The following is a 72,089-nucleotide window of genomic DNA, read 5'->3' as shown; positions in this document are numbered from 1 at the left end:
AAACCAGATCCTGTTATTCAAAGTGGCATTTGGTCAACCCTTGCCTCTTTTCCACTTAACTCTCACGTGGTTAGCTTGCTTACCAGCTTGGAACAGGCCTTCACAGACTCCTTTCACAGGAGCTATCTTATCACCAATGTTTTCCAAACTAAGCCCATTTGCTGAATTTCCAGACCACTTATTAATTTTAAGCAGGTCATTAATTTTATCTTCAGGATCTTTAATTCTGTTAGTTTCTAGTTCCACATCTGCAGGTGATCCCTCTTGATCAAAACAACACTTTAAATTCTGCCTCTCCAAATCACGTCCTTGAACAACATCACCAAGTTGTTTATGCTGAAATTCCAAAACAAATTGTAATTGACTCACAGGCACCTTGTTAACAAGCCATTGTTTAGTTAACGGTCCCTTCACTTTTGTCAACAGTTCTGAAACCAAACCCGACTTGACATTTTCTTTATTCAAAAGTTTAGTAACACTTTTCCCCTCAATATCTTCAATAACATACATCTTATCAGCTTTCATCTCCTCACTAAGTTTTAACACAAGTGGCTGAGAATTCTCACTTTCTCCCGGTGCCAAGGTTAACCCTTTCTTCACTGAACCAAGTCTATCTGACCCAAAAGGATTGCATTCCTTTTAAACTAAATCAGATACCTCAGACTTTTCCTGAGCTTCAACACTAGGTTCAGTATCCTGTGACTCCACATCTCTCACATCCTGAACACAAGCAAATGGCACATCTGCCTCTCCTAGGCTTTCAATACCAGTCCCCTTTTCAAATTCCATTTCCCCTGACCCTCTCAGTTACACTCTGGGCAACTCCCCTTCGGAGTAAACTCAACCTTGCGGGTTAAAACAACCTCGTCTGCTAACCCAGGAGACTCTCTCAAGGCAGTGGCATCCTTTTCATCTAGGACTGCTTTTCATCGGGAACACACTTAACTTCTTCAACTGAAAACAGCTCTGTCATGCCAGACAGATCGTCCGTGTCCAACCCTGGGCCTTCTAACTACCTCATCTATTTCTCATCTTTACTCTGTGCCTCCTTAACCTCCTTCCTAACTCCCAAGTGTCCACCTAGGGATATCTTATGAACCAGGTTCAAAATTCCGTTCCTTGGCAACACTAAATCTGCTTCGTCTCCCTTACTTTCCTTAGCTCCATGATTCTTTTCCTCCTCATCCGGCAACCCCTCTTTATACAAGGTCGGTAAAAATGTCTCCGCTAAATCAACACTGGACTCATTTGAACTGTCTCCTTTCTGAGCCGCCTTTCTAGACATGCTGCGAGTTATTGCGCATGCGGGAAACAAATGTTGGGACTTTGCAGGTGCATGTTCAAAAGTTCTGTTATTCACAACCATATTCCCTCAATAAGGAGGGGAACTACAAATATATAATATTTTCGCTCCCTGGTTACTACCAATTCTGAAGAATGGCTGAACTTAATTTTTGTTATGTACCTTAACTCCAGATACGCACTAACACTACATAGTCTAGTTTATTCTGCACAGCCTTACCGTAAGAAAAAACACGCAGTCTCCCAGATTAACTTAGATTCAACTTTTTGTTGTTGTGCCAAGTACAGATACAAAGCCAATGAAATGCAGTTAGCATCTAAACAGAAATGCAGATAATAGGGTTATTTGCAAAATACCTGTGAATAAAAAGTAAGTGCTGCAGCACACAAATATAAAAGTACTGTGACAGTACAATATGGGTGTAATACTGCTTAGCACGGTGATGTGAGACTCAGCAGGGTCACAGCCTCTGGAAGAAGAATTATGCAGTTCCAACAGGAGGGTCAGGTTCGCGTTCAAGATTTAACTTCGCGCCTGTTTTCCCTGAGTTAGGCATGTCATGGCAAGGTGTGTCAAAAAGAGCTATCTTTTAATCAGGAGGGCAATCGAGATGTCAAAGGCAGTGTTTCGCGGTAGTTTCTCTGAGTTGAGGAGTGACCAGTCAGCAAGAGACAGTGCATAAGAAAAAAACTATCTTTCAGTCATGTCCGCGTTCAAGATTTGAAAGCAGGGTTTCGCTCCAGTTTTCTCTGAGTTGGACAATCCAAGCCATGGCTGTGTAGAAATAGCTACATTTTAATGGGGAGGGCAATCGAGATTTTAAAGGCAGAGATTCGTAACAGTTTCACTTAGTCGACGAGCAATCAGCAAGAGTGATTCATTAGAAAGGGTGTATAATAAAAAAAAGCAGGTGCAAACGGAGCGGCCATTCTTATGAGTGTACCAGTGTTTAGAGTGATTTTGGCACATCAGACTTAGGCAACATTAGGCTACGGTAAGGTAAATTTTCTTTGTTGGTTATGTTTATTACTTGTCTGCTAGGTCATGGTAGATTAGATTAGTGAAAATTCCTCCGGGGCAATGTTTTGTACTCTGTGTGGAATGTGCGAAGTCTGGCAAAGCGCCCAGTCTCCCAGATAAAAACATCTGTACCAGATGCACCAAATTACAGCTCTTGAGAAAAGGTATTAAGGAACAGGAGCTGCATCTCGATTACCTTCGACTCATAGTGGAGAATGAGGTAGTGATAGATAGGAACTACGAGGTAGTCACCCCTAGCTTGCAAGAGACACATAACTGTGGGCTGACAGGTGAAAGAGGGGAAACGCACTATTGGTTTACAGTATTCCTGCGTTCATTCCCCTCAATAAGAAGTATATAACTTCTGTTCTATAGAGGTGGACGAACTTTAAGGGGTTTGGGAGGCGGAGTGGAGCCACAGTGTCCGGCTTTCCGCAACTGAGTCCCCGGATGGTATGTTACCTCCCTGGTGCTGGGATCAGTTTTGGTACATATTAGCAATAATGACATAGGTTGGCAACGTGAGGGTGTCCGGAAGAGAGATTTCAGGGAGCTAGGTAAGCTGAGAAACAAGGCCTGCAGGGTAGCAATCTCTGGATTGCTTCCTGCACCAAGTGCCAGTAAGGGTAAGAGTAGGATGATTTGGCAGGTGAATACGTGTCTGAGAAACTGGTGCAAGGGGCAGGGTTTCAGATTATAGATCATATGACCATGACATATAGCAGCAGAAGTAGGCCATCCGGCTCATCTAGTCTGCTCCGCCATTCAATCATGGGCTAATCTAATTCTTCCAGTCATCCCCATTCCTTAGCTTTCACCCATACCCTTTGATGCCCTGGCTATCAAGAACCTATCTATCTCTGCCTTAAATACACCCAATGACTTTGCCTTCACTGCCGCTTGTGGCAACAAACGACACAGATTTATCACCCTTTCACTAAAGTAATTTCTCGGGATCTCAGGTCTAAAATGACTTCCTTCAATCATGAACTCGTGTCCCCTTGTCCTAGAATCCGCTACCATGGGAAATACCTTGACCATATCTCATCTGTTCAGGCCTTTTAGCATTCTGAATGTTCCTATGAGATCCCCCCTCATTCTCCTGAACTCCAGGGAAAACAGCTCAAAACCCACCAGACATTCCTCATACAGTAACATTTTCATTCCTGGAATCATTCACATGAATCATTGGGATCACTTCTGGGGAATGTATGACCTACACAAAAGGGTCGGCTTACAGCTGAACGTGAAGGTTTCCGATATCCTTGTGGACAGGTTGGCTAGAGTTGTCCGGGTGATTTTAAACGTATTTGGCAGGGGGATGGCAGCCGGAGTGATAGTGCTAAAGGTAGGGTCTTTGGTTTGCAAACAGAGGCAATGTGTAGTGAGACTCCTACTTACTTTTCTTTATTGTCACAAAACAATTGATACTAGAGCGTACAATCATCACAGCGATATTTGATTCTGCGCTTCGCGCCTCCTGGAGTACAAATCGAAGTAAATGTAATAAAAAATTAAATTATAAATCACAATTAGAAAATAGAAAAGGTAAGGTAGTGCAAGTCAGGTCTGGATATTTGGAAGGTACCGCCCAGATCCGGGTCACGATTTGTTCAGCAGTCTTTTCACAGCCTGAAAGAAGCTGTTCCCAAATCTGGCCGTACGAATCTTCATGCTCCTGAACTTTCTCCCAGAGGGAAGAGGGACAAAAAGTGTTTTGTCTGGGTGGGTCATGTCCTTGATTATCCTGGCAGCACTGCTCCGACAGTGTGCGGTGTAAAGTGAGTCCAAGGATGGAAGATTGGTTTGTGTGATGTTCTCGGCTATGTTCACGATCTTCTGCAGCTTCTTCTTGTCTTGGATAGGACAACTTTCATACCAGGTTGTGATGCACCTTAGAAGAATACTTTCTACAGTGCATCTATAAAAATTAGTGAGGGTTTTAGGGGTCAGGCCAAATTTCTTCAGCTTTCTCAGGAAGTAAAGGCGCTGGTGGGCCTTGTTGGCAGTGGACTCTGCTTGGTTAGACCAAGTCAGGTCATTTGTGATATTCACCCCGAGGAACTTAAAGATTTGACCTGTTCCACCTGCGCACCACCGATGTAGACGGGGTTGTGCGGTCCGCTACTCCTTCTGAAGTCAACAACCAATTCCTTCGTCTTGCTGACGTTGAGGGATAGGTGATTATCTTCGCACCATACCACCAGGTTCGTAATTTCCTCTCTGTACTCAGACTCATCATTACCCAAGATACGGCCTACAATTATGGTGTCATCAGCAAACTTATACATTGAGTTCGATGGAAACTTGGCTACACAATAATTGGTGTGCAGTAAGTACAGCAGGGGCCTGAGTACACAGCCTTGTGGGGCACCGGTGCTCAGAGTGATTGTAGAGAAGAGCTTGTCCCCTATCTTTACAGCCTGGTCCTGTCTGTGAGGAAGTTGAAGATGCAGCTGCAGATCTGAGTGCTAAGACCCAGGTTCCGGAGCTTAGGAATCAGTTTACTTGGAATGAAGTTATTAAGGGCAGAGCTGTAGTCAATGATAAGGAGCCTTACATATGCGTCCTTATTCTCCAGGTGTTCTAAGGAGGAATGTAGTGCCAGAGAGATGACATCTGCCGTTGGCCTGTTGCTCCGGTAGGCGAATTGCAAAGCGTCGAGGTTGACCGGTAGGTTATGGTTGATGTGTGCCATAACCAACCTAGCAAGGAAAGGCTGATGATAGGCCCAAAATGTAGTCAGCAGGATGAGTTGCAAATTAAAGGTGGACAAGCAGAATGCGGTGAATGCAGACTGAAGGGGTTATATTTGAATACGCACAGTATAAGTGTTATGTACCCCTAGGGTTCATATTTTCCGTGGACAATCACTTCAAAATGTCGAGAGATAGAGACTGGCTTTTGGACACTGCTTGAGCTGTTACAAAGAGAGAGAGGGAGGTGTCAAACACAGAGACCTTGTTCTTAACAGAGAGAGAGAAGCGAAGAATGCTCGAAAGATTGATGTTATGGTTTCTCTGAAAGTTGTTTACCTTTCCTCAAGAACACTTGCCTGCTTGCAAAGTTCTTGCAGAGAGAAGTGGGCGGAGCAGGTTGATGGACAGCTGGTGTCCAACATGTGGAGATAAAAACCAGGTCTGCGGTTACACAGACAGACACACAGTTTCGGACACTGAATGAACTTTGTTACACCCACAGGAAGGTGGGATATTTGGAGGATCGATTTGGGGAATTCGATCAGTGGCTCTCGCAGTGCAAAATGATGTGACCAGTGAGGAATTATTTGTGTGTCCACCCTTGCCTGGGTGATAATTCCATCACTGGAGAACGGTCGCACGTGTCATAGTTGGAGACTACAACAGGATTTCGGAAGACAACGAGAAAATCGAAGGCATCAGCTCACCTCTCACTTCTCTCTCGCTCTAACATTACTCAACTAACTACCTCGAACTGAACTGAACTCCCTTAATCATCGTAAGACTATATCCCTTTACCCCTAGGTTTGGAAGAGCCTAGTTTTGTTCCTATTTCCACACCTATGTATACAGATATCATTGCTAACTTGTTTGATATATCTGCATTTATATCACTGTATCGCGTAGTTACTAATAAACACTATTAGTTATTATCAATACCTGACTCCAATGCGTTTTCCATTTCTGCTGGTTCTTTAACCCGGTTACGGGGTACGTGACAATAAGAAATATATTCGATGAACTTGATGCACAGTTAGGGATTGGCATGTATGAATTTTATGCATCACTGATTCATGGCTAGAAGATGATTGTTGCTGGGAGCTTTATGTTCATGTATTCCCATTGTATCAAATGTACAGGCAGGAAGGAAGAGGACGTGGTGTTGCTCTGTTGGTAAAAAAAATGAAATTAACTCATTACAAATAGGTGACAGAATTTGCTGATTTATTGTTGATAGAGCTAAGAAACTGCAAAAGTGAAAAGATCATGACAAGGCTTGCATACAGACCCAGAAACAGCAGTAAGGATGTTGTCCACAAACTACAACGGGACATAGAAAATGCATGACAAAAGGGCGATGTTACAATACTCATAGCACATGTGGAGGGTGGTTTTCAATATGCAGGTAGATTGAGAATATCAGGTAGCTGCTGGATTCCAAAAGCGGCATTTTTAGAATGCCTACAAGCCTACAATTTGGCTTTTAGAGATGCTTGTGAATGAGCCCACTGAGGGACCAGCTATTCTCGATTGCCCATTGTGCAATAAAACCCAGAATTAATTAGAGAGATAAAGCTAAAAGAACTCTGAGGGGCAACTGGTCATAATATCATAGAATTCACGCTGAAATTTGAGATGGAGAAGCTAAAGTCAGATGTATCAGCATTGCAGTGGAGTAAAGGGAATTACGGAGGCAGGAAACAAGGGTGGGCCAGAATCGATATGTAAAGAATACTGGCAGGGCTGTCGGCAGAGCATCACTGCTTGACATTTTCTGGAACCAATTCGGAATTTCCAAGGACGTATAAATTCCAAAGAAGAAGAACTATTTTAAAGGCAAAATGACAACTTTGGCTACCGAGAGAAGTCAAAACCACCATAAATCAAAAGAGAGCAAAAGACAGAGGATATATTAAAGCAGAAATTAGTTGGAGGTTTTGGGAAGGTATCAAATAGCAACAAAAGGCAGCCAAAAATGTCATTCGGAATTTAAAGAAACAATACGGAAAAAAGCTAGCTAATAATATTAAAGAGGGTACCAAACATTTTCTCGGATACATAAAGTGTAAAAGAGAAGCATCAGATGATATCAGACCGCTGGAATACGATGCTGGGGATGTAGTGAAAGGAACAAGGAAATGGTGGACGAACTGAATATCTATTTTGCATTAGGTTTCCCTGTGGAAGTCACTAACTGTATGGTGAAAGCTTGAGGTGTCAGGGTCTTGAACTGTGTGAAGTTACCATTAGTTGGGAAACTGAGTGTTCTGAAGGTAGATACGTCTCTTGGACCAGATGGTGTACACACTGGAGTTCTGAAAGAGGTAGGTGAACTGATTGTGGAGACATTCGTAATGACCGTTCAAATTTAATGGATTCTGGGATGATTCTGGAAGACTGGAAACCTTCAAATGTCACTATGCTCTTGAAGAAGAGAGAGATACAGAAGGAAGGAAATTATAGGCTAATGAATCTGCCCTCAGTGGTTGGGATGATGCTCGATTCCATTACAAAGGGTGTGATTTTGAGGTCTCTGGAAGCTCATAATATAATAAGCTATAGTTTGCATTGTTCCTTAAGGGAAATTCTTGCCTGACTAATCTGTTGATATTCTTCGATGAAATAACAAGCAGAATAGACAAAGGAGAATCGGTTGATGTGTATTTGGATTTTCAGTAGGCATTGGACAAAGTGCCACACATGAGGTTGCTTAACAAATTACGGTCCCATAGTATTTCAGGAAAGATTCTTTAATGTATAAAGCAGTGGCCCATTGGCGGGAGGCAAACAGTGGGAATAAATGGAGCCTTTTCTGGCTGGCTGCTGGTGCTTCACATCGTTCCGTGCTGGGATCGATTCTTCTTGTATTATGTCAATGATTTGGATGATGGAATTGATGGCTTTGTTATAAAATTGTGCACGATACGAAGATAGGTGGATAGTTAATTATGAGGAAGTAGAGAAGCTACACAAGGAGTTGTCAAATTATAATAATACAGAAGATGTGGCAAATGGAAAACCGGGTAGGGAAATATATGGTCATGAAGTTTGGTAAAATAAATGAAAGGGGTGACTCTTCTGAATGAAGAGAAAATACAAAAAACTGAAGGCAAATCTACCTTGGTGTCCTTGCACGGAATTCCCTAAAGGTTAATTTTCATGTTGAATCTGTGCTGAGGAAGGTAAATACGATGTTAGCATTCAATTCAAGAAGAATAGAATATAAAATCAAGAATGTAATGTTGAGATTTTGTAAAGTACTGGGGAGGCCTCACTTGGAGGTTTCTGAGTAAGACTGTGCCCCTAATCTTAAAAAGAATCGGTAGATACCGGAGAAAACTCAAAGGAGGCTTACGAGAAAGATACCACTTTTGAGCGGCTTGTCATATAAAGGTGTTTGACGGATTTGGGTCTGAAATAAGAAGAATGAAGAGTGTTCCTATTGGAACCTATCGAACGGTGAAAGGTCTTGAAGAAGTGGATGTGGAGAACATGTTTCCTATGGTAGGAGAGTCTAAGACCAGGGGACACAGCTTCAGAATAGAGGTGCGTCCTTTCAGAACGGAGAAGCGGAGGAATTATTTCAGCTAAAGAATGGTGGATCTGTGGAATTCTTTACCACTTGTGCTCATCAATATTCCTCCCTCACCAGCACTAGGACTGTGGTTATTTTTCCGAAAACGAATATTATCCACAGCAATTGACTGATATCTTACTCAGGTTATATTCTAGCAGAAACTCTTCTCCAAACACTGCAATCCACATGAAAAATGATATGGTCCCATGTTCTATACAGCCTAAACTCAGCGTCGCTGTCACTTGGTGACTGGGCAGTAAGAACAGGAGGAATTTCTGCTCTATTAGCTGACTGTTACCCTGACCATATTGAGATTGGAGCAGAGGGGATAGGCTGAACGGACCATTCCTCCTCTTTCTCTTGTGCCAATGGAGAAGGACAGGTTTCGACACATATTTGAAAGGGTAAAGAGCAGAAAGGAGGCACAAGAAAGTCTCGAATTTCTTCGCACAGAAGTCAACAATCAAACTCTCTTTCGGAAACTACAAATGAAAATGCTGTGTAATGGAGGGCGACGATCGGTGTAAAAGTGTGGGAAGTATCGGGAGAGTTTCCCTGAGCTATAAATCACTGGTAATTTTGAAATACTCATTGGAGTTCTGGAGAAGAACAATGTCACGCTGTATTGTGTCTTTCAGTCTGGTAATTGTGGTGGCCGTGTTTTATGAAATCTTCGTGATAAATGTACTTTAACATCACTGTATGAGCTCATCTGCCCACATGTCTGTAGAACTATGGATGATGAAAAAGAAGTCGAAGTTAGTAGGATAGTCTCACTGATGGTGATTTCCACCTTCTTGACAAAGGTACTTCATTCAATTAATAACTTTTACTTCGTTTAAAGTCCCATGACTAATATTAAACGTTGGGCAACCTCATCATCTCACTGGAGATTTCCTTCAGGTATAAATATGAGAGTGAATTGAACTGTCTTTGTCTATTCATGAATTTGAGCTTAAGTCTGCAGCAGAACTGAGAAACTCGAAGAGATGGATGCAACAATCCTGGGTCATATTAAAGCTGTTTACTACCCGATTCTCGCTGTATTTGGGATTCCTGGTGAGTCAGATTAATCACTTTGTTAATGATAGTCCCAATGATAGGATTCTCCGGTATTGTTCATTTACGCTCTTTTAATTTTGATGCTTAATTATTGGCATCAATTTTCCATTCTTTTAAACTTTAATGAGCGAATTCCCAAGATAATTACTATTACATCTCTTCTTACACCACTAAGAATACTAGAGTCTTTAGCTGAAATTTTGCTGCATTGGACTGAAATCTGCGGCAAACCTTCAGGTGTCCTGGCTCACCGAGAGTCGGCCTCCACTCGCAACATTTTCAATATTGTTTACGGCTACATTGAAGCGACAGAACTATCACTAATAACAGGTTCAAATGTATTGCATTCTGTTTATATTTCCACCCTAGCATCACTGGTGTGAAGAAAAAAAAACGGTAACTGAAATGTGTGGATCCAATTGAGAACGATTCAGTTAATGAGAGACGGGTTTGAATTCATTGTCTGGTGAAATAATGGATTGAGTGATGGACCAACTGACGGACTGGGAATAACGAATTTTGTTAACAGATTAAGATGGGTTGCTGTTGAATTATGCATTCATTTATCTCACCACATAATGAGGCAGTTATTGGCAAGCCAACGGCTGGCTACCAAGGTCTAAAGGCATTTGGACTATAATAGTTACGTGCAGAGGAGACAAGGTAAGAATGAGGCATTTCATCTCCTGAAAAACAGAAGTATGTCTGAGTAGGTCTCGCTACCATCAGGAACTCCGTGTCTATCGTTGCTGATACCATTCTTTTTAAATTAATCGGTTGCCTTGAAGTCCCTCACGGTCCTAGTGTGATTTAAACATATCTGCCTGGATCGAATATGTTGCCTTCCTGTTCTTTCCATGATAGAACATCACATTACCATACGTTTTATTCGTCACTCGCCTCGCTAAGGTAGACAAACTTCTAATCTTGCATTTCTTCTTTGCAGCTAATTTACTGACCATCGTGACTCTGACCCGGGGTAAGTGCGGTCTCTCCAAGTGTATCTCCCGCTACCTACTTGCCATGGCTGTCGCCGATCTCATGGTCCTGATCGTGAACATCATTTTCACTCAGATCAAGGATATCCATTTCCCGGCTTCATTCCTGGACTACACTCCAATCTGCAGCTTTATATTCGTCCTGAGCGTTGACGCCATTGACTGTTCTGTGTGGTTAACTGTTGTCTTCACTGTTGATCGGTTTATCGCAATTTGTTGGCAGAAAGTGGGTGCTAAGTATTGCACCAAGAAAACAGCGGCGACGGTTATAATGCTGGTGTATATGTTTTCCTTTTCGCTGAATAGTGGGTTTTATTTTATATTTGAAGCCGCAGAAACAATAGATAACATACAATTGTTCTGTATTATATAATCCGCCTTTTATACATCGCCGGTTTGGGTGACTTATTATTGGCTTCGAACAATATTAACGCCATTTATTCCATTTGTGCTGATTTCGCTGCTCAACACGTTGACCATCAGGCACATCACCCGGACCACGAGAGTCAGGAGAGAGCTCCTGGGGAGCGGAAAGGGCACGTGCCAGAGTGACCCAGAGACAGAGAACCGACGGAAATCCATCGTTTTATTGCTCACCATCTCGGGCAGTTTTATCATTTTGTGGGCTGTAAATTTACTCTATAAGATTTCTGTCATTTTAACAGATGCGACGTTGTTCCACGGAGACTACACCGACCCTTTAACCATCCTGGGTGAAACCGGATTCATGCTTCAGTCTTTGAGCTCGTGCACGAACACGGTGATTTACGCAGTGGCGCAGAATAAGTTCAGAGCTGAGATGACGATACTAATTAAATCCCCCTTTATTCGGACGAAGACGCTAATCAATGTCTGTTTAAAGAACATTTGAAATTGAAGTGTGTCTCTCTATTCTTATTTCCTGGATGGGGCTGATTCACAAATCTGTCCCTGTTTAAGTCCAGGCAGCAAAGTTCCTGTCTCAGTGGAGTTGCTGAGGTGTTTGTGAAACAGCGGGCCCATACTGCTGGTAGAGGATCACTTCACGCCCCGCCCTCAGACAGAGCTCACCTTGCAGCATTCCAAGTACAAAGGTTATGTCTGTACTCCTCAGCTTATTACCGGCACCTTGCCCCACACCACCCCATTCATGACTACAATGATCTTATTCTTAGGTTTGGTGCAATTTGACACTTAATCTCTTACTTTCGCAAAGTCCGGGGTTCAATAAATCACTTTCCAGCGTAACAGTGATTTCCTCATCTGTTTTTAACGACGCATTGCATTAATATCAACATCTCAGTTCATTCCAGATCAGGGACGTAGAGCACTCTGACAAAAGCCATTTCCGGGGCTCTCATTTGTCATTTGTTTCTGCACTGTTACAAGTAGAACATGAAATCTCAGTGAACGGGCCATCATGCACCTTGAACCCTGAACTTTCAGGACTCATGACAATGCCAAGACCCACTCACCATCTTTTGCTTTTCCTCTTTGAGTTATAGACTGATAGAAAAGTTTAGAACAGAAAAAAGGTCCTTCCGCAAAAATAATCCATGACGAACCATTTCAACTCAAATAACTGCACAGGGATTATACCAACACCCACCCCCCCCCCCGATACCCATACCATCCATGTACTATCCAAACTTGGTTGAAACTTAGAAATCGATCTCACATGCACCACCTTTGCTCTCACGACTCACCGAGTGAAGACATTTACTCTCATGTTCCTCTTAAATTTTCACCTTTTACTCTAAACCGTGATCTCTTCTCGTATGATTTGTTAACTTACTGCAATATTACTACCTTTCGCTGCCGTCTCCGCTCTTTCACACCCTTGCAAGCTGAAGTTCCTACCTTCCCACTTCTATAACTCTGTCTCATCATCATTTTCTGTTTCTGTCAAAGGGTCCCTTCATCTCAAATACTGACACCCATTCTTTCCATCTACAGAGAAACTGGCCAGACTCTGTGGAAATAACTTGCAAAATTTTCCATTATATTTGCTATGAGAAGTTTATGGCAGCTCCACTATTTTGCTATTCTACATATTAGAAGTTCATCGCTGCCATTGTGTATATTTTCAAACTTGCCTTCTTAATAAAGCGACAACTATAAATATGTAATAGCCTCCCCCCAACATTTTCCCTAAATCCTTTAGCTCCTTGGTGTCAGACTTAAAACAGTGGTCGAATGCTGTTGAATAAAGGTAGAAGTTTTCTCTTTGTGCAGGTGACACGTTAAATGCACCGTGGTTTCTTGAAACAACACATGGCAACAATGTGGTCAAAATTCTGTGCGAAAAATGGTAGGGGTCAATGACATAGCCTTGGAAACCCAGAAAAGATAGCGTAGGACCAGCAATGGACATGTGTTCTGATTCTCCTCGTAACTGCAGTTGCTCCCGTACAATTCCTCCGTGCACACTCCTGAGCCATGCTCTTTCCGCTGACTTGGCAGATAGTCTTCCAGAAAATATTGCTAGATCCCTGCGGAAGGTCAGGGCTGAGGAGAACGTGTAAAAATGCAGATTACAGACAAAGTTAAGTCGAATTATCTGGCCGGCAAAGGCCACTCCACTAGCGTCAGCTTGGAATGGGGAGAAATTACAATAGCCTCGTTAATTTAATATTTCCTTGTAACGAGAAAAATCAATGAAATAATTCTTTAATTTAATAATTATCAAGATTGAGTTTTGTAAGAGAGTTCTATTATCAACTTATATTAGCGCAATGTTAACTTGTGTAAGCTTTCACTCTTGGTGGAATAAATATAAAAGTACAATGGGTGAACTTGAGTTCAAATTGAAATTTGATAGGGAGGAAGTAAAGTCTGACCTAGCGTGGCTGACAAGGGAAGTCAAAGCTGATGTAAAAGCAAAAGGGAGGGCATATAACAAAGCAAAAGAAAAGGTAGGAAGACAGACGATTTGGAAGCTTTTAAAATGAATCATTTGAAGGGGAAAACATGAAATAGAAAGCAAGCTAACAAACAATATCAAATTGGACAGTAAAGGAGTTTTCAAGTATGTAAAACAATCAAAGAGAATGTATACAGGACCGCTAGAAAATGAGGTCGGAGAAATAATAGCGGAGGTCAAGGAGATGGGAGATGAATTAAATAAGTATTTTGCATCGGTCTTCACGATAAAAAACACTAGCAAAGTGCCAGATGTTGAAGGGTGTGAGGGAAGAGGAAGTCAGTGCAGCTACCATTACAAGGGAGAAGGTGCTCAAAACTCTGAAAGACTTAAGAGTACATAAGGCACCTGGACAAGATAGAGTTCTGAAAGAGGTAGCGTAGAGATTCTGGAGGCATTAGTCATGATCTTCAAAGCATCATTGGACTCTGACTTGGTAACAGAGGACTGGAAAATTGCAAATGTCTCTCCACTCTTTAAGAAAGGAGGAAGGGAGTAGAAAGGAAATTATTGGCTGGTTAGCCTGACCTCTGTGGTTGGGTAGATGTTACAGTCAATTGTTAAGGATGAGGTTATGGAGTACCTGACGACACAGGACAAGTTAGGGTAAACTCAGCATGGTTTCTTCAAACGAATACCTTGCCTGACGACCCTGATGGAATTCATTGAGGAGATTAAACATACGATAAATAAACAGGATGTAGTGGATGTTGCCTATTTGGATTTTCTGAAAGCCTTTGTCGAGGTGTCACGCATGAGGCTGCTCACCGAGGTAAGAATCGACGGTATTATACGAAAGCTACTGGCATGGTTAGAACTTTGGCTGATTGGCAGGGGGCAACAAACGGGAATAAAATGATCCATTTCTGGTGGCTGCCAAAGACTGGTGGTGTTCTGACGAAGCCAGAAATAAGACCGCTTCGTTGAATGCTGTATCAATGATTTTCATGATGGGATACATGGCTTCGGTGCAATGTCTGCAGATGATATGAAGATTGGTGCAGGGACAGGTAGTGCTTGATGAAACAGGAAGGTTGGAGATGGACTTAGACAGATTAGAAGAGTGGGCACGGTGATTTTGGGAAGTCAAGTTAATGCCTGATTCCAAGAGATCGAAATTTTAGAACGATTACCAATTTTTTTAGAGCAACTTCCGGTTTACCCACTAGGGAAAATGCCGTTTTGGATTGGGTGCTGTGTAATGAACCAGATTTGATTTGGAAGTTTTAGGTGGTGATGATTGCAATTTGCTAGACTTGCACTTTGAGATTGAGAATCCAGTTGCATCAATATTAGAGAGGAGAACCGGGAATTATGAAAAACATGAGAGATGAACTTGCCAAAGTTAATTAAAAGGGGGAACTGGCAGGGAAGACGGCGGAACAGCAATGGGCTAGAGTTTCTTGCAAATATTCGGAACGTGAAAGATAGATATATTCCAAAGAAGAATAGGCATTCTAATAACATGATGAAGCAACCGTGATTGACAAGGGAGATCAACGACAATATAAAAGGAAACGGAAGGGCATATAATAGAACAATTAGTGGGGAGGTAGAGTACTGAGAAGCTTTGAAAATCAACAGAGAGCAAATAAAAGCTATAAGGAGAGAAAGGATGAACAATGAAGGAAAGCTAACCAATAATATCATAGTTAGCAAACGGTTCTGTTTTTCAGGCATATAGAGAGTAAAAGAGCGTCGAGAATAGAAATCAGACTGCTGCATAAAGACTCTTGAGAGGCAGTTATAGAGGCGATGGAAGTGATGTGCGAATCAATTAAGTATTTTACTTCCGTCTTCATTGTGAAAGATACCAGCAGTGTGCCAGAAGTTCGAGATTGGCAGTGGGGCAGATGTGAGGGCAATTGCTATTACTCGGGAGAAGGTATTTTAGAAGCTGAATGGTCTGAAGTTACATAAGTCACCTGGACTTGATAGTCTATATGCTAGGGTTATGAACGAGATAGCAGTAGTGATTATGGAAGCATGCATAATGATCAGGCAGATCTGACATGGTTCCGGGGAACTGGAAAATTGCAAATGTCACCCAATTCTTTCAGAAGGTTGGGAAGCAAGAGAAAGGAAATTATAGGCCAGTTAACCTGGTCCCAGATGTTGAGAAGACTTTAGAGGCTGTGATTAAGGATGAGGTCTTATATACTTGGAGGCTCATGATAAAATAGAACAAAGTTAGCATTGTTTCCTTAAGGGAAAACTTGGCTTGACAAAGCTGTTGAAAGTTTTTAAAGGAGTAACATGCAGGGTAGACAATGAAGAATTGGTGGAATTTGTGTTCTTGAATTTTAAGAAATCCTTTGACAAGGCTGATTAACAAGTTAACAACCCAAGAGGTTACAGGAAAGATACTCACATGAATGGAAGATTAGCTGTTTGGCTTATAAATAATTTGCTTCTGTCTTCATTGTGGAACATGCCAGCAATGTGCCAGAAATTTCGACATTGGCAGGAGGCAAAATTGATTGCACTTCATATTACTCGGGAGAAACTGCTTGGGAAGTTGAAAGGTCTGAGGAAATCGGTGGGACTGAAGGAAGCCTTCTTCTGGTTGGCTGACGGTGACTTGAGGAACACTTCAGAGGTCGCTGTTGGATCCAATCCTTTTAACCTCATATGTCAATGGTATGGACAACGAAATTTATGGCTTTGTGGCCAAATTTGCGGACTATACGTAGACTGGCGGAGAGCTAGATAGTGTTCAGAAAGCAATGTGACTGCAGATCGATTTGAACAGATTAGGATAACGGGCAAAGAAGTGGCCATTAAAAATAACGTCGGAAAGTGCATGGGCATGAACTCTATCAGAACAAACAAAACTTTACCCGTTTCTAAACGGACAGACGATGGATCTCAACCCAGATAAGTGGGGTGGTTAATTTTGGTAGGTCAGATATGATGGCAGTATATAATATTAATCGTAAGAGTCTTGGCATTGTGGAGGATCAGAGGGATCTTGGGGTCCGAGTCCATAGGACGCTCAAAGCAGCTGCGCGGGTTCACTTTGTGGTTCAGAAGGTGTATGGTGTATTGACCTTAATCAATCGTGGAATTGAATTTCGGATTAGAGAGGTAATGTTGCAGCTATATAGGACACTGATCAGACTCCACTTGGAGTACTGTGCTCAGTTTTGGTCGCCTCACTACAGGAAGGATGTGGAAACTATAGAAAAGGTGCAGAGGAGATTTAGAAGGATGTTGCCTTGATTGGGGAGCATATCTTATGAGAATAGGTTGAGTGAACTCTGCCTTTCCTCCTTGGAGCGACGGAGGATGAGAGGTGACCTGATAGAGGTGTATAAGATGATGCGAGGCATTAATCGTGTGGATAGTTAGAGGCTTTTTTCCCGGGGCTGAGATGGTTGCCACAAGAGGACACAGGTTTAAGGTGCTGGGGAGTAGGTGCAGAGGAGATATCGGGTGTAAGTTTTTTTACTCAGAGTGCGTGGAAAGGGCTGCCAGCAACGGTGATGGAGGCAGTTACGACAGGGTCTTTTAAGAGACTTTTGGATAGGTCCATGGAGCTTAGAAAAATAGAGGGCTATGAGTAAGCCTAGCAATTTCTAAGGTAGGGACATGTTCGGCACAGCTTTGTTGGCCGAATGGCCTGTATTGTGCTGGAGTTTTTCTATGTTTCTTTGTTTCTGTGACAGAGAGACAGCATCTATATTCAATGTTACCTGAACGGTCTCTCTGTACACAAATATGGTAAGTGCTCAGAACTATTGATTGCCTATACTTGGTTGATATTTAAAGTGACTATATCTGCCTGGTCTGATACTATCGCACTGAAGTCATAACAGTGCAAATAATTTTGGCATCTGCCTTCCTTGATGTAAAGACAATTAACAAAAACTTCAATTTACTGTTTTGCAATGACAATGAAATATACTGAAGGCTTGCAGAACTTACATACATTTATAAATAATGAATAGAAGGCTGGTTCTTGTTTGAAATTGTATCTGCTATATTCACATAACAGTCGATTACTCCTTAATTATACTCTCTACTTGGAGTCTAAACAGAAATCTGCCCCGGGAAGTCCAAACTTTAAGGAGGGTTTGAATAAGTGGAGTAACGAAAATGCCCATCACTTCCGATCCTTCCCCCAAATATTAACCTACATGTGCCTACATCTACACTATCTAACATCCATAACTGGCTGTCTGAAAGATGAAAGTAAATTTGATTCAGTTAGACAGGCAACGGTTCATTTTTCATGATATAATAGAATACATCAGAATGATCCTGACAACTAGTATTTTTGATCGATCTGCAGGAGGATTTTGGCTTGTCTTTATTTGGATAGCTGCTAGGAGTTGGCCTGGTGGTATCCCCTCCCCTGTGTCCTTTCGATTGCTGGCCGAACCACTGAAAGGACACAGCTTATTTGTGTTCACCATACATTCAGCTGAGGTGCCTGGCATCCAAGCTCGATGTGAGATTTATTCGCTCCTTTTCGGTCTACCTCACTATCGAGTGTGTGGAACCTGATTTCTCTGTGTTACCTCGGATTCTGTCCAATCTATTTTACCAAAGAATCATAGAACCATAGAACATTACAGCACTCCATGTTGTGCCGACCCATATAATCCTTTAAAAAAAAGTACTAAACCAACACTACCCCACAACCCTCCATTTTTCTTTCCTCCATGCCCAATATCTTTCTGTTCTGATCTACGCAGCTACTTTGGAGCTGAGGGCGCTTCTTGCAAGTATTAAAAAACATTCAGGGCACCAGCAGCGGCAATTGCTTTGGTTAGAATTGCCTGCAGAGATCTACACTCGCTCTATCTCAAGAACCAGAGACTCACTTTACTCTGCCTTCATAGTTTTAGCTACAGTTACACTTTAAAATGTATTCACCATTCGGTGTTGCTCTCTCTCTCTCTCTCTCTCTCTCTCTCTCTCTCTCTCTCTCTCTCTCTCTCTCTCTCTCTCTCTCTCTCTCTCTCTCTCTCTCTCTCTCTCTCTCTCTCTCTCTCTCTCTCTCTCTCTCTCTCTCTCTCTCTCTCTCTCTTCTGTATTTGCGTTTTCTTACATCTGTGAGTCCAATTCCATAATTCCATCAGGAGTGGTCAGATACTACGCAGCAGCCTGGTGTATACCACTTAGTTTCCCTGCAGTGACACTGTTAATAGATGAACTTAATCCTTTGGTCTGCCTGTGAAGGCGCCTGAAGGACAGTCATACGGTTTAACCTGATTCCAGTGATTCCAGTGGCTGTCTCGCTGGGGTCATTTGTCAGATGCGTCATCCGGGATCCTATACATACGGGGGAAAACCCTCCTTCTTCAGGCAGCTCCTTCACCATGACTTGATCATCCAGTTGTGGGAGGGCTATTTTCTCCTCTCCTGACTTTCACTGATCAGCAAGATGTTGCTGCGTTTTTGCTCATATAGTCTTACAAAACTGGCTCTAGTAGTTTGTTACTGATGTATCATGTTCTTCTGTTGCCGTCTTTGCTCCATGATCTGCACTCTCATTCTCTTTCTGCAACATACATCCCCGTTTTTGTGTATCCTTTTTTTAATTATTGCTCCCTGTACAGGCACCTGCACTTCTTTTATCACTCTTGACTGTGTTTGACTCTTACCCTGGGCATCCTGACATGATTCATCATCGTTGTTCTTTCAGGTATATCTGCTTGGGGTTGTAGTGTCTCTGTGAGCCATGTTGTCCGGCCTGTGGTTCAGACATGCTTGATATCCCTATATTGTCCATGGTATTTCTCCCTTCCTTGAGTTTATAGCAGCACCCGTCTTATTTAGAATGCCTATCGCCATAACAGTACCTTGATTCTTTCAACATTCCAGTAGGGGAATGCATCTCTTTTCTATTTGCTTTGTATTCTGTTTCGCGCGTTTACTATGTTTATTATGGTAACTTGACACATTGGGGGGGGGGGGGGTCATGGAAAAAAATCTAAGGGAATGAGTTCCTAGATTGTTTGTGGCAGTTTGGGACTGGGGACCGATGGATGCATGTTTACTCTTTGCTAATGAAGTGTCGCATACGCGTATATTCAACATTGGAAAAATTTGGAACTGAGGGCGCTTCTTGCAAGTATTAAAAATCATTCAGGGCACCAGCAGCGGCAATTGCTTTGGTTAGAATTGCCTGCAGAAATCTACACTCGCTCTATCTCAAGAACCAGAGACTCACTTTACTCTGCCCTCATAGTTTTAGCTCCAGCGCTGTTAATGTAAATTGACTTTCCAGTCTTGAGCACAGGTAGAGAGTTGTCGATACTGTAGACCTCACTAATATATCGTATTACCGGACCCCTAAAAAAAACTTTTGTTCACTTGGTTGTGTGACCACCACTAGCAACAGAGATGCTGCCAGCCGTTTGCTTGACAGCGAAGATGACCTCACTCTCTATAAGCTGATCAGCAATGGACGCTGCTGTGGACTCTGCCTGCTTTGGTGTGTGACTGTCACAACTTCGTCCTTTATAGGACACTGCCTGCTACTATGCCATAAGACCATAAGATCATAAGACATAGGAGCAGAATTAGGCCATTCAGCAGATCGAGTCTTCTCTGCCATTCCATCTTTGCTCAATCCGGATTTTACTCAGCCCCTTACACCTGACTTCTCGTCATATCCTTTGATGCCCTGACCAATCAGGAAACGATCAATTTCTGCATTAAATATACGAAATAACGTGGCCCCCACCGTAGTGTGTCACAGAGCATTCCACATATTTACTAGCTTCTGGCTTTAAAAAATCCTCCTTGTTCCATGGAAGATGGGACCTGTTCTGGCGGGACGGGTTGCACTTGAACTTGAAGGGGAGTAACATCCTTACAGGAAGGTTTGCTAGTGTTGCTCCGGGTGGATTAAACTAGATTTGCAGGGGGAGAGGAACCAGAGTGTTAGAGAAGATAGTGAGGTGGAGGAGGATGAAGTTAATGCGAGAACGGTAAGTATAGTGCATGGAGTAAATCCAGATCTAACATATAAAGAAGCTTTGAGGAAAGAGATGCCGAATAGAGTAGAACAGAATAGAATCTTATAGCATTTTTTGAGGATGTAACTAGTAGAGTGGATAGGGGAGAACCAGTGGATGTGGTTAATTTGGATTTTCAAAAGTCTTTTGATAAGGTTCCACACAGGAGATAAATGTGCAAACTTAAAGCACCCGGTATTGGGGGTATGGTATTGATGTGGATAGAGAACTGGTTGGTAGACAGGAAGCAAAGAGTGGAAGTAAATGGGACCTTTTCAGAATGGCAGGCAGTAACTAGTGGGGTGCCGCAAGGCTCAGTGCTGGGAGCCCAGTTATTTACAATATATATTAATGATTTAGACGAGGGAATTAAATGCAGCATATCCAAGTTTGCGGATGACACAAAGCTGGGCGGCAGTGTTAGCTGTCAGGAGGATGCTAAGAGGATGCAGTGTGATTTGGATAGGTTAGGTGAGTGGGCAAATTCATGGCAGATGCAATTTAATGTGGATAAATGTAAGGTTATCCACTTTCGTGGCAAGAACAGGGAAACAGATTATTATCAGAACGGTGGCCGATTAGGAAAAGGGGAGGTGCAACGAGACCTGGGTATCATTGTACACTAGTCATTGAAAGTGGGCATGCAGGTACAGCAGGCGGTGAAAAAGGCGAATGGTATGTTGGCATTTATAGCAAGAGGATTCGAGTACAGGAGCAGGAAAGTTCTACTGCAGTTGTACAAGGCTTTGGTGAGACCACACCTGGAGTATTGTGTGCAGATTTGGTCCCCTAATCTGAGGAAAGACATTCTTGCCATAGAAGGAGTACAAAGAAGATTCACCAGATTGATTCCTGGGATGGCAGGACTTTCATATGAAGAAAGGCTAGATCGACTAGGCCTATACTCGCTGGAATTTAGAAGATTGAGGGGGGATCTTATTGAAACATATAAAATTCTAAAGGAATTGGACAGGCTAGGTACAGGAAGATTGCTCCCGATGTTGGGGAAGTCCAGAACGAGGGATCACACTTTAAGGATAAAGGGGAAGCCTTTTAGGGCCGAGATGAGGAGAAACTTCTTCACACAGAGAGTGGTGAATCTGTGGAATTCTCTGCCGCAGGAAACAGTTGAGGCCGGTTCATTGGCTATATTTAAGAGGGAGTTAGATATGGCACTTGTGGCTAAAGGGATCAGGGAGTATGAAGAGAAAGCAGGTACAGGGTTCTGAGTTGGATTATCAGCCATGATCATACTGAATGGCGGTGCAGGCTCGAAGGGACGAATGGCCTATTCCTGCACCTATTTTCTATGTTTCTATGTTTCTATAAATGATGTAAAGGTAGTAAGGTAGAAAGGCTAATGGGTGCGTACTTCAATGCAAGAAGCATCAGGAACAAAGGTGATGAACTGAGAGCTTGGATGCATACATGGAATTATGGTGTAGTGGCCATTACAGAGTTGGCTGGCACTTGGTGGGCGGGAATGGATTCTCAATATTCCTGGATTTCAGTGCTTTAAAAGAGATGGGGGAGGGGGCGAAGGGGAGGAGGGATGGCATTGCTGGTCAGGTATACTATTACAGCTACAGAACGTGTGTGTAATGTAGCAGGATCCTCTTTTGAGTCAGTATGTCTGGGAGTCAGGAACAGGAAGGGAGAAGTTACTCTATTGGGATTATTCTATAAGCCCCCTGGTAGCAACAAAGATACCGAGGAGCAGATTGGGAGGCAGATTTTGGAAAGGTGCAAACATAACAGGGTTGTTATCATGGGTAACTTTAACGTCCCTAATATTGTTTGGCAACTGATTAATTCCAATGGTTTAGACGGGGCAGAGTTGGTTAAGTGTGTCCAGGACGGATTCCTGTTACAGTATGTTGACAGGCCGGCTGGCGGGGGCAGGGGCGGGGGGGGGCGGGTGGGGGTATTAGGTAACGAACCGGTTCAGGTCACAGATCTCTCAGTGGGTGTGCATCTGGGGGACAGTGACGACAGCTCCCTGGCCTTTAGCATTATCATGGAAAAGGATAAAATCAGAGAGAACATGAATTTTTTTAATGGGGGAAGGGCAAATTATGAGGCTATAAAGCTGGAACTTGTGGGTGTGAATTGGGATGATGTTTCTGCAGGGAAATGTACTATGGACATGTAGTCGATAGAACAATAGAACAGTACAACACAGAAACAGGCCTTTTGGCCCTTCTTGTTTGTGCCAAACCATTTTCAGCCTAGTCCCACTGACCTGCACCTGGACCATACCCCTCCATACACCTCTGATCCATGTACCTGTCCACGTTTTTCTGAATGGTTTAAAGTGAGCCCGCATTTACCACTTCATCTGGCAGCTCAATTCACACTCCCACCACTCTCTGTGCGAAGAAGCACCCCCCCCCCATATTCCCTTTAAACCTTTCCCCCTTCCCCATTAACCCATGTCCTCTGTTTTTTTTTTCCCCTAGCCTCAGTGGAAAAAAAAAGCCTGCTTGCATTCACTCTATTTATCGCCATCATAATTTTATATGCCTCTATCAAATCTCCCCTCTTTCTTCTACGCTCCGGGGAATAAAGTCCCAACCTATTCAAACTTTCTGTGTAACGCAGTTTCTCACATCCCGGCAACATCCTTGTAAACCTTCTCTGCACTCTTTCAACATTATTAATATCCTTCCTATAATTTGGAGACCAAAACGGCACACAATAACTCCAAATTCGGCCTCAACAATGCCTTATATTACCTGTCCATAACATCCTACGTCTTATACTCAGTACTTTGATTTAGAAAAGCCGATGTACCAAAAGCTCTCTTTACAACTCTATCTACCTGTGCAACACTTTTAGGGAATTTTGTATCTGTATTCCTAGGCCCTCTGTTCTACTGCACTCCTCAGTGCCCTACCATGTACCTTGTATGTTCTACCTTGGTTTGTCCTTCCAAAATGCAATACCTCACACTTGTCTCTATTAAACATCATCTGCCATTTCTCCGCCCATTTTGCTACTGGTCCGAATCGTTCTGTAAGCTTTGATAAACTTCCTCACTGTCCACTACACCTCCTATCTTTGTATTATCAGCAAATTTGCTGATTCAATTTACCAGATTATCATTCAGATCGTTGCTACAGATGACAAATAACAATGGACCCAGCACTGATCCCTGTCGCACACCACTAGTCGCAGGCCTTCACTCAGAGAAGCAATCCTCCACTACCACTCTCTGGCTTCCCCCACTGAGCCAATGTTTAATCCATTTTACTACCTCACCATGTATGACTAGAGACTGAAGCTTCCTAACTAACCTCCCATGCGGGACCTTGTCAAAGGCGTTACTGAAGTCCATGTGGACAATATCCACTGTCTTCCTTACATCCACTTACCTGGTAACCTCCTCGAAAAAATCTAATAGATTTGTTAAACATGACCTACCACGTCCCTAATAAGTCCCTGTCTATCCAAGTACTTGTAGTACTCCTTCCAATAATTTACCTACTGCTGACGTCAAACGTACCGGCCTATCATTTCCCGGATTACTTTCAGAGCCTTTTTCATACAAAGGAACAACATGAGCTACCCCACAATCCTCCGGCACCTCACCCGTAAATACGACATTTTAAATATATCTGCCAGAGCCCCTGCAATTTCAACACTAGTCTCCCTCAAGGTCCGACGGAATACCCTGCTCGGTCCTGGGGATTTATCTACTCTGATATGCCTCAGGATAGCAAGAAACTCCTCCTCTTCAATCTCTATAAGTTCCATGACCTCACTACTTGTTTGCCTCGTTTCTATTGACTCTATGCCAGTTTCCTTAGTAAATACAGACGCAAAAAAAAAACAGTTAACTTCTCCCCCATTTCTTTTGGTTCGATGCATAGCCAACCACTCTGATCTTCAAGAGGACCAATTTTATTCCTTACTATCCGTTTGCTCAAATTTTCTGTAGAAGCTCTTTGCATTATCCTTTATCTTGACTGCCAAAGCAACATCATGTCTTCTTTTAGCCCTCCTGATTTTTTTATTAGGAATTTTTTGCACTTTTTATAATCCTCAGGCACCTTATTTGCTCCCTGTTTCCTATACATGTCATAGATTTTTCTCTTCTTCTTTATCAGAATCCCAATATCCCTTGAGAACCAAGGTTCCTTATTATTATTCACTTTGCCTTTAATCGTGCCAGGAACATACAAACTCTGCACTTTCAAAATTTCTCCTTTGAAGGGCTCCCACTTACCAATCACATCCTTGCCAGAGAACAACCTGTCCCAATCTACGCTTTTTAGATCCTTTCTCATTTCTTCATATTTGGCCTCTTTCCAGTTTAGAACTTCAACCCGAGGACCACATCTATCTATATCCACGATAAAGTTGAAACCAATGGTGTCATGATCACTGGAACCAAAGTGTTTCCCGGCACACACTTCCGTCACTTGTCCTAACTCGTTTCCTATCAGCAGATCTAATATTGCATCCTCTCTGGTAGTTAACGCTATATATCGATATTGAGAACATTTCTGAACACATTTTACAAACTCTAAACGGTCTGGACCTTTAACAGTATGGGAGTCCCATTCAATTTGTAGGAATATTAAAATCTCCTAACAGCACAACTTTATGATTCCTGCAGTTGTCTGCTATCACACTTCAGATTTGTTTAGTTAGGAATGTTCAATCGTTAGGTATTAATATCCAAGTAGTAAAATGGATTCAACAGTGGCTGAGTGGGAGATGCCAGAGAGTAGTGGTGGATAACTTTTTGTCAGGGTGGAGGCCGGTGACTAGTGGTGTGCCTCAGGGATCTGTATTGGGTCCAATGTTGTTTTTTTATATACATTAATGATCTGGATGATGGGGTGGTAAATTGGATTAGTAAGTATGCAGATGATACTAAGATAGGTGGCATTGTGGATAATGAAGTAGGTTTACAAAGCTTGCAGAGATTAGCCAGTTAGAAGAGTGGGCTGAGCAATGGCAGATGGAGTTTAATGCTGATAAGTGTGAGGTGCTACATTTTGGTAGGAATAATCCAAATAGGAACTACATGGTAAATGGTAGAGCATTGAGGAATGCAGTAGAACAGAGTGATCTTGGAATAATGGTGCATAGTTCCCTGAAGGTGGAATCTCATGTGGATAGGGTGGTGAAGAAAGCTTTTGGTATGTTGGCCTTTCTAAATCAGAGCATAGAGTATAGGAGTTGGGATGTAATGTTAAAAACGTACAAGGCATTGGTGAGGTCAAATTTGGAGTATTGTGTGCAGTTCTGGTCACCGAATTATAGGAAATATGTCAACAAAATAGAGAGAGTACATAGGAGATTCACTAGAATTTTACCTGGATTTCAGCACCTAAGTTACAGGGAAAGGTTGAACAAGTTAGGTCTTTATCCTTTGGAGCGTAGAAGGTTGAGGGGGGAGTTGATAGAAGTGTTTAAAATAATGAGGGGGATATATCGAGTTGACGTGGATAGGCTTTTTCCATTGACAGTAGGGGAGATGCAAACAAGAGGACATGATTTGAGAGTTGGGGGAAAGTTTAAGGGTGATACGAGGGGGAATTTCTTTACGCAGAGAGTGGTAGCTGTATGGAATGAGCTTCCAGTAGAAGTGGTAGAGACAGGTTTGGTATTGTCATTTAAAGTAAAGTTGGATAGGTATATGGACAGGAAAGGAATGGAGGGTTATGGGCGAGTGCGGGTCAGTGGGACTAGGTGAGAGTAAGCGTCGGCACGGACTAGAAGGGCCGAGATGGCCTGTTTCCGTGCTGTAATTGTTATATGGTTATATGGTTCTATGAGGTGAGGGAAGAGCTTGCTGAGCCTCTGGCTAGGAGCTTTATGTCCTCGTTGTCCACCGGAATGGTACCGGAGGATTGAGGGAGGCGAATGTTATTGCCTTGTTCAAAAAGGGTAGTAGAGATAGTCCGGGTAATTATAGACAACTGAGCCTCATGTCTGTGGTGGGAAAGCTGTTGGGAAAGATTCTCAGAGAGAGGATCTATGGGCATTTAGAGAATCATAGTCTGATCAGGGACAGTCAGCATGGCTTTGTGAAGAGAAGATCACGTCTAATAAGCTTGATAGAGTTCTTTGAGGAGGTGACCAGGCATATAGATGAGGGCAATGCAGTGGATGTGATCTACATGGATTTTGGTAAGGCATTTGCAAGGTTCCGCACGATGGTTTATTCAGAATGTCAGAAGGCATGGTATCCATGGAAGTTTGGCCAGGTGGATTCAGAATTGACTTTCCTGCAGAAAGCAGAGTGTCACGGTGGAAGGTGTACATTCATATTGGAGTGTTGTGACGCGTGTTGTCCCACAAGGATCGGTTCTGGGATCTCTACGTTTCGTGATTTTTATTAACAACCTGAATGTTGGGGTAGAACGGTGGGTTAGCAAGTTTTCAGATGACAAAAATGTTGGTGTTGTTGTGGATAGTGTAGAGGATTGCCGAAGATTGCAGAGAGACATTGACGGGATGCAGCAATGGGCTGAGAAGTTGCAAATGGTGTTCAACCCGTCGAAGTGTGAGGTGGTACACTTTGGAAGGAGAAGCTCCAAGGCAAAGATAATGCCAGGATACTTGGTAGAGTGGAGGAGCAGAGGGATCTGGGGGTACATGTCCACAGATCCCTGAAAGTTGCCTCACAGGTAATAGGATAGTTATGAAAACTTATGAAAGGGTGTTAGCTTTCATAAATAGAGCGATAGAGTTTAAGAGTCGGGAGATAATGATGTAGCTCTATAAAACTCTGGTTAGGCCACACTTGGAGTACTGTGTCCAGTCCTGGTCGCCTCACTATAGGAAGGATGTGGAAGCATTGGAAAGGGTGCAGAGGAGATTTACCAGGATGCTGCCTGGTTTAGAGAATATGAATTATGATCAGAGATTAAGGGAGCTAGGGCTTTACTCTTTGGAGAGAAGGAGGATGAGAGGAGACATGATAGCGGTATATGAGATATTAAGAGGAATAGATAGAGTGGACAGCCAGCGACCGCTTCCCTAGGGCACCACAGCTCAATACAAGAGGACATGGCTTTAAGGTAAGGGGAGCGAAGTTAAAGGGGGATATTAGAGGAAGGTTTTTCACTCAGAGAGTGGTTGGTGCGTGGAATGCACTGCCTGAACCAGCGGTAGAGTGAAATTTAAGAGACTACTAGACACGTATATGGAGGAATTTAATGTGGGGGTTATGCAGGAGGCAGGGTTTAGACAGACAGATAGACAGAAATACTTTATTGATCCCGAGGGAATTTGGGTTTCGTTAGAGTCGCACCAACCAAAAATAGTGTAGAAATATAGCAATAAGGGTCGACACAACATTGTGGGCCGAAGGGCCTGTACTGTCCTGTATGTTTACCTCTGTTCAAAACGTTCGCCTCTCAATTTTCACTCATGCCCTGTAGTTCGGGAAACCCCTACCATAGTAAATATCGTCTCTACATCCACCCTATCTAGTCCTTTCAGCATTCGGTAGGGAATGAGAGGCCACACATGTAACAAATTATTTCTTTTGCCTTTCTACGTCTGTTCTGCCACTCTCTTGCTAGGTGTCCAGGTTGCTCATACACAAAGCAAATTCGTTTGATTTCACAGCAGCTCCATCCACTATACAACTTTTCTTACCCCTCCTCTGGTCGATCTCCCGTGCCTATGATATTAACGCTGGGCAGGTCGACCCCTCTGCTATCCCGAAATCTAAATCTTTCCGGTGGGCTAACTCAGGCTGTCCTTCGGCATTCTCAGGTAGAATAAGTCATATCTCTGTGGATTTTGTCCAACATTGTATATGCTCGATATTTACAGATTGCGTAATCTATGGCAGTTACGTCTGCTCTCAGAAACACATACAAAACTCCCCACTGCCTCTCACCTCTCCCGATCTCCCATTCCAAGTCGCTACCACATTTTCTCCTTAAAGAAGCGTTCCTAGTAGTTGCTCATGTAGCATCGTACTCCCACTGGGCCGTACAGTCCCATATTTTCCTCGGGCATTTCACTTGAACGAACTAATGTATATCACTGTGGTGCACCTGGCGAAATTCAATCATTACATCAATTTGACCCAAATTTTGAATTCCCATAAGTGACTTTGAGGGCAGCTCAGCCAAAATTCTCTACTTTAACACAATGATGATTGGCTTGTGGACGTAATAATACCATCATCGACAGGTTCCGTGATCAGGATTGTCGACCTGAAGCAGTCTGACATCAACAGGTATGATCATAGGAGATATATCTAAGTATAACTTCTCACTCAAATATCTCCACACTAATTCCCAATCTGCAGAAAAAATGTAAAAAATGGATAAACATTAAACAGTACAAACTTAAAAGACACAGAGTATGTATCTGCAATCTTACACTTTTGTGCCTCTTATGCCTATTGTAATCGCTTCCACATAAAAATCTGTTACCCAAAGATTCAGCCTTATTCGTACAAATGCACAAACACTCTCAAAATCAAGTATGCTAGTATACAGACACCCAAAACGACTACACATGCAGATATCTGGCGTGCTGAACAGTCAGCAAACACCTTTCGCAACTTGTGCGTGTCTCACCAAGGTACCTAAGCTATCTTGCCAACCAAACATCAGTCGTTCGAGGTCAGGCAATGCTTAATTAATCCCAGTGCGGAATTTATTTTCTCTGCACAAATATCAAAATAACTATGTTGATCCTGTGCCACTAACTAAAAACATGAATTCAACTGTTTCCTCTGTACCAATGCTCAAGCAGGTCAGTTCTCCAATTTATAACACTGAAATAACGGATCACTCGTTGAACTCTTGGCTGATCATACTTCTCCCAAATCCTGAAAGGCGTCACTTTCTTGTGATTGCTCATCTCCGGAGATCTCGATGTTTTGTATTTGAAGCGCCTAAATTTCTTATTGTTACCTTATAAATAAAAATGCTGCATATTAATCTCATTGACTCGACATCATTTGACTGGCTACAAACATTCCTGCTTTGGGGATTTTTTTTTTAGTTCTATTAAAACCAGTCAAAATAGGTCAGCCACACACTGGGCGGAGATAAAGAGGTTAATTCTGAACAATAGAGAGGAGAAAAGCTGCAGCTGTTAGAAATCAAATTAATCCACACAAAATGCTGGAAGTCTCAGCAGGTCAGACTACAGCAACGAATAAATAGTCAGGGTTTCATATCGAAACCATACTTCAGGACTGGAAAAATAAATGAGGTCAGTTTAAAAAGATGTGAGGAGGCAAGGAAAAAGTTCAAGGTAGTAGGTACTAGGTGAAACCGGGAGAGGGTGAGTGGTAAAGCATGGAGCAGGAAGGTTGACTGGTGAAAGAGAAAAGGTGCTGGAGAAGAGGGAATCCGATAGGGCAAAACCGAAGGCTGTGGAAGAAGGGAAGGGAGAGGAGCACCATATGCATGGGATAGGCAGGCATGGAGATAAAGTCAGAGAGGAAAATGGGGATGAAAAATGGTGAAGGAGGGGTAGGAAATGACGGGAAGTTCGAGAAATCGATGTTCATGCCATTATGTTGGAGTCTAGCCAGAAGGAATATAAGGTGTTGCTCCTCCAAATTGAATGCGGCCTAATTGTGACAGTAGTCGAGGCCAGGAACTGGCATGTAGGAGTAGGAATGGGAAGTAGACTTGAAATGGATGCCCAGCAGGAGATCCCGGTTGTTTTCTGGCGAACAGAGCATAGGTGCTTGGTGAAGTGGTCTTACAATCAGCGTCGGGTCTCTCCCATATACAGGAAACCACAACGAGAGCACCTGATACTGTACCCCAACAGCCTCACAGCTGAAGCGTTGCCTCACCAGGAAGAACTGCTTAAGGCCTTGAATGGTCCTGCGGGAAAAGGTGTTAGAGCAAGTATGGCACTTATTCTGCTTCCAAGGATAAGTGCCTCGAGGGAGATCAGTAGGGAGGGGCGAATAGACAAGGGAGTGACGTTGGGAACTATGCCCGTGGAAAACAGAACGTGACAGGGAAATGGGGTGGGGAGTCGTGGGATGTGCACCGTGGTGGGATCCCTGTGGAGAAGGTGGCAATTACAGAAAATTATGTGCTGGACGTGGAGGCTGATGGGTGTTAGGTGAGCAGGTGTATTGTTTAGCAGATCATTGACAGAAACTCCTTGTGCCATATTTAATTACTTTGAATAAATTATACCAGAGCAAGAGTCAGTTCATCAAACAGTTCACAAACTTAAGTGTACAGAGTAATTTCACAAAATGGCAAACACGATTTCTTCAAACACACAGAAAGAACAACGTCATCTACTTTGTCTGCTTCTATTGTTCTTTACCCATTCAATTTGATGTTTCCTTCCAAATTTTAATTTCTCTATGGCTAACATCTCTCTCGCCTCCACCTATTTAATCGACAGATATTTCTGGGAATCACACTGTTGTTTATATGTCTGAGTGAATACAGTATAAAAGGAATATATAGCATTCAATAGGCTTCAAAAGGTACATTTAATGTCAAGGAAATGTATGCAATATACATCCTGAAGTTCTCTTTCTTCGCAAACATTCACGAAAATGGAGGAGTGCCCCAAAGAATGAAAGACAGTTAAATATTAGAAACCCAAGGTTCCCCCAGCTCCCCCCCCCCCCCCCTCCACGCACACGCAGCAGCAACTGCCCCACCAGCAAAAAAGCATCTGCAGGTCCCATCGAGCACTCAAGCGTGCAGCAAATCATCAACAAAGACACAGACTTGCAGTACCCCAAAGATTACTGGTTCACCGGAATACGACAATCCGCAGGCTCTCTCTCTATTCTAAGGGGAAAAAAGAAGTGTCGCTGTTTCACAGCGACAGGGGAGACAAAGCAATTCGTTGATTTATGGTGTTAAAAGTCTGTTCCGTCGCTTTTTCAGTACTCTGTGCCCAATGAACTCGGGTCTCCGTGCACACAGCCAGCAGCCAGCTCGCTGCCTACGGTCTTCCGTCTCCCACGACGCATCAGGGGTCGGCACCGACCTTGAATCCGCCCGCCTCCGGCACACTGAAGGCGTACTGGTCTTCAAGGTCGGATCTTTGGCTTTTCGAAAAGCAGTCGGTCATGAGGCCCCGAGAGCGAGCACCGAGGTCCGAGGTCAGCATGTAACGCCAGGTCTTCAAAATAGAATTGAAAACGGAATAAAAAGAGATATCAAAGATAGCAATAGAGTTGCTTCCGAAGATGTTGGGCGTCATCGTCCTTCTAATTTCATTTATGGGTGTTAAATAATACTGATAAACATACTAACAAAATACCTTAGACTAAAAAGATTAGATTAAAAAGTAACATCACATTTCTAGCATATTTAAATATATATTACCAGTACAAAACGTATCAAAAAAGCATGATAAAGTATATCTAATTTCATAGCATATATTGGGCATTTAACAGCAGTTAATAAAATATTAGATCGAAGTACATAATACTCAAAGATAAAATCATGGTATAATGTCAGAGAAAATTACAAGAGACTGATGGGGAATGTTTTTTACATGAAAACACTAATGCCGTTTAAGTTACCATCGAAAAACAATCAGGATAATACTTCTAATGATCTTTAGAACGAAGAGAAGAACAATAATAACATGTAAAATAATACGACTCCTACGTAATATTTAGACCACAGTTCCAAAATTTGATCCAAAAAGATAGATTCTGCAAAGCAACATCAGCTAAATCCACTTGATCTTTAATAGTTTTGAATAGTTCATCCCATCGTCTGATAACAATTGCATTCTGGTTCTTAACTATTCTGTAGTAGAATAAGTGACAGGTTGAAGAGCAATAGGTTCATATCTATGTAAGCCATCTGCCGTATCATTGACATATTGTATGTAGTACATTCAGTTGAATAGATGTTTCTTTTTACAATGGTTTGGTTAACATTCCCAGTCAAAATGCAATTTTTCAAAATATTGGAAACCACAACATTCGAGTAATCAAACTGCAAGCTAAATAACACCTCTTGTAATTAGAGCTAGAAGTAGCAGTTTAATAAGTATCACTCACCAAAGAAATTTTATGGAACGTCCTGGTGTTGCCTGGCAAAATAGATGGAGAATAATTGTTATAAGAAACAAACCCACAATCTGTAACTCTAGTCTCAACTAAATCCTCAGGGCAAAACCCATATTCTTGTTTGTAATGACAGGAAGCCAGATTTGCCCCCTTCGTAGATTATCTCTACTTAATAGCGTACGTAGAAGGATTAGTAAGTGAAATATAAACTCAATTAATTATATTTCCCAACATTCTGAACATTGTATAATGTGTTGTTTGGTTGTTGCTGTGGTGTGGAATATGAAGGCAAGCTCCAATATACAGTGCTTCAGAACTATTTTTACATTTACCACAAAGATGATTTGTCAAGGTGAATCTCTGAAAGTGAGAGCCCGGTGTTAGTACCAACCCATTTCTTTAACTCTTCATTCGAAATCCATTTGGGAACCCTGCGAATCTCTAATTGTACCATGTTCTCCAATTTAAAAGTAACCAAGAAGCATAGTTTGTACAAACAGCATCCTTGACCTGCTGATTGGTTTATTGTGAACTCTTGTCAATAATCAGAAATTTCACATTTCCCAAGGGGCACAAAATTTGGAGCATTTTTAAACTACATTCACTTGTTATCGACCGTAATTGCTAACTCTCCCCATATACTGACAATTCCAATTTAAATATGTTTGCTTTCATTTTTGCACAGAATCCAATTGTGAGATCAGCTCTGCATTCTCTAGTGTATTTACAGTGTAAACTCCAGCTGTGTCTCTTAATCCCATGAGTTTAATAAGCCTTTCTCATTGCTTCTCTCGTGTTTTAAATTCAGAGTGAGTAAAAATTGTCAATTAATGCACGTTAGAAAGAATCCTAAAGGCTTATTCCACACCAGCTGGGACTTTGGAGCGATGTCAAGTTGAACAATTCGTGCAGATGTCTATATGGAGCTAGTAGAATAATTTGTTCTACAGTTCTGCTAATACAAGTCCTGCTCCCCTTACAACCGTCTGAATCTCACCAAACAACAAAGGAATATTAACAGTTGGCACGGCAATGATTGTGGTATCAGTTTTTGTCGACTGCATCATCGCGTAAAGTTTATAGGGAAGATCTTTGTGCTCCAGAGCAACTGGGATTGAATGGCCTGGGGCACATGCTAACCAATTATCTCATTCTGATTTGTTTCCACTTCAACAGTACCATAATGAACGTGTTTGAGATATTAGCTTTTTCCCACTGAAGCAAGACCATAAAAAATATGACTTCCCACCGTTATCCTAGTACTCCCATCTTTTCGTCATATTACCGTTACTCTGCCACGATTATATACAGATATCAGTTTCATTTCCTTTACAAAATCTGTCCTGAGTTCTTCACAAATTTTTTCGAGAATTTCACCTCCCACATTCACGCAGTCTATTACCATAGCGTCTGATTGAATGGAAATAGACTTCTCCGTGTATATTGAGAATAGACCATTTGTTGCCACCCTCGTCTTCATACCTTTCATTTATCCAGCTGAATATACAAATAGGCAACACGTAATACACTTTATTGTACAACATGTGACTTTCAATAGAGCCACGATACTCGCGAGGAAACTCAATAATCGCATTCGAACACCAGTTATTCCCGAATACCTGGAAAGAAAAACATCAAGAGCAGCTTCCGTACTTACCTAATTATCAGATATCTCCTCTGCATTTAACCCTTCAATTTCCCGCTTTGTTTCAAGAACACCTGGTGATGAATGCAGTTTCGTACCAGTTTCTCATCCATTGTTTCTGCTTTGACTTAGGTGATGCAGAGAAAGACTTGTCTTAACCTTCTCTACTCGATGCTGAGTATGAAGTGAACTATCGTTAACCTCCGGGTGCAAACTGAAAATGGCTGCCCAACTCACTGACGGGACAACTGCCACTTCATTTTCATAACCGTCAATTGCCTCTAATATAAATCTAAAAACGTCATCTCCATCCAGTGCATTCTATGACAAAGAGCCTTATGGACCACAACTACCAGAGGACTTTGAGTTGGCTCGAAAAGGTTTACGCAGGTTAATATGATATCACCCTAACTTACTTGGAACTGTCGGAATTCGATGAATTGATGATCTGGCTCAACCGACAACATCATATAGACTTACAAATCTCGGAATTGTAAAAGGTCTCGGCTGATGTACTGAACTCATAACCTCCTGTCCCATTTCCAACTCCCTCTGTTTTGTTTGCACGTCAAAGAGAGGCTTCCTCTTCTGTGAATTCCGTCCTATATTAGGCGTGCTACACAATGGGGCCCCTGCTGTCAATTAACTGCTGTAGCCATTTGTGCTTTATAATGTATTATCCTTTGCTGCTGATGCACTGGAGATGTCCTAGAGGATCGTCGCTCAGTCCGCATTTTAGAATATTCGCAGCTAAAACACTGAATTCGACCTCGTCAAAACGGGTAATATACGGTGTTTCAAACGGTTCCCATGGTTTTGATGTCTCATGAACTCTCCCTGTTACCACGGACACCATCATGGAAAAATCCAGTGAGTGGCGGGCCACTTTCCCCATCGTCCTAACTATTATAGTATGACCCTTCATAAGCAAAATCACCCCAATCTACATCACTGTCACCGTCCGTACCCAGAGCAAATACACACATCTCTCCTCTCTGATCTGACAGTTCACCTTTCAGCTTTTCGATTAGTTTGAAGATCTCTTCAAGCACCGATATTTCCACGGCATTCATAGCAATCGGTAAATCCTAACACTGACGGTTCCATTCCTTTACATTTCTGAGTGCTCTATTTACAGTCCTCTTCGCTTTTCCCATTTACTCGTTTGACGTGTTCACAATGAACCGGAGACTGACTGACGTTCCTCCAATTCGCCTGAACATGCGCCATCAGAATTTTATTTTATTTTCTCATCTCTCTCTCCAGCTCTTTGGTTCCCCTCCCTAAAGCTCTTCCCATCCGCTTACACATGTCTCCTATCAGTTTCTGGTTTTCTCTCTGCACTTCAATTTGATTTGCAGCACACATCTCATTATAACTTTTATTTTCCTTCAGATCTCTTCTAATTCCTTTGGATTCTGTTCACTAATTGTTTTCCTCAAGACATGCACAGGGTTGCTCATCCTCTACTTTCAACCTTTCCTATACACTTGTCCTAATCGGGCCATTTTCTCAAAAAATGTGAAAGTAATATCTCCAATACTCCGAGTCCCTGGGTTCTTCTTGCCCTTTCCTCTTTTTTTTCATTTAAATACCCTCCTGTTCCCGTGGGTGTTCAACAGAATACGAAGACTCTATGCTTTTCTGAAGTGCACCCAGGAACGCTGCATTCTCTTGACCAATCATCAACCTGTCTAGGTTAGACAATACACCACGCAACTCTTGGGTAATCAAAGCTTGCACTTTATCATCTCTGAACTGATATCAAGGTAACCAGGTTAAAAACAGGTCAACAACAGAAAGCACGAATTCCACTATTTCCTCCGTAACCATGCGTACTCAAACCACTCCTCCGCTTTGAAACCTCTCTATACATTAATATGTGACCTTCCGTGGCAAGCGATTGGCCTTTCATCTCCCAGCCCCTAGCCTAAGGGTCTTCATTGCGATAATTTCTATTCGAAGTTATTGCTGCTTTCAATTTGAAGCTGTTCATTATTATGTTCTTTCCTTTTCAGTTCAACCGTTATCTTTCTAACTCTTTCGCTTTCTTCTAACTTGCTAATGCAGATCAGCTTCCCATTTATACTCGTCCAAGCAAGCATCAAATCGTTACTCTTCTGCAGCTAACAACAATGACTTGCTGTTCTGAATCAGCCACTACCAGGCTCGAGTTCATCAGGTTAGACACAGGCTCCTCATATTCATAAACCTATATGTCCTTTCGTGCCAAGGAACAGCTCAAAAATGCCTTCTCATTTGGAAATAATCTCCAGTTCATCAGGTTATTAGGAGCATCAAGGCATTCACTATATAGCACTATTCCAAAAGCAGTCAACTAGACAGCTAGAAAAAAAAAATGAATTTACGGAGCAGCTTCTCAAAATGCACCCTTCATTTCTTTAGCCACATGGCAAGAACAAAGCAAATGGTTTGTCTACTTCTACCGCCGTTGACTCATTCGAGTTTGATGGTCTCTTGTATATTATAATTCCTTCATGCCCAGCACATTTCCTGCACATTATTGTGTCTATCTAACGGCCTCCTACATCACTAAAATATCTGATACCTAATAACGCCCCAGAGTTCCAGGCATCAAACACTCTCTATGTAAAACCATGCCCCACATATCTCGTTTATACTTTCTCCCTCTCACCTTAAATATATGCCCTCCTGTAATTAACATTTCTGGTGTGAGAAAAGGACTTTGGGTACCTACCTGATGTATGCCACTTATAACTTTAAAAACTCCTATCAACCTCTGACATTCCAGGGAAAGCAAATCAAGCTGTCTAACCTCTCCATATAGCATGTGCCCTCTAATCCAGACAGCATGCTAGTAAACCATTTCTGTGCTCTCCTCAACACCTCTACAGCTTTCCTGGAATGAGATGACCAGAATTCACACATGCTAAAAGTGAAGCCTAAAGAGTTTCTCTATAGCATCAGTGTTGAATTCTCCAGGGTTGACATTGACATTGGGAAGAAGGGCACTGGGATTTGATTTAGGGTGGCAGAATGTTGCAGCTGTTAAAGCTTCAGTCCACTTGTCCCCACCCCTCTCTCAGTTCTGTTGTGTGGAGTTTCCATGTTCTTTCTGCGTTTCTCTTTGTATTAGTCTTCGCAGTGAATGACGCATCTAACATGACCGAAAGAGATGTGATGGATATGATTGTATGGCAAGACCACAATACAATTGCTGTCATTTTAAGGAGGCGATGAACAAACAAGTGGGCCATAAGGTTTATACGCGCCTTGGTTCTAAACGGATGAATCCTATGGTGCTGAAACTAATGGCGGTATTAATAGCAGACGTTTGAGGGAGTTTTACAAAATTCTCCGGACACCAGGTAGGTTCTGGAAGATTTGAAGTCAGTGATAGTCACACGACCGTTTAACAAACAGTATTTAGGCAAAAGGAGGGTGACTATAGACCAGTTGGCCTATAGATGGTAGTCAAGAATATCCCTGAAGCTATCATTAATGAAATAGCAAGATGTCTAGATACAAACGGTTCTCTAAGACCATAGCAGCATAGAAGGAAAGGTCCCGTTTGACAAAGTTACTGGAGTATATTTTGAGGATATAATGAATGCATTGAAGAGAGGCTTTGGTTCTTGGAGCTTGAGGCTTGGGTTCTTGGAGCTTAAGGCTTGGGTAACTCAGAGTCTGGAGCTTGGAGGCAGACTAGGAACTATACATCAACAAAGAGCCGGAACTAATCCTTCGACAAGCCGGGACTCCTCTTTAACAAGACGTTAACATGAGACTGGGTAGTACATAGACATAGAACTGGGACTTATCCTTCGACAAGCCGGGACTCCACACCAAGGTGAGGCAGGTCCATCCGTCGGGTAACGGCAGAACGGCCTGACTTTCCCCATGGAGGCGAGGACAGGAAGAGACAAACACCGAAGAACGACAGACAGTTCCATCTCCGCATCGGAGCTGCTCCGAGTCGCAGTTACGGCCAGCAAACTTGGCTAGCTACGGAAACAACCGGATCCCTACCTAGCTCGAAGTGGCTGACGGCCACCCATCTGGCCCGGGAAACGGCCGAATCCTTACCGTAATGACAGCTCCGACTACCGACAGCAAGGCTCCAAGAAGCAATGGTTCTCCAACGCTTTTCTAAAGATGGCAAGTGGCTGTTCTAACCTTCCACTGGCCGTTTGTTCCCAGGGAGTTTTGACAAGACGACCCCCCAACCACAGTCAATCCCAGGGCCACTTATATTCCCACAAGATGAACATCAGGTGCTTGTGATTCAGTCCAACCGAAACAAGGGACAGCCGGAGCACCTGGAGTCCAGAGTCCGTTGACCGGACCATGAACCGGAATGCGGACTTCGGACCAGAACATGACAATAAATTTCTCCCCATATGTACGTGAGTGACAGTGGGTGGAGGGAGGAAGAGTTAAAGAGAATATGGACAGAGAAAACAAACTGGGACGAATGTAGGTTGTCTGTGGTCATTACAGATTCGGTTGGCGACAAGCCTGTTTTCCTGTCGTATCACTTTAAGACCTTTCAGACTTTCCGAAACTAAACTAGTCCATCACGCAAACTGGGGCCTAGAATGAAGACACGATTCTTTCAATAATGGCCAAAATACTAGACACAAGTGAAATGCAGATTATATTTTTGTCAGTGATTTGACCACTTTCCAGTTCATTGCCCACTTACCTCATCCAGCTCTTCCCGTGAAGCTCCATTGGAATGGTCAATCTTTTCTGTTGCGTCTGCTTTACAACCTGTCGCAAGACAGTTTAGTCATCAGCAGAACTTCTTCTGACATTGTGCAGTGTTTCAGTTGAAAACTAAGTGAATCCTGTATAAGTCCTACAGAAGGCGATGATACAGAGCAACAACAGACGCTGGATATCTAGATGAATACACACAAAATGCTGGACTATCTCGGCGACTTAGGCAACAGTTATGGGGGAAAAGTATTGTCTATTTTTTGGGCTGAGACGGTTCCTTTCGTTACAGAGATGCTCCCTGGCCCGCTGTGCCAGACACCATCATTTTGTGTCTGCAGAAAGTCATGACGCAACAAATAGAAATAAGAGTATCATCCAAGCATACCAAATAATTTTCTTGCAGAAATTCTTCCTCCAACTTCCCTTTCAGAATTGTGTCACTACAACCCCACATAGTACAATGAGCATTAAAATGTACTGACCATTACCTAACCAGATTATAGCATTCCATCCTGATAAAAGGAAAAAGAAAAAAAAATTAAAAAATCGAAAAACTGAGAACATCATGATCTCTTCATTGAAACTGAATATTATTTAGCACTCCTGGTGAAGCACTATTAATAATCTCTAGTGTTAAGTCTTTCATCTTCAGGTATTTCTGCCGCTGTAAAATTATTTTTTTCTGACCAGTTTTTAGCTTCTGCAGTATAATGTACCACATCTGCTATAAATTAGCTAATTTTAGTTTATCAAGAGTCAACGAATCCAATGTTATAAAATCCTGCACTTCAGATACCGACTGTAACCTATCTGTATTCTGGATGTTAATAGATCCTATTGCCACTGACACCTGTTTTGTGAAGAACTTCTGCATATGATATGCCCACTTCTACACAACCACTCTGCACTTCTAGAGGTTTATCATATACAGGACACCCTGCATAAGCAAAGTTCCCCTCCACCTTAGATACATTTTGGCCTAATTCCAGCTCCATGTTCTCCACGACGTGGCTTTTTACCATTTCTCACAGCTGCTACATAGCCACACTTCTACAATTAAAAATTCTCAGATGGGCGACACATTGTCTCAAACCATATTACTCATATAGCCTAACTACACTCTTATCAGGAGACTTTTACCCATCTTTTTAAATCAACAGCGATAAACTATTTGCTCTTTTTCCACCACGAAACCCTTCTGAGCTTTTCCCCGACTGAGTTATTTTTAACATGATCCATGGATACATTTAACGGCATTGCAAACATTATGCCCCAACGCCACTGCAACCAGCAAGTTAACCTTTAGGGAATCTTGCAATAGGACCCCAAGTCCCTTTTTAGAAAATAGACTTAGCTTTTATTCCTTCTACCAAAGTGCATGACCATGCAACTCTGAACATACTATTCCATTTGCCAGTTCTTTGCCAATTTTCCTTACTGTCCAAGTTCTTTTATAGCCCCCATACTTCCTCAACACTACCTGCCACTCCAACTATTTTGATATTATCCATAAACCTGGCCAAAAAGCCATCAATTCCATTATCCAAAGCATTGATATATAATGTAAAAAGAAGTGGTCCCAACAACTACCCCTGTGGAACATCACTGGTTACTGGCAGCCAATCACAGAAGGCTTCCTTTATTCCCACTCTTGGCCTCCTGCCAATCAGCTAATTCTTTATCCATGCTATTATTGTTCCTGTAATAACACGAGCTCTTGTTACACAGCCTCGTGTGTGGCATCTTGACAAAGGCCTTCTGAAAATCCAAGTTCACAACATACACTGATTCTCCCGTGTATATGCTGCTATATTTGGCCTATTTTATCATGTGCCTCCAGTAGCCTGAAATCTCAACATTAGTAATCGACTCCAGCATCTTCCCAACCACTTACAGTGGACTAATTGCCCTAAAATTTGTTTTCTTCTTCCTCCCTCCCTTCTTGAAGGGTGAGTGACATTTTTAATTTTGAAGTCCTCTGGAATGATCCTAGAATATAGTGATTCTTGGAAGATCATTACTAATGTCTCCACAATGTCTTCAGCTATCTCCTTCTGAACCTTTGGGTGTAGTCCATCTGGTCCAGGTGACTTTTTTAACTTGAGACTTTTCAGTTCCCCAGGTACCTTCTCGGTAGTAAAAACAACTATGCCCACTTCTCTCCCTGACACTCTTGAGTTTCTAGTATATGCTAATGTTTTTTACGATGAAGATTGATGCAAAATACTGATTCTGCTAACCCACCCTTTCCTTATCCTCCATTACTACCACTCCAGCATCATTTTACAGTGGCCCAATATCTACTCTCTCCTCTATTTGTAGAGGCAGGTTGTTTTGAATAAGTAGAGAGGCTAATGAAGGATTTAAACATATTAGGAGAATGGACAAAGAAGTGGCAGATGGAATACCGTGTCGGCTAGAGTAGGTCATGCAGTTTGGTAGAAGAATGAAAGGGTTCACCTTTTTCCAAATGGAGAGAAAATACAAAATAACTGAAGCACAAAGGGACTTGTGAGTCCTTGTGCAGGATTTCCTAAAGGTTCATTTGCAGGTTGAATCTGTGGTGAGGGAGGCAAATGTGATGTTAGCATTCATTTCAAGAGGACTGGAATATAAAATTAAGGATGTAACGTTGAGATTTTATAAAACACTGGGAGAGTATTGTGAGCAGTTTTGAACCCCTTATCTTTGAAACAATGTGCTGAAACTGGAGAGTGTTCAAAGGAAATTCATGAAAATGATTCCAGGATTGAACAGCTTGTCATATGAAGAACATTTGATGGCTCTGGGCCTATATTGGTTAGAATTCGGAAGAATGAGGGGTGACCTCATTGAAACTTATCAAATGGTGAAAGGCCTTGATAGAGTGGATATGGAGAAGATGTTTCTGTCATGGTCCTGTCTGAAGTCCGCATTCCGGTTTACGGTCCGGTCCGCGTACTCCGGAATCCGGGTCATCTGACTGTCCCTCGCTTCGGCTTGGTCTCAAACAGTTGCACCTCAGGCTCATCTTGGTTCATTTGGACTCAAGCATCTGCATTTGATGCTCATCAGTTGGCTGTGAATATAAGGGGCTCTGGGATTAAATATAGTTGGGGGGTTGTTCTGTCAGTCTCTGCTTGGAGTGCCTGATGTTGAAAGTTAAGTTTGTTGAGTGAGGCATGGATTTGGCTGTTCTGTAGCCTGCCCAAGTCTTCTGGCCACCTTGAGTCTTGGAACCACCCCAGACCAAGATGCCTTCCTATCCCTTGCCTCTGTTGGGTAAGCCAGGCCAGATTGCTGTTGCCCTGTGGTTGGTTCTGCCCCTTCCTGTCCCTGCCTCTGTTGGGTAAGCCAGGCCAGATTGCTGTTGCCCTGTGGTGGGTTCTGTCCTTGCCTTGCCTCTGTTGGGTTGTACCCTGCATCCTGCCCAGGATCCCTGTGACCTGCTGAGGCCTCTGTGTCCTGCCTGGGAGTTCTGTGCCCTGCCCAGGAGACTAGCCCCTTGTACCTAGCCTCTATCTGGTTCTGTCCCTTGCCTTGCCTCTGTCAGGTTGTGCCCTGTGTCCTGCCCAGGATCCCTGTGACCTGCCCAGGCCACTGTGTCCTGCCTGGGTGTTCTGTGCCCTGCCCAGGTGTTCTGTGGCCTGCCCAGAAGGCTAGCGTCTTAGAACTCCAAGACCCCAGCTCTTCTGTACACAGTGTACATTCAAATATAACACCTTCAGTCCTATATGCATTACTGTTTTTGATGTTGTCCCCCTTTGCACTGCAACACATCCCACTGACTGCAATTTTGCCCAGTCATATGCCTGCCTTTCCTGACTGTCTCACTACACATTGCCTCTGCTTGCAAACCAGCAACGCTGTCCTCAGCCCTATCACTCCAGTTCCCAGCCCCCTCCTGCTAAAATAGTTTAAATCCTTTCCAACAGCTCTAGCAAACCAGTAGATTTGCAAGGATATTGGTCCCCCTCAGGTTGAAGTGTAACCTGTCCATTTTGTACAGGTTGTACCTTCCCCAGAAGAGATTCCAATGATCTAGAAATCTGAAACCCTTCCCCCTGTAACAGTTTCTCAGCCACACAATCCTCTACCAAATCATCCTATTCTTAATCTCACTGATGTGAGGCAGAGGCAGCAACCCAGAGATTCCCACACAAGGTCCTACTTTTCAGCTGTCTATCCCGTGCACTAAAACCTCCCTTCAGAACCTCTTTGATTTTCCTACCTATGTCATTGATGCCAATATGTTGCAAGGTTTCTGGCTACTCACCCTTCCCCGTTAGGATGTCATCGACCTGATCTGAGATGGTTCTCACCTTGCACCTGCACTGTATCATACCAATCAAGTTTCTCTATTGTGTCCACAGTACAGTCCTGTTCTCCTTCCCTTATGTGACACAGTGCCAGAAGCCCTGTTGCCCTGGATCCCCCACACTCCCGGTAGGTCATTCCCCCTCAACTTATTATTGAGGGGGAATTACCTATTACTTTCTACTGTGGGAAATGGCCAGAGTGGTACTCTGTGCTGGCTGCTCATTTCCCTTCCCTCGCATGATGGTCATCCATTTACCTGCCTCCTGCAACTTATGGGTGATTACCTCCCTATAGCAACCTATCTATCATCTCCTCAACAACACACACAAAATGCTGGTGGAACACAGCAGGCCAGGCAGCATCTATAGGGAGAAGCGCTGTCAACGTTTTGTCCTGATGAAGGGTCTCGGCCCGAAACGTCGACAGTACTTCTCTCTATAGATGCTGCCTGGCCTGCTGTGTTCCACCTGCATTTTGTGTGTGTTGTTGTTTGAATTTCCAGCATCTGCAGATTTCCTCCTATCATCTCCTCAGTCTCCCTTGTGAGCTGAAGGTAATCAACCTGCAGTTTCAGTCCTTAACTCTTTGCCTGAGGAGTTGCAGCTCAGTACCAATGTTGTTATCCAGGAGGCTGGAGGTCTCCTGTAGTTCCCACATCTTACACAAAGAACACAATGCAGCCTCTGGAGTCATCCTCACTGCTCTAACTATGAAGAATGATGGTAAAGAATCCAGATACATACCTCACCAAGGCTGTTCTCTTCTAAACCTGATGAGCTAAGGTCTCTCTAGTCTAATACTGGTCCACTCACACAATAGCCATGTCGCTTTGCCCTTAATAATGACTTGCGACTGCACCAACATTTAACTATAGCTGGCAATTTTTTTCCCATCAAGTTTAATCCATACTGAGAAGCTGTCTGTTCTAATTCCACCACGAAACTCTTTTAAACGTTTAGTGTCTACAACTTCTCCCCGACTAAGTCATTTTTAACTTGGTCCATGGATACATCTGGAGGCACTCTAGAGATTACTCCCCAAACCAAAGAAACACACAGAATGCTGGAGTAACTCAGCAGCTCAGGGAGGATCTATGGAAAGAGTAAATAGTGGACGTTTTGAGCCGAGACCCTTCCTCCAGCATTTTGTGTGTGTGTTGCTTTGGATTTCTAGCATCTGCAGATTTTCTTGTGTTTGTAACTCCTCAAATCACTATCATTCCAAATAATTCATTGGGTTACTTTCCTTCCTCTCATAGTTTTTAACTTTAATGTTTTCTCACGTTGCTTCCCATCTTCACAAAACACTGACCGTCCTATTTCTCAAAGGTCTTGCGCCCACAGTATCTCCTAACGCCCCCTTCCAAACATTAATTTATCTAATAGGATTGCTCTCAGAAACAGATCCATATTCAAAAACTCAGCCACACATTAAACTCCTCCTTCCTTTTTTTTTCAGTTAATCCGATCTGCTGCCTCCACCACGAGACGACCAACTACTACAATCCTCAATTCCTCAATTCACCGCTTATTTTTCCGTATCCCGGAAGCCTGTCGTTCACCTTCCTCTATACAACTGCTTATCACCCAATACCATCTGTCCGGTTCGCTACTTCATCACCACTTTGTGACATCTCTACCGTACCATCCTTCACTTACCCCTGTGCATCCTGCTCATCATCAGGGACAAGCAGATGGCGACGACAACGATCACGCCGAGGCAAATGGGCCATAGAGTTGTGGAAGACGTCTCGCCCACTGATGATGGCGTAGTTGGCGTAGTTGGGGAAGTAGAGTTCTCCTTTTCTAAAAATAAAATTATCCTGATAAACACGACCCAAAGGCCCACTAACGGGGAATTACTTTAATAAATTATGATAGATTTCGCGACGATAATGCATTAGTAACGGGAAATTAACTAATTTCGTAATGTGTTCGCGGACACATTTACCAGATAAACTCCATCAATTACCGAACATTCTCGTTAATTCGGTCAATAGCCTCGAAGGGGTGAAAATGGACGGGGTAAAACTCGCGCTTTCTGATCTATCGCCCCTTTACCTCTTGATATTCAGCGCCCCGATTTGGACATCAGGCTTATGATAGAATCGACACCAAGGGGGATTCCGATTGTTTTACCCTCCATTTAATAATCTCTTTTCATTAGCCCGATTATACTTTGGAATTGCTACTTCATTCGCCCTGCTCAGTGGTTTCTTACCTGTCCCGTTGTGGACCGTTAACGACACGTTGTCTTTGACGGTGTCGTCCCCAGCGCAGTAAACCGACATCACGTACACTCCGCTGTCACTGGACCGTAAATCCCACAACAACAAGGATCCATTGTCGGGGTAGAGTTGGGCTCGTCCTCTGTGTGATTGAGCGATAAACGGGCCCTGATCTGAACAATTATAACCGGGTCTGTCGGGATGTGGAGAGCAATGTGATCGGGTCAGTTGCACAAGCGCGGTTTTGTCGGGGTACAAATGCCACTCCACCATTAGCACGGAGCAGAGGGTGGGTGTGCAGTACGAACCGGACAGAAGGGCAGACTGTCCAACGGTGCCGTTCACTTCTCGTTCAAGGACGTTCACGGTGACAAGGCTTCCATAAACTGCAATATAATAACAACCCATAAATGAGTCTCACTCACACGAAACGAGGCCACCCCAGCTCCAGCACCCATCTTTCCCAAAGGGGTAAGTCTGATCGTAAGGTCAGACAGCATCTGTGATCAACACATAACGCGCAAAGCTTACTGAGAAATTCAACAAGTCAGGCAACATTTATAGAGAGAAATAAACAGTCGACTTTTCCAACCGAGATCCTGCATCCGAATAGATGAAGAGCAGAACGCCTTCATCTTGACCCCCGAAGAATAAGATAATAAATACAGCCCGTGGAAAGGCTAGTGGGGAGGTTTGTGTAGGGAGAAGGGTTGGGCAGGTGCATTCACTTACTCTGTGAGTAATTTGTAACTCTACAAAACCAGGACCTTCCTGGGCACTCCAGTGCATCTTCGGCTGTGAAATGTTCCCGAGGTCACAAAGTAACGGTACCGTCCGGAGCGTTTCCCATACAATAAACCAAGGGGGGTGGGAATGGTGACTGGGAAACTCTGGTCTTCTCGGGTACATAGGAGTAGACCCCAGCTTTATAGAATGCAGACACTTGCCCGGTTTAAATTTCCACCTGTTTTAATTTTTAGCCTATACGAAAACCAGCTTCCCGTCTATCGACGTTATATTTTCTGCAGCCGCGAGAAAGCGGCCAACACAATAAAGGACTCCTCCTACCCTGGCCGTTCTCACTTCTCTCCGCTTACGTTGTTCAGAACATACAAAAGCCGGAGAACATGTACCAACCGCCAAACTCAAGTACAGCTTCTTCCCCGCCGTTATTCAGACCCTGGAGTGGAACTCTTCCGGCTAAAAATGAACTCCACGTCTCTCAGTCCACCTCTTCATGGCGTTTCCAACTTAATGTATCAATCAGCACCACACTTTCTCTGTAACCGTAACTTTATACTTTTCAGTATGTTATTTTCCTTTTGTATTACCTTGAAGTACTTGTTTATGGAATGATCTGTCTGCGTCGATGGCAAGCGAAACAAAGGCTTTTCACTGTTTATCTTTACATGTGACAATAACGAACCAATTGCCGATTACCGGGGAAATCCCACAAACATTGAAGAAAAACTGCTGTACATTTCAAATACCGGCAATATTTTTCATATTCACAGTTAACACGTTGGTGCGCTGCACTGGTCTCTTTTATCTCTGGAGAAATCATTGTGAGGCGAAGGGGCTGTTTCCGTGCTGTACTGATCTATGTTAGCGGCATACTTGCTCTATCCTCCCAGGCTGGGGAGGCTTGATGGCATGGCATTGCACAGCAATCTCTCTTCAGAGAACCTTTTTACACAATCGCATCCGGCTCCGAATACCCACACCACTAGCGCCCCGACTTGGAGCGAGTGTGGCCAAAGGCAGACACCCCTCCTGCTGGAAGTTCACCATTTACGGCTGAAGCCCAGCGTCGCACTTCTCGAATGTACAGGCCTACAACATCAGTAGACCACCCATAAAAATCCGTTCTCCTCCTCACCTGATTGACCATTTTGCTGATGTCCCAGAAACATTCTCTTAAAATGTGGCGAATCTGAACAATAAACCCGTTTCTATTTCCACAAATGCTGACCGATCTGCTGAGATGTTCAATGTTTGACCTGAGACATTGTCTGTTTCTTTCTGCTCACTTGACTCCTGTATGTTTTCATTCTCGATCTGAAAGATTGACTGTTTCCCTACAACACATACTGCCTGACCTGCCTAATATATCCATACTTGACCTGAGATATTAATTCCGTTTCTGTCTTTGTATCTGACTCCTGAATGATTCTGTTCTTGACCTGAAAAAATAACAGTTCCTCTATCCACATGTATTACCTGACCTTCTGACTATTCCCACCATTTTTTGTTATTAACCCCTGGGTAAGTCACTGCTGGGCATTTTAGAAACATAGAAAACCTACAGCACAATACAGACCCTTTGGGCCACGGTATTGTGCCAAACAATGTCCTTACCTTAGAAATTACTAGGCTTGCCTATAGCCCTCTATTTTTCTAAGCACCATATACCCGTCAAAAAGTCTCTTAAAAGACCCTATCGTATCCGCGTCCACCATCATTGCTGGCAGCTCTTTACACACACTCACCACTCTCTGAGTAAAATCCTTACCCCTGACATCTCCTCTGTAACTGCTCCCCAGCACCTTAAACCTGTGTCCTCACGTGGCAACTATTTCAGCCCTAAGTAAAAGTCTCTGACTATCCACATGTTCAATGCCTCTCATCATTTTATGCACCTCTATCAGGTCACCTCTCATCCTTCGTTGCTCCAAGGAGAAAAGGCCAAGTTCACTCAAACTATTCTAATAAGGTATGCTCACTAATCTAGGCAACATCCTTGTAAATCTCCTCTGCACCCTTTCTATGGCTTCCATATCCTTCCTGTAGTGAGTCAACCAGAACTGAGCACATTACTCAAAGTGGGGTCTAACCAGGGTCCTATGTTGCTGCAACATTACCTCCAGGCTCCTAATTTCAGTTCCACAATTGCTGAAACCCAATACACCATATGTCTTCTTAACCACAGAGTCAACCTATACAGCAGCTTTCAGCATCCTATGGACTCGGACCCCATGATCCCACTGATCCTCCACACTGTCAAGAGTCTTATTATATTCTGCCAACATATTTGAGCTACCAAAATGAACTACATCACACTTACACACACAAGTCGACGTTTCGGGCCGAGACCCCGAGACCAGTCCTGACGAAGGGTCTTGGCCCGAAACGTTGACAGTGCTTCTCCCTATAGATGCTGCCTGGCCTGCTGTGTTCCACTAGCATTTTGTGTGTGTTGTTGTTTGAATTTCCAGCATCTGCAGATTTCCTCGTGTTTACATCACACTTATCTGGCTTGAACTCCATCTGCTACTTCTCAGCCTAGTTTTGCATCCTATCAGTCCCATTGTAACCTCTGACAGCCCTCTACACTATCCACAACACCTCCGACCTTTGTGCAAACTAACTAACCCATCCCACCACTTCCTCATCCAGGTCATTCATAAAAATCACGAAGAGTAAGGGTCCCAGAACAGATCCCTGAGGCACACCACTGGTGCCTGACCTCCATGCAGAATATGATCCCTCTACAACCATTCTTTGCCTTCTGTGGGCAAGCCAGTTCTCGATCCACAAAGTAATGTCCCCTTGGATCCCATGCCTCTTTGCTTTCTCATATTCCTTGCTGAAATCCATATATACCACATCTACTGCTGTTCCTTCATCAATGTGTGTAGTCACATTCTCAAAAAATTCAATCAGGCTCGTAAGGCATGACCTGCCCTTGACAAAGCCATGCTGACTATTCCCAATCATATTATACCTCTCCAAATGTTCATAAATCCTGCCTCTTAGGATCTTCTCCATCAACTTACCAACCACTGAGGTAAGACTCACTGCTCTATAATTTCCTGGGCTATCTCTACTCCCTTTCTTGAATGAAGGAACAATATCCGCAACCTTCCAATCCTCCGGAACCACTCCCATCCCTGTTGATGTTTCAAGGATCATTGCCGGGGCTCAGCAATCACCTCTCTCGCCTCCCACAGTAGCCTTTGATACATCTTACCCAGTCTCGGCGACTTATCCAACTTGATGCTTTCCAAAAGTTCCAGCACATCCTCTTTCTTAATATCTACATGCTCAAGCTTTTCAGTCTGCCGCAAATCATCACTACATAGTGAATACTGAAGTGAAGTATTCATTAAGTACTTTTGCTATTTCTTCCAGTTCCATATATACTTTCCCACTTTTTATTTACCACTCTCATTTCTGGATCTGTACAGATACATAGTTCTTTATCTATGTTGGTTCTGAGGAAGGGTATTTCCTCATTCCTGATGTTAGTTGGCAATCTTAATTTGTCTGAATGAAACTGCAGCATTTGGAGATCAGATGCAATGAGTAGCTTTTTTTGGGACAGTTGGGAATAATTCAGGTAGTCTTTAAGGATCAGCCTGTGTTAGCATACTGTATGGGTCAGATGGGATAGACCATAATACCATAAGACATAGGAGCAGAATTAGGCCATCCAGCCCATCGAGTCTGCTCTGCAATTCCATCATGGCTGATCCCAGATCACACTCAACCTCATACACTTGCCTTCTTGCCATACCCTTTGATGCTCTGACTCATCAGGAAACTATCAACTTCAACCATAAATATACCCATGGACTTGGCCTCCATCACACTCTGTGGCAGAGAATTCCATTAAAAAAAGCCTCCTTACCTCTGTTGTAAAAAATCACTCTTCAATGTTGAGGCTGTGCCCTCTAGGTTTGGGTACTCCCAGCATAGAACACTTTCTCTCCACTCTCACCCTGTCTAGTCTTTCAACATTCAGTAGGTTCTAATGAGATCCTCCCACAATCTTCTAAATTCCAGTTAATACAGGCCCAAATCTGCAGAACGCTCCTCATATGTTAACCTCTTCATTCCCAGAATCATCCTCGTGGACCTCCTTTGGACTCTGTCCAATGACAACACACCCTTTCTGTAATATGGGGCCCAAAACTCTTGACAACACTCCAAGCGTAGCGTGACTAGTGTCTTATAAAGCCTCAGGATTATCTCCTTGCTTTCATATTGTGTTTTCCTTGAAATGATTGCCAACATTGCATTTGCCTTCTTTACTACAGACTCAAACTGTAAATTAACCTTCTGAGGTGTTGCACAAGGGCTACTAAGTCCCTCTGCACCTCTGATGTTTGAAACTTCTCCCCATTTAAATAAAAGACTGTACTATTATTCTTTTTACCAAAATGCATTCTCATGCATTTCCTAACACTATGTTCTATCTGCCTCTTTTTTGCACATTCTTCAAGTTTGTCTGAGTCCTGCTGCAATCGTGTTGCTTCTTCAGCACTACCTACCCCTCCACCTATCTTTGCATAGTTAAAATTCAGATTATTAAAGACAATCTGACAGCCTTGTTATTACAGTTCCTGAAGTATTTCTAATTTCCAATTCAATCTCTCCAATAGCCATGGTGAAATTTGACTTGTAATCTGGATGATCATGATACATCACTACATCACCAACTATCACCCGCCCCCTGCCCATAGGATTGGAGTGACCCTGAGTCTCTCCAATCATTGTCTAAATGCGCCCAGAGTTTGGCTGCAGTGTTTTGATACTTTTTCGTTACCCGAATCTCCAAATTTAGTTTACTGCCCTAGTTTACTAGATTTACAATGAATCCTCAAAATATTGTTATTGTCAACTTCAGACAGGAAGAGATTTTGCAGATGCTGAAGATTTCTCCTGGGCTCAACATAGTGCAGTTGTCATTAAATAGGAAAGCCAATTGCTATATTTTAATAGGAGCTTGAAGAGACTATAGGCTCAAGCAAATTTGTACAGATTCTGCCATGGACAACATTCTAACTGTTTGCATTACCATGTGGTACAGAGGTAACAATACACAGTATCTGGAAAAAACTGCAGAGGCTTGTAAACTCAGCTAGCCCTATCATGGGCACTAGCCTCTCCACCATCGATGACCTTTTCATAAGGCAATGTCTCAAAAAGGCAGCATCCATCATTAATGACCCCACCACCATGTGCTCATTACAACCATCAGAGAGAAGGTACAAGAACCTGAAGATACCCAATCACCATGTTAGGAACAACTTCTTCCCCTCCACCATCTGATTTTTGAATGGCCTATGAACCCTAACTCTGTTGCTCTCTTTTCTGCACTACTTATATTTTATATATATCCTACCTCAAAACAGCTAGTTTCACAACATATGTCACTGATAATAGACCTGATTCTGAACACGCACAGTTTGTTTGAGGAACTCAGCAAATTAGGCGGCATCTCGGGAAGGTGGAAACGCTTTTAAACGACAACGGTTTATTTCACTCCATAGATGCAATCTGACCTCCTGAGCTCTGCCAGTATTTTGTGTGTTGTTATATTATGGTCTTGTATTTGTGCTATGGAGAAGGAGAAAGAGAATGATCATGACGCTCACACTAAAATCCCTTCAATCCTTTGTGTTTTTAAATTCATTACTACGTCAGTTACAGGGTAGAAATGACGAATGACTGTGTAAGCTATAATCGTGCTAGCGCCCGGAGGACCCAATTGCTCACATGTTGCTCTTGCCCCATAAAGTTTTCAAGCTCTTTCCCTTCCAGATTCAACTCTCCCTTGAAACCCCTGAATTGTTTTGCTCCTGTGCATTTATCATGTGTTAGTGAACCAAATTAAAGGGTTCAGCGGTTTGTTAAACATCGTTGAAATACAGAAATCTCTGTCAATGTAAAAAAAGTACTTCTAATCTTCCCTTCATCTGATTTGGACTATTACTGGTTTACCTCAACCTCTCTAACTGCTGTAGGAACTCAATGTAGGCAGCATCTGCGGAAGAAACGGGATGAGAAATGTCAACCATCCTTCTGCCTCCATAGATGCCACCTGGACCGCCGCATTCCTCCCGCAGATTTGTTTTCTGCTTCAGATCCCAGCATCTGCAGTCTCCTGTGCCCCTCTCTTTCTGTACCCGCTATCGTTCCAGGTTGTTTGAGATTCATACTTAATTTATGAAGAGAAGTTAATCTTAGGACGTTCAGCTAACAGAGAAGGAAGGTCTGTGTGCACGGGTATGCTCGTGTGTGTATCTACATATGGGTGCGCGTGCGCGTGTGAACTACGTGCTGTGTGCGGGGGTCGGGTGAATGTGAGGGCAGAGGGGTGGCGGGAATGTGGAAGAATGGTATTGATCTAGATTTTCAAGGACTTTGTGGCAAAAAGTGCTTTGGATTAAAACTGGAGATATGGAATCCGGAGTGCGGGCCGAGCAGTCTCTGTGGAGGCAAAGAAATGTCGACCATCTCTCTGCTTCCACAGACGCTGGTCGGGCCGCTGAGTCGCTCCAGCAGTTTTTAACCCTTGAAGAGCCCGGCTTCAACCATGAACTCACGTCCTCTGTCCTGTTTCATTCCTGCACCAGAAAAAAACTGTTACTGTCCATCCACCTCATCTAATGACAATAAATGTGCCCATTGGACCACCGTACTCTGCACACGGGAAGAGATAAAAGGATATTTATGCGAGTTTTGTACTGTCTTCTTATGCTTATACTGGAACTTATTAATGTGCATACAGGAAAACAAAGCCTTTCACACATCATCTAGGCCGGGGTATTTCATAAAAAATTAACAAACCCTGCATTCATACACCTTCCTGCACATCCTAAATCCTGGCACTAATTTCATACGATTTCAGAAAAATGTCATATTAGTTCCTTGCATGTCCTCGGATATATTTACCGCCTAAAGTGACCATAGGTCAAAAGTAACATTAGTCGTCCAATTCATTATAAGTCAAAGAAAAATCGGAGCGCATTTCACAGCCTGAAAGTGAGCTATGAAGCATAGTTCAGACTAAAGACACAACAGATGCTGGAAGCCGGAGCAATGTCTTCATGCAGTGTATCGACCTGGAACTTCGACAGTTCCTTTCCCTCAACGGATGTTGTTCGGTATTTTTTGAAGATTAACTCTCCTATTACACGGGAGTCAAAGAACATTAACAGACATTCACCACATCGTTTCTCTGCCATCCCTTTACCGGAGAAACTCAGTAGTTCACCCGCGCCTCTCCGCAGTCTTGGAACTATTTCTTCAGAATCAGAATCAGGTTTACTGTCACCGAACTGTAAAGTGGCATTTACTGTTTTTCAGCAGCTGCACCACGTAAAGATATAACATTGCTACAAATGACAAAATAAATACACAGTACCAGAAAGAAATAAGGATGTAGTGTTTCAATCACAAACAAGAGAAAATCTGTAAATGCTGGAAATACAAGCAACACACATTGAGTGCTGTTGTAGAGTCTCGGCATGAAATGTCGACTGTAAACTTTTCCATAGTTGCTGCCTGGCCTGTTGCGTTCCTCAAGCATCTTGTGTGTGCAACGAGGTAGTGCTGATGGGCCATAAGAGGTAAGAATTCGGCAATTCTGCCCAACGAATCCCCTCCGCCTTCGATCATGGCTGATTTATTTTCCCTCTCAATCTTCTCCCTGTAACTTTTGTCTCCCTGACTAATCAAGGGTCCACCAACCTTCGCTTTAAATGTCCCCAATGACTTGGCCTCGGCAGGCGCCTGTGGCAATGAATTCCACAGATTCACCAAGCTCAGGCTAAAGAAATTCATCCTCGTCTCTGATGGCCAAGGGGTAGAGGTTATTCTTAAAACGTTGAGTGTGGGTCTTCAGAATTGTGTACCTACTCTTTCGAAGGCAGTAACGAAATGAGTACATCTCCCGTATGGTAAGGGTCTTTAACGATGGATTCCCCCTCCATGACGCACTGCCGGCGATGGTGGGGAGGCTTAGGCTTGTGCCTGTGATGGAGCGAGCTGAGTCCAGAACCCCCTGTAGCCTCTTGCGATCCAGGACTGGATTGCTTTTCTTCGTGTTGCTCTTAATTCTCGTCCTCCACTGCTCCTTCAAGAACCAAGCCTTCACTACCACATGCCCACTCCTCATTAATTTATAAAATCTCCTCTCAACCTTCTCTTGTACAAAAGAAGCAGCCACAGTCTCTCCAATCGACATTTAGAACAGTCCTCTCATCTTAGTAATCACCCTCTTCCATCCTTTTGTGTGCTCTCTAAAGCCTTCAAGTGGGTCCTCTCATGGGCCACCAGGTCTGAATAAATCGCACATGGGCCTGTATTTTACAACATATTACGAATTCCCTGCTTCTAAACTTTATACCGCATTTCCATTAATAAACCCCCAAAATTTTTGGTGCTTTCTTAACTATCTTCTCAACTCGCCCCGCCACTTGTATTGACCCGTGCACACATGAGGACATCAGCTTCCAATTCGCACGGTCAGGGTTGTTTGGGATGAATTTTGGATTATCCTTTATCTCCAGCTGAAGAGGAAGAAGCATTGCGGCACTCCTTCGGTAGAACCAATCCCTGACTCGAGTTTGAAAATCCACCGCTGCCTTCCCAAAGTTGCTGGCTGTTGGTTAATACACAGAGATGGTCGGATACCCGAAGCTGCGCGAGTGAACTCCCAGGCAGCGCAGAGACCGGGGTAGCGGGAAGGCGGGTTACTCTGCGCCCTGGTCATCCACCTAAAGGAGATGGGGAGAATTCGGGGCTTGGGTGAGTGATCCCAACGTTAAACAGGCACTATCGCTCTAAAAGTCCGGGGGAAACATAGAGAAACAGCAAACACAGCTGAAAAAGACTTTACCAACTTACCGGAGAGACAGGCGCAATAAGCGAGGAAGGCAATAACACTGTGCAGCCCACGTTCCCCGCGCGACCCCCGAGGTGGAATTCGACTGCGGGACATCGCCATGGGGAACTTTTCACAGAGTCACAGAGTGACTGAAGAGGGCGAATTGTGTCCTGCCGAGAGAGAGAGAGAGAGAGAGAGAGAGAGAGAGAGAGAGAGAGAGAGAGAGAGAGAGAGAGAGAGAGAGAGAGAGAGAGAGAGAGAGAGAGAGGTACGATCTCCTCGCTAGACGAAACAGAATTTTTGTGGCTGCAGGGGGAGGCGACGTTTCTCGCTAAAAAGAATGCCAGTTGGAGGCTGCTTCTCCTTTTTCGCAGTTTCGCCCCCTTCCTGAACCCCTGTCCGCCACCTCTTCACCATCACCCCACCCCCACCTATTCCATCCCTTCCCAGAGAAAACCCACACACCGTTTTCTTCGTGCTGAATCCGCGATGGCTGGTCAGGAGCAACTGAAGGACGAAATTCACAGTTTGACGCGGTAAACGGAGTTGCTCTTCGGCAGGACAGACGGAGACTTGCAGCTCAGGTACCCGCCTGATAGAAAGAGGCGCTCAGTGTGTTCAATACTGTAGACAGGAGACTCTAAGGGAGATGATATTTCAATCGCTCCCAACTATGTTCTATGTTGTGGACCTGTCTCTGATTTTCCCCACTGATCACTTTTTGTACAGTCATTTCCATCCACTCTCGTACATATTTAGGTTCTGTGTATTGTGGTTTGAGTCTACGTGCCGGTGCTGCTGCTGCACGATTTTCATTGACCTCGTGTTCCAACCTGCATGTGCATATGGTATTTAGAAAAAGCTCGGCTTTACGACAAGAGACTGTAGATGATGGAATCTGGAGCAAAAACAAATTGCTTGAAGAACTCAGCGGTCAGGCACCATCTGCGGAAGGAAATGTACAGTCCATGTTTTTGGTGGAAACCTTTAATCTGGACTGGAATGAAGCCTGCCCCCGGAAATATTGACCATCCATCTCGCTCTGCAGATGCTGCCTGACTTGCTGAGTCCCTCACCCAGTTTTTAATGCTGTTTGTGTATGTGGTAAATGTAACAATTGGAACAGACGAGCAGCCATGCTCACCTTGAATAGTGGAACAACCTTGAGGGGCTGAATGGCCTTCTGTTCCTGTTTTCAGTACTGAGGGAGAGATCACTGCGGACAGTGAGAAAATGAAGGACTCATCCACTAGCTAGCTCCGTGACCAGAGACAGAAATAGAAACCATTATTGTCCCATCCCTCTCCACACAACCAAAGTGCACTGGTTAATCATCTATCTTCAACGTGTTCATTTGTGCACTTTAGTTTACAGACTAAGATAGAGTAAAAAAAAACCTTTATACAGATCATTCCATGTATAAACACATGGGATAGTACAAAAAATTCGAAACTGAATGCAGAGTATAGGGTTACAAATACAGATAAAGTGTAGTGCAGGTCCATAAATAAAGTGTAAGGACCAAGGTAAATCGGGAGATCAAGAATTCAACTTTATCACGTAAAATGTCCATGCAAGAATCGTATAATAGTGGGACAGAAGCAGTCCCTGAATCTGCTGGTACACGTTCTTAAGCTTTTCTATCTTTGGCATAATTTGTTGCCAAGTTCGCAGATGATAGATTGGTTGAGGAGCAGGTTGTGCTGAGGAAACTAGCAGGCTGCAAAGCAACTTAGACAGATTATACAAATGGGCAAGAAAGTGGCAAATGAGATACAAACAAGAGAAAATCTGCAGATGCTGGAAATCCAAGCAACACACACAACGTTGGAAAATGCATGGTCATGCACTTTGGTAGAAGAAATAAATGTGCAGGCTATTTTCTAAATGGGAAGAGAATCTGAGGTGCAAAGGGACTTGGGAGTCCTTGTGCAGAACACCCTAAAGGTAAACTTGCAGGTGGAGTCAGGGGTGAGGAAGGCAAATGTCATGTTAGCATTCATTTAACGCAGTCTAGAATACAAGATCAGGAATGTGATGCTGAGGCTTTATAAGGCACTGGTGAGGCTTCACCTTGAGTATTGTGAACAATTTTGGGCCCCTCATCTAGAAAAGATGTGCTGACATTGGAGAGGGTTCAGAGGAGATTTGCAAGGATAATTCTGGGAATAAAAGGGTTATCATATGAGGAATGTTTGATAGCTTTGGGTCTGTACTCAGAATTTAGAAGGATGAGGGGGGATCTCATTGAAACCTTTCAAATGTTGAAAGGCCTAGACAGACTAGATCTGGAAAGGTTGTTTTCCATGGTGGGAGAGAATAGGATAAGAGGGCACAGCCTCAGGATAGAGGAACATCTATTTAAAACAGATGCAGAGAAATTTCTTTTGCCAGAGGGTGGTGAGTTTGTGGAATTTATTACCACAGGCAGCTGTGGAGGCCAGGTGTTTGGGTGTATGTAAGGCTGAGATTGATAGGTTCTTGGTTGCACACAGCATCAAGCTTTCCAGGGAAAAGGCTTGGGAGTGGGGCTGATGGAATGGCAGTGCTGACTTGATGGGCCAAATGGCCTAATTCTGCTCCTACATCTTATGGTCTTATGAGGGGGGAGGGGGGTGTGACATAGAATGGGCAGGTTTTGCCTGACTGTGAATCAGTAACTTTGATATCTACAATCCACTATCATTTACAGCTTCCTTTTCAAGTCACACACCATCATAGGGAAATATACTCAATGGCCACTTTATTATGAACACCCGTACATCTGCATGTTAATGCAGATATCTAATCAGCCAATCTTATGGCAGCAGCTCAATACATAAAAGCATGTAGACATGGTCAAGATGTGTTCACTTCACACCAAACACCAGAATGGGGAAAAAAGTGTTCTGTGGCTTTGACTGTGGAATGATTGTTGGTGCCAGGTGACTTGAAGATCTCAGAAACTGCTGATCCCCTGGGATTTTCATGAGTTTATAGAGTTTACAGAGTACAGTGGGAAAAACAAAAAAAAAATTCAAAGCGTGACAGGATGCAAATGCTTTATTAGTGATAGAGGTCAGAGGAGAATGACATTCTGGTTCAAACTGACAAGAAAGCAACAGTAACTCAAATATGGACACATTCAAACAGTGGTGTGCAGAAGAGCATGTCTAAGCACAGAACACATGAAACATTGAAGCAGAAGACCACAAACTTTCACTCAGCAGTCACTTTATTAGGTACAGGAGGTAGCAAATAAAGTGATTATTAAGTGTAACCCACCACTCCTTCATAGACTTCTGGTGTAATTCCTGGAACTCCCTTCCCTTGGGAATATCTTCACCAAACAGATCGCAGAAGTTCAAGACAGCACACTCCAATATTCTCAAGGGCAATAATGTCCTGTTCCCAAATGTACCTCACACGAAGAATATAGAAGTTTTAGAGAAGGTGCAGAGGAGATTTACTAGAATGTTGCCTGGCATAAAGAACATGTTTATGGGGACTGTTTGAGTGATTTATGTCTTTTCTCTTTGGAGCTGAGGAAGGGAAGCAACTTGATAGAAGTGTACAACATGATGAGAGTCATAGTTTGAATGGATCGACAGAGGCTTTTTTTTCCAGGAAGGAAATGGTTAATACTAAGAGGCATAATTATAAGGTGTTTGGAGGAAAGTATAGAGAAAGGGTTTTTTTCACATAGAGTTTGCTTGATGTATGAAATGACTGCCAGGGACTGTAGTAGATGAAAATATATTGGGGGAAATTTAAAAAAACTCAGATAGGCACACAGATGATAGAAAAGTGGATAGCTTTGTAGGGGGGAATGGTTGGATTGATCTTAGAGTTGGTTAAAATGTTAACATAACATTGTAGGCAAAAGAGTCTGCACTATGCTGTAGTGCTTCATGTTCTATGTTCATACCGCTGCCTGTGACTTCACACCCACATCCTTCCCCTAACAAGGTCCCACTGCAGATGCTGGTCCTCCTGCTTTAATCTCTTCACCTTCACTTTCTGAAATATATTTCTTTAAAAAGCTACAACTGTGGTTATCCATACTGACACATTTTACGGTGTCTCGATATCTTTTTCATCATTCCTGTAGAAGTACCTCGGGACATGTTGCTATGTTTGAGGTAGTATATAAATTGCATTCTTTCTTTAAAGAATTGATTGTGGACTTCAGGAAGGGTAAGTCGAGGGAACATACATCAGTGCTCATCAAAGAATCAGAAGTAGAAAGAGTGAACAGTTTCACGTTCCTAGTGTCAACATCTGTAAGGATCTATCCTGGCCTTAACATATTGATGCAATTACAAAGAACAGATGACAGCAGCTGTATTACATTAGGAGTTTGGGGAAAATTAGTATTTCACCAAAGGCACACACAGATTTCTACAGGTGAGCCTTGGAGAGCATTCTGACAGGTTGCATTACCCTCTGATTTGGAAGGGCCACTGCACAGAACTGGAAAAAGACACAGAATGTTGTAAACTCATCCAGCAGCATCATGGCCACTACCCTCCCCAGCATCCGGAATATCAAATGGCAATGCCTCATAAAGTTGGCATCAATCACTAAGGATCCCCATCACCCAGAACATTGCTACCATCAAGGAGGGCTGTAGGTGATTGAAGACACATACTTAATGTTTCAGGTACTTCCTCTTCCCCTCCGCCATCAGATTTATTGATTATATATTTATTGTAATTATTATTACTATGTATTGTAATATACTGCTGCTGCAAAAATAACATACTTCATGGCATATGCTGGTGATATTAAACCTGATTCTGATTTGATTGTAAATAATTTTAAATCAGCTTCATGGTCTTGGATTGAGCAACTGAAATTGCAAAGGCCATTTCCTTCACATTTAAGAACTGCAACGTTTTCTTTCCTCCCCCTTCACTCGGTATATGCCAATTCAGTTTAGTTGATGGTCATATACACCAGGCAGCAATGGAATTCCTTGTTTCCATGAAGATAAGTGTAAACACCTGGTAATAAATACAATGATATAAAATAAGTTCATATTTGCCTTCCTACTCCATTGCTTTCCTGTACATTTCACAATGTCATTGCCTAGGAAGTGGACTATTGGGTAAATGCATTTAATTGAGTCAATCAGACAAATATATCCAGTGATAGCTTGGTCCGGACTGTAGTCATATTCTGCACTGGGGTCCCACAGGCCCCACATTCCCACCTGCCCTAGTGACGTTTCACTTCTCTGTCAGTGAAAGACTCTACCCACCTCTGTCCTAAATACATTCAAAATCTAAGCTATGAAGAAGAAGAGTTTCAAAGACTCAGCACCATCTGAGAGAAACAAAAATGTTTCCTCTGTAGTCTGACATAGGGGAAACCCTGCTTTTCAACAGCAACCCTGATTTTCTTGATTCTGTCATGGAAGGAAACGCCCTCTCCAAGTGCATCCTGTAAAGACCCATTTATGGTGACAATTGCGGCTCGCCTCAGCACATCCCTTAGCGTGTGTTGTTTTTTTAGCACAAATGATGTATTTCACACTAGGTTTCAAAATGACATATTTTTGCGTTAATATTAAACTGATTCTGATTCTGATAGTGTAACAATAATTGGGCAGTTAAACTGGGGTTTGATTTGTCTGTGCTGGCAGTAACACAGCAGACTGGGGGAAAATTTCATGTGGATGTGGAAATCTGTAGCTTTGGTGGGTTTCAGCCATTAGGTAGTACCGTGCACCCGCAGTCCTGAATAGTGCCAAACTGCTTGAGAGTTTCTGGAGCTGCACCCATGCAGGTAAATGCTGAATGATTTTTATCATTCTTCTGACTTGTGCCTTCTAGATGGGGAATGTCCTTAGGTTTTCAGGGAACAAGTCATTGACTCCATCCTGAACTTGTAGCCACGATTTATATGATTGGTGCATTAAAGTTTCTGGTCAGTGATGACACAAATACATTGATGGTGATGGATCTGGTGATTGTAACATCCTCAAAGGCCACCAGTCTGAACTCTTCTTGATGGAGATGGGCATTGGTTGGCGTGATTGTCACTCACCATTCTCAAGCCATATCTGAACCGTGGAGGTCTTTCTGTCAACAGTGTTGCATCATTTGGTTCTATTCTTAACATCATCCTTATGGAATGAACTGTCAGAGGAAGTGTATCAAACAGGTACATTATCCACATTTAAAAGACACTAGGACTCGTGCATGAGCAACACATGCAAGATGCTGGAGGAACTCAACGGGAACAGCAACATTTTAGGTCAGGACCCTTCCTTCATCAGAACTGAAAAAGAAGGAAAGAAGCCAGAATAAGAAGGTGGGTGAATAGGAAGGAGTACAAACTGGCAGATGATAGGAGTAACCACATCAGTGGGTACGCGATGGGGGATGAAGTGAGAAGTTGGGAGGTGATAGGTGGACGAGATAACAGGCTGAACATATGGATAGCAGGGGTTTAAAGAGATAAGGGACAAATGCAGACAAATGGAATGAACCAGTCAGCATGGATCATTTGTAATGAGGTGCCTATTTCCATGCTGCATGAATCTATAAATTGCGACTTTATTATTTTTTAAATGTCATCCTCAATCATTCATATTTGAGAATTTCTGAGGTTTGGAAAAACAGGTGAGTGTATTTTTCATCTTTGTAGTTTTGAAGCAATGACCCAACAAGAAGAGACACAAAAGTCTGCAGATGCTAGAATGTGGATCATCAAGCAATATACTGGAGGTATTCAGGGAGTTGAGCACCATCTGTGGAGAGAAATGAATTGCCCATGCTTTGTGTCAAAACCCCAGATTGGACTGAAGTGGTCTGCAAGATTGTGGGATCCAACAAGAGGTGGTCCATATTGTTGTGAGATTTGTCTGCTCTGTCCTACTGGTAATTGTTAGCACCAGTAATTATCCCAAAGGATAATCAAGAGCAGAATATGTGAACCAAGAAACTCTGGTGGAGCTTGGATTGCTACCAGTGAGTGGTCAGCAAAGACTCTTGACCTCACATTCTACCTTCTTAAGAACTTGCTCTTTATTGTTTACAGGCTCTGCATGGTTTCCATAGCATCTATAATCTATTCTGCATTGTTATTATTTTACATTTTTCAACCTCAATGCACCATGTAATGATCTTGATCTGCCCCTTAAGGCAAGCTGTACACTGTATCTTGGGACATATGACAATAATAAACTAACAGTACTAACATCAAATACCGGAGATCTGTTGTCCCAGACAGAATGGAAGAGACTACTGTCTAGGGTCTCAGCCTGAAACATTGACTGCTTAATCCTCTCCATAGATGCTGCCTGACCTGCTGAGATCCTCCAGCATTTAGTGGTAATCTGCATTTCCAGCAGAATCTCCTGTGCTCATTATCAGTAGGACATTTGCCAGTCCGTGAATAAGTCTGTATCAGCTCCCTTTGAACCACATGCAGACTGGGAAGACAGATGTTCCAACACAACTGGCGGGACACAGGTAGCTCCCTGTGACAGAACAGCTGCTGCGCAGCACACTGTGACTCGAATAGCTCAACAAAATGCCGTGACTGTGCAGTACCATGATGCTTCAGAGTTCTATTGAGGCCACTCTCTCTGCTGTGTCACTAACCACTGGCAGTTTCCTATCTGCTGTGGCTTTGTACAGCCTTGGCTGAACAGGAGAAAACTCCACTCACCTCACTGCCCTTCCTATCCTAATCATTAGCCTTGGAATGGTTTCTCTGAGTCCAAGTTCCCTTCAGTGCTCTCTGTTGGTAATGTGTTATGATATTGACTGGAGAAGGAGCCAGAGAACATTTTCTCCCCACCCACACAGTAATGTCATCAAAGTAGCTTAGTTAGTCATTCATCCAATTGATGTTTGGGAGGATGTTATATGAACTGCATGTTTCCTGTATTATGAAACAGCTACAGGTACAGCTAACTATGAGACATGTTCGGATTTCCCACACAGATAAAGATATTGCCTTAATGTTCCACCACTGTTTAAGTTAACCGTACATCATCCAATTAAACACAAGAGATTCTGAAGATGCTAGAAATCCAGAGCAATAAACACAAAATATTGGAGGAACTTAGCAGATCAGGCGGCAGCTGTGGAAATGATTAAATAATCAATGTTTTGGGTTGAGACCTATATCAGGACCCACCATCAACTATTTACAGATAAGAGGTATTAGTATTTTGTTGGTTACTTTTGCTGAAGGCACTAATTGGGCTGGCTATAGTAATCTACCTAAAAGTGGTTCTGAATGAACCATGTGAGTGCCCTGTCTGGGATACAGCACTACACTCCACATACAGAACGGTGTAAGTCACATCCAAGGAAACTTAGGCTAAAGCCATCACCCACCAATTCTCACCATTGCAAGGGAAGTGCTCATTGTAAGGACAGGTGGGCAGTATGGTGGTGCTGCAGGTAGAGCCATTGCCTCACAGCTCCAGTGACCCAGGTTAATCCCACTGTATCACATGCCAGAGTCCAATGATTTTTGAAAGATCATTACTAGTGCTTCCACAGTCTCTACTGTTACCTCTTACAGAAATCTAGGGTGCAGGTCATCTGGTCTAGGTGAAAGCAGGGGAGTGGGGATGACTGGAAGAATTGGATCAGCCCATGATTGAATGGCGGAGCAGACTTGATGGGCCAAATGGCCTACTTCTGCTCCTATATCTTATGGTCTTATTTACCCTTTGGTCTTCTAGCATTTGGATCACCTTCTTCCTTGTATAGTAACTGCACTCACTTCTCTTACCTCCCACCCTTCAACATCAGGCACACTGCTAGTCTCTTCCACAGTGAAGACTGATGCAAAATTCTAATTTAATTCGTATGCTATCTTCTTGTCCCCTGTCATTATTTCTCTGGCCTCATTTTCTAGAGGTCCTATATTTACTCTCATCTCGCTTTTATTTTTTACATACCTGAAAAATCTTTCACTATCCAATTTTAATATTGCTTGCTGGCTTACTTTCATATTTCATCTTTTCCTTCCTAAAAAATTTTTTTGTTGCTTTCAGTCAGTTTTTGAAAGCTTAGGATTCTCCTTCACCATGTCTACTAGGACAATGTCTTGCCTTCTTTTAACCCTTCTAATTTCTTTCTCTTTCATTTCTTATACTCCATAAGCACCTCATTTATTCCTCCTTCCCTATACCTGCATAAGAAAGATTTAGTTCAAATGTTTATCTTGGTCTCTATGGGCTGGTTAGACCAAAGGGCCTGTTTCTGTGCTGTACGACTTTATTACTCTTATACTTGATATTGCTATCAGGACTTGAGAGACTGGTTTATTGGAAAATATTGGACAGGCTAAGACATTCATTCATGAGTTGAGGAAACTGAGAGATGATTTTATATAGCACAGGTACAGTGAATGCACTCAGATTTTCTCCCAAAGTTGGGGAATCAAGATCTAGGCAGCACAGGCTTAAGCTGAGAGGGGAGAGATTTAATTGGCATTTGAGGGAGAACATTTTTACCCAGATGCTGGACTGTAAATGGAATAGCTGAGGCAGGTGCATTAAAGTTTACAGGGATATGAGAGGCACCAGCATCACCCAAGACTGTCTCATCTCTTAGTTTGTCCTGGGACCTCCAATGATGTGTTGGGAAGGAGTCAATCATCATGGTGGGGAAAGGCATGGGGCTCCCACTTGTTATGTATTTTTTGTGAGTTTCAGTGATTGATACTTAGGGTGAGCATGCTTTTGGTTTCAGAAGTGGTATTTTCATTTTCATTTTTCTTGCATGAGGCTTTTTTAAAATGTGTCATAACCTTTTAAACATGTCATCAAAACTTAGCAAAATGAATAACTACTCTCTCCTCCATCTGATAGCCAATTTCTTTCCCGGCACTTCATAAGGGGTCCCAGCAAGACCCCAAGACCTGGGACACCTTCAGGAGATAGTCATGCATCTACCTGAGCCACTCAGAGACAACTATGTAACTCCTGGCACTAGATTTGTCCAATCATTGTACTATAACGTCATTGCCCTATAGCAGGGAAACAGACCCAACTAGTCCATGCCAACCAAAATTCACATCTAAATAGGTCCTATTTGCCTGCATATGGTCCATATCCTTCCAGTACATGTACGTATCCAAATGTTCTAATGAATCTGAGTCAAGTATGAATGTGTAATGTGTTCAGGTCCCATGACTATAGTAACAGTTTTTCCACTGTTCCAATGATCTCAAGAGTGGAGGGCAGAGAAGGGGTTTGTGAGATCAGCCCACTGACTGTATCTGGTGAGGCTGGACTGTCAAGATGTGGCAGAATCCAGAACCATTTTGTAAAACCCAGGCCTAGAGCAATTGGCTATCAAGTCTAAGGCAATGCGTGATTTTCTCGCCTACTTCAGAATCTTAAGTGGATAGGTGTGAATCTTGACAGAAGTCACCTCACTTCCCAGCAGAACATCACTAGAGGCAAGCAACATACAAGAATTTCTATCCCACACTGTCATTGGGAGTCATTAGCCTTAATGATATCTTAATGGGGAATATAACAAAAACCTTTTTCCACTTCAACACACAACATGCTGGAGGAACTCAAGGGGCCAGACAGCATCTATGGAAGGAAATGGACATTTGACCTTTTGGGTTGAGACCCTTCATCTGGACTGAACGAAAAAGGGGTGATTTCAACTTTCTTTCTTCCAATCCAGCTGAAAGGTCTCAAATCATTGAGTTCCTCTACTGCTTTATGTGCAGCTCAGGATTCCAGCTTCTGCAGTCTGTTCTGTCTCGTCCTATACAATATGCCTATCAGAAAATCTTCCAACAACATCACCAATCGGTCTTGACTTTCAGCCTATATCCTAACCTAGATACCCACAGAACAATACCCACCAGAAGACTGATAATTGCTCCATTATGATTAGAACACGTAACATTACAGGCCTTTGGGTTTATGTTTTGCCGAACTTTTAATCTATTCCAAGATCAATCTAACTCTTCCTTCCAACATACCCCTCCAGTTTTCATTCATATATGTGCCTAAGGTTCTCTTAAAGGTCCCTAATGTACCTGCCTCTACCACCACACTTGGAAGCATGTTCCATGGACCTACCACTCTCTGTATAATAAACCTGAAAAAATATTGTATTAATATATATCCATTCATAAACTCAAATCCTGTAGCAATAATTGTTAATATACCTTTTGCCTCATAACTACTTCTGCTCCTACCTGTTAACTTCCAGTGATTAATATTGTAATTCCATGTACTAAAGCACAATATTCTGCTTAAACTTCAATTATGCATAACTGTGAGATGTTGCATTTCTTCTAAATGTGAAAGAAGAAATGCTAAACAGAAGATAAGGACTCAAATATTTATAGCTCCATTAGGACTTCTAACATTCCAAAGTGCTTCACATGCAAAATGGAATTTTCTGCATGTTCACACGATCATAGTTCTGAAAACACTAGTTCACACAGTAAGGTCCTACAAACTGCATTGTGCCTGCAGTAAAAAAGCCTACTTTATAGTGTCATTGGTCAAACTGACTTTTGGAAGATACTGATCTAAAGTTTGAGAGAAATGAGGCAGGTCTGTGTGGTGGAAAATTCAAGCAATAGCAGAGGAACTTCCTGAGTTTAAACCAGAGTATCTATTTCTTGTATTTTGTATAATAGAGACACTGGCCATTCTACCCATAGAGTCTACATCAGCTTAAAAGGGCATGTCAATCAAAAATTCAAAGTTCAATGTAACTTTATTATCAAAGCACATATATGTCACCAAACAGAGCCCTGAGATTAATTTTCTTGTGGGCATTCTCAATAAGCCCATAATAGAACCAATGAAAGACTGCAGCAGCTTGGGCAGTCAACCAACCAGCGTGCAAAAGAGAACAAACTATGCGGGTAGAAAAAGAAATCAATAATAATGATAAATAAAGAAGCAATAAATGTCAAAAGCATGAGATGAAGGGTGTTGAAAATGAGTCCCTTGTTTGTGGGAACATTTTAGTGATGGAGACAGGTAAAATCGAGTGAAATTATCCCCTTTGGTTCAAGAGCTTGATGGGTGAGGGGTAATAACTGTTACTGAATCTGATGGTGTGAGTCCTGAGGCTCCTGATGGTAGCAGCGAGAACTGAGCATGACCTGGATGGTGGGAGACCCTGATGATGGATGCTGCTGTCTTGCAACAGGTCTTTGTGCAGATATGCTCAATGATGGGGAGGGTTTTATCTGAGATAGACTGGGCCATATCCAGAACATTTTATTGGAATTTCCATTCAAGGGCATTGGTATTTCCATGCCAGGTTGTGATGCAGCAAGTCAAATGGCTCTCCACTACACATCTATGGAAGTTTGTCAAAGTTTTAGATATCATGCCAAATCCTCACAAACTCCTGAGGAAGAGAGGCACTGTCATTCTTTCTTTATAATTGCAGTTATGTGATGGGTGCAGTCCAGGTCCTCAGAGTTGATAACACTGAGGAATTTATAGTTGCTGACCCTCTCAACCTCTAACCCTCCACTGAAGACTGGTTCATGGATCTCTGATTTCGCCTCCTGAATTCAATAATCAGCTCCTTGGTCTTGCTGAGATTGAGTAAGTGGTTGTTATCAATTGGTCCTAGTCAATCTTACAGCATATCCCTCAAATCTGCTCTATGTCGCATGCCCATCATCTCTACCCTGAGTTACTGACCACACATCTGTAATGCAGTTAACTTACAGTAGCCAATCAACTTATCAGATGGTGCATGGATTACACTATCGTTAAGAGGAAGAGATGGTGTGGAAACGCATGTTGAGTTCCCACCACTATTGTAAGGACGATAGAGTCATGGAACTGAACAGCACAGACATGGGCTGAAGAGTCACAAGGTAGAGTTGCAGCTCTATAAAACACTTGGTTAGACCACACTTGGAATACTGGGTTCAGTTTTGGTCATTATAGGGAGGATGTAGAAGCATTGGGGGGGGGGAGGGGTTGCAGAGGAATTTCACCAGGATGCTGTCTGTACTGGAGATCTGTATTATGGAGATAAATTGAGCAAACCAGGGCTTTTCAAGTCAAGTCAAGTCAAGTCAACTTTTATTGTCATTTCGACCATAACTGCTGGTACAGTGCATAGTAAAAATGAGACAACATTTTTCAGGACCATGGTTTACATGACACAGTACAAAAAACTAGATTGAACTACATAATAAAAAAAAAATCACAGAGAAAGCTATACTAGACTACGTACCTACACTGGAATGCAGAAAGTGCACAAAAACAGCATTACAATAAATAATAAACAGGACAGTAGGGCAAGGTGTCAGTCCAGGCTTCGTGTATTGAGGAGTCTGATAGCTTGGGGGAAGAAACTGTTACATAGACTGGTCGTGAGAACCCGAATGCTTCGGAACCTTTTCCCAGACAGCAGGAGGGAGAAGAGATTGTATGAGGGGTGCATGGGGTCCTCATTGGTTTCTCATTGGAGTGAGGAAGGGTTAGAGGTGACTTGACAAAGGTGTATCAGGCCAAAGATGACAGGCATATGTAGAGTGGACAGCTGGAGATTTTTTTCCCAGGGCGTAAATGAACAACACAAAGGAGCATAACTTTAAGTTGACTGGAGGAGAGGAGAGCCAAAGGTCAGATGTACGTTCTTTACAGAGAGTGTGGTAGGTACAGGGAAGGCCCTGCCAGAAGCAGATACATTAGAGGCATTTAAAAACTTCTTAGACAGACAAATTCATGATAGAAAAATGGAGGGGTTATATAGGAAGGAAAAGTTACATACAAAATAGAACATAGAATAGTACAGCACATCACAGGCCCTTCAGCCCACAATGTTGTGCTGACCCTCAAACCCTGCCTCCCATATAACCCCCCACCTTAAGTTCCTCCATATACCTGTCTAGTAGTCTCTTAAACTTCACGAGTGTATCTGCCTCCACCACTGACTCAGGCAGTGCATTCCACGCACCAACCACTCTCTGAGTGAAAAACCTTCCTCTAATATCCCCCTTGAACTTCCCTCCCCTTACCTTAAAGCCATGTCCTCTTGTACTGAGCAGTGGTGCCTTGAGGAAGAGGTGCTGGCTGTCCACTCTGTCTATTCCTCTTAATATCTTGTACATCTCTATCATGTCTCCTCTCATCCTCCTTCTCTCCAAAGAGTAAAGCCCTAGCTCCCTTAATCTCTGATCATAATTCATACTCTCTAAACCAGGCAGCATCCTGGTAAATCTCCTCTGTACCCTTTCCAATGCTTCCACATCCTTCCTATAGTGAGGCGACCAGAACTGGACACAGTACTCCAAGTGTGGCCTAACTGGAGTTTTATAGAACTGCATCATTATATCGCGTCTCTTAAACTCTATCCCTCGACTTATGAAAGCTAACACCCCATAAGCTTTCTTAACTACCCTATCTACCTGTGAGGCAACTTTCAGGGAGCTGTGGACATGTACCTCCAGATCCCTCTGCTCCTCCACACTACCAAGTATCCTGCCATTTACTTTGTACTCTGCCTTGGAGTTCGTCCTTCCAAAGTGTACCACCTCACACTTCTCCGGGTTGAACTCCATCTGCCCACTTCTGCATCCTAACAATGTCTCTCTGCAATCTTCGACAATCCTCAACACTATCCACAACTATCCACAGGTTAGATTAAACAGAGTAGGTTAAAAGATCAGCACAACATTATGGGCCAAAGTGTCTGTACTTTGCTGTAACATTCTATCTTCCGGATTTTATGTTCTCATCAACACGGTTTTTAATAACATCAAATTTACATGAGAAGATGTTGAGAACAACAGACTGGCCTTCTTAGCCTGTACACTACTTATCAAAGAAAATTAGCATCTAGATATTGAAGTTTCCAGGAAACCAACCCACACAGGTCAGGTCCTATGATTTGACTCTTATCACCCATTAGAACATAAGTTGGGGGTTATCAGAACACTAGATCACCACACCGAGACTGTGCCCACCAACATTACAGCTAAAGAAAAGCAGTACAAGTATTTGAGCGAAGCGTTGAAAGCCTGTGGCTACCCTGACTGGGCCTTCATCAAGACAGCAGCAAAAACCAGCAGGGACATCAGCTCAACAGACAGAGGCAAGGAGCTAAGCAGACGGAAAAACTTAGTCATCCCATATGTAGCTGGAGTTGCAGAGAAACTCGGAAAGATTTAAAAAAAACATCTAATCCCTGTGGTTTTAAACCTACAGCACAGTCAGACAGAAACTCGTCCACCCCAGGGATCCTACAGCCAAACATATACAGAGCAATATTGTATATGCTGTCCAATGGAATGAGAACTACACAAATCTGTATATCAGAGAGCCAAAATAAACACTTCACAAATAGATGGCTCAACATAGGAGGGCCCACCTCAGGCCAAGACTCAGCTGTATATCTACACCTAAAGGACAAAAGACAATGTGCACATTTTGGACAGGGAGGTCAGGTGGTTTGAAAGAGGGGTTAAGGAAGCCACTTTTGCCAAACTGGAAAGCCCATCCCTGAAAACAGAGGGGGTGGGCTATGACACTACCGATCAGCTACTTAAAATGCAAACCCAACATCTCTACCTCATTGTCTCCACAATAGTTCACACCTCCATTCATGTAAGAATAAAACAAATTACCCTCTCATTACCTCTATGGCTCTTAACGACCCTCGTGTGATTGCTATGTCTTTCAACAACTCACAAAGTTTATAAGCCGGAAAACTACTCACCATGGATCAGAACTGAAGAAGCCTCTCGGATGAGTGGCAAAGCGTCTTCTAGACAACACAGAAAGTCCAGTTGCCTTGATTACTACCCTTTAATATGCTATGGGCTGTTTGCAGGAAAACTTGGGTCAGCAGGACAGTGTGAGCCAAAGGCCTGTTTCCACGCTTCATAATATAATTAAATTTGCCTATTGCCACAACAGATTCCAGGGTATGCAATCTCACTGGCTCTCCATTCAGCCTTGGATCACCAGGGCAATAATGATATTGATGTCAGGCTGCTCTTTATTGACTCAGTGTTTAACACAACCATACCCTCAGTTCTAAACAACAAGCTCCAAAACCTGGGCCTCTGTACCTTCCTCTGCAACTAGATCCTTGACTTCCTCACTGGGAGACTACAGTCTGTGCAGATCAGAAGTAACAATGTCCTCCTCACTGACAACTAACATGGGTGCTCCTCAAGGACGTATGCTTAGCCCACTGTTCCAAACTCTCTGTACCCACAATGGTGTGGCTAGGCGCAGCTCAGAAGTCATCTAAAAATTTGATGACAACACAATTATTGTTGACAGAATTTCAGATGGTGATGAGGAAGGGTCCAGGAGTGAGATAGATCAACTGGTTGTGTGGCATCACTTCAACAACCATGCAGTCAGAGCAAGGAATTGATTGTGAACTTCAGGAAGGAGAAATCAAGGGAACACACACCAGTCCTTATCAAAGGATCAGCTGTGGAACGAGTGAGCAGTTTAAAGCTCCTGGGTATCAACATCTCTTCGATCTATCATGGATGCAACATATTGATGCATTTACAAAGAAGGCATGACAGTAGCTATACTTCATTAGGAGTTTGAGGAGAATTGGTATGTCACCAAAGACACTCGAATATTTCTACAGTTGAACTGTGGAGAGCATTCTAACTGGGTTGAATCATCGTCTGGTATGGAGAGGCCTCTGCACAGGATCGGAAAAAGCTGCAGAAAGTTGTAAACTCAATCATCTCCATCATGGGCACCAGCATGCAAGGACATTTTCAAGGAACAATCCATCATTAAGGACTCCCTCCACCCACGGGAGGAGGTACAGGATCCTGAGGTCACACAGTCAATGATTCAGGATGATCTTCCTCCCCTTTGTATTAGATTTCTGAATGTACAATGAACCCATGAACACTTCCTCAGTACTTTTCCCTCTGCTCGCATTACTAATATAATTTATTTTTATATATACTTCTTAATTTAATTCATAGTTTTATGACTAATTATTGCAATGTACTGTTTCCGCAAAATAAAAAATATTAAACCTGATTCTGAAGAGCATAATAAATCATCCCAAGGTGCTATCAAGCAGCATTCACCACCCACCATATGGAG

At 42.9% G+C, this 72,089-nt stretch overlaps 1 protein-coding gene across 1 annotated transcript; it reads right to left on the bottom strand.

Annotated features, from left to right (window-relative positions):
• Positions 1-31,098: 31,098 nt before the first annotated feature.
• LOC140738068 (uncharacterized) lies at positions 31,099-55,175 on the bottom strand. The gene is made up of 6 exons (XM_073065141.1): positions 55,051-55,175; positions 45,408-45,800; positions 44,846-44,992; positions 38,872-38,939; positions 32,531-32,562; positions 31,099-31,635 (listed from the first exon to the last, which is right to left on the bottom strand). Coding segments are annotated over exons 1-6 (741 nt in total). The 5' UTR covers positions 55,151-55,175; the 3' UTR covers positions 31,099-31,634.
• Positions 55,176-72,089: the final 16,914 nt, after the last annotated feature.

This window comes from Hemitrygon akajei, chromosome 2 (genome assembly GCF_048418815.1).
Source record: "Hemitrygon akajei chromosome 2, sHemAka1.3, whole genome shotgun sequence".
NCBI classification, from domain to species: Eukaryota; Metazoa; Chordata; class Chondrichthyes; order Myliobatiformes; family Dasyatidae; genus Hemitrygon; species Hemitrygon akajei.
This window is presented reverse-complemented; position numbering and strand designations above follow the sequence as displayed.

Excerpts from the sequence above, each read along its gene's own strand:
- LOC140738068 (XM_073065141.1), bottom strand. The coding sequence starts at position 55,150 with ATGGCGATGTCCCGCAGTCGAATTCCACCTCGGGGGTCGCGCGGGGAA. Across the intron at positions 44,993-45,407 it reads AACGGTCCACAACGGGACAG|AAAAGGAGAACTCTACTTCC; the intron begins GTAAGAAACCAC and ends TTTTATTTTTAG. Across the intron at positions 32,563-38,871 it reads CACGGGAAGAGCTGGATGAG|GCAACACCAGGACGTTCCAT; the intron begins GTAAGTGGGCAA and ends CTATTTTGCCAG.